Here is a 72089-nt window from a genome sequence, read left to right on the forward strand (position 1 = left end):
CTTGATTCTGCATCTTCTTTCTTCAAGACAGAAATTCCGCTTATCATTGAAATCTGCAGAGTTAAAAAAAAAAAAAATAGCTATCATTCTCAAAAAAAAAAAAAAATTATTTTAAGTAAATACATGTGCATGTATTAAAATTTGTTTCATGAGGTGAAACAAACTTCCTGGACAACCACTGCACCAGGCGCCACTGAGCGATGCTTTTCATTGCTGCTAAAGGGCCTCTCAAGCTGCATTGCAGTTTTTATATGCACTGCTCTCCAACTGCTTTCCTTGTACTTGTATACTATTTCTCTATAGTCCTCTGTGATTTGCCCTGATTATCTGATTCAGGATCATTCTTGTCTGTCTTTCAAGTTTCCTTAGTTCTGGACTAAGCCAATTTGATGCCTTGAATTTCTTATTAAATTTCCTGCATAATTAGTTAATTTCCTCATGTGCTCATGCAAATGTTTGCTTAAGGAACATGTTTACTTGAACTCCTTCAGGGAATAAAGGAACTCTTATTCCCTATCCCTGTTGCTCTTTATTATTGCTAACATAAAACTTTTTGAAGTTTCTTTTTTCTCTCACTTTTCCTTTTTAGTTAAACTGAGAAGAGACAATTTATTATTTTTCCCTTCTCCCTAAATAATGGATCTAGGAAACAATGTGTCAGGTTTTTTGATGTTTCTGCTCCACATCAGTCTCTCTATCCCTGTTGCTCTTTATTATTGCTAACATAAAACTTTTTGAAGTTTCTTTTTTCTCTCACTTTTCCTTTTTAGTTAAACTGAGAAGAGGCAATTTATTATTTTTCCCTTCTCCCTAAATAATGGGTCTAGGAAACAATGTGTCAGGTTTTTTTGATGTTTCTGCTCCACATCAGTCTCTCCCAATCTGCTCTGTGCTTGGGATGAGAATGGGGAAATTACATTTTACCATCTATATTACTACCTAGCTTATTAGGTTCTCCTAATGTGGGGCAGGAAGGGGAGACTGAAACAAAAGAAGCAAGCGGTTACTTGATCCTCTTTTTCCTAGCTCTGTTAGACATTCCTAAGCATCTAAAGACAGACAGGCTCTGCTCTTAGCTTTCCCTTCTAAAGTCACTCTGTTATGTTTACTTAGGCATCTACAGAGCAGCCCTCCCAGCAACTGGGGACATGTAGGATGTCCTTATGCTAGCAACTGTATTCAGATCACATCACCCCATTCTTTCTCTCTCCAGTCACATTTGGGTTATCCCTTTCCCCACTTAAAAACAAACAAACAAACAAACAAACAAATTAGGCTTTCAAAACCTGTGTTACCAATTTCTTGTGTTGTCTACTTTGTTTGTAATGTATCCAGGACAGAAAATATTAAACTCACTTGATTTTTCCAGTTCCTACTCTCTTACTGATTTTATGATTTTAAAATTTTTATTCTGAAATTATTTTTTCTCATCTTAACTTTTAATTAAGCCAACAAATATTTATCAGTGCTTTTGTAATTAGAGATATTACAAAATCTCTTTGTAGAATTAAAAATATTGACAGTTTACAGAGAGCAGAGGATCCAAAGAATACAAGATGTAATAGTTAGAAAAATAGCAACAATTTTTTAAGAAAATACTCTAAATATAATTCTTTTTAGAAATATTTCACTTAATTCTTGAAACAATCTTGTGAGATTATTATTTCCCAGTTTTAAGAACAAAAAAATATATGGCTCAGAGATTAAATGAACTAAATTCATAGAGCTAATAATTGCTGAAAACTGCTTTTAAGCATTGGTATGGCATCCAGTCCCATCACTTCATGGCAAATAGATGGGGAAATAATGGAAACAGTGAAAGACTTTATTTTGAGGGGGCTGCAGAATCACTGCAGATGGTGACTGCAACCATGAAATTAAAAGACGTTTGCTCCTTGGAAGAAAAGCCGTGACTAATTTAAATAGCATATTAAGAAACAGAGATATTTCTTTGCCAGCAAAAGTCCGTCTAGTCAAAACTATGGTTTTTCCAGTAGTTGTGTATGGATGTGAGAGCTGGACCATAAAGAAAGCTAAACACCGGAGAAGAGATGATTTTGAAGTGTGGTGTTGGAGAAGAGTCTTGAGAGACCCTTGGACTGCCAGGAGATCAAACCAGTCAATACTAAAGGAAATCAGTCCTGAATATTCATTGGAAGGACTGATGCTGAAGCTGAAACTCCAATACTTTGGCCACCTGATGCAAAGGAGAGACTCATTTGAAAAGTCCCTGATGTTGGGAAAGATTGAAGGCAGGAAGAGAAGGGGACAACAGAGTATGAGATGTTTGGATGGCATCACCGACTCAAAGTGCATGAGTTTGAGTAAGCTCTGGGAGTTGGTGATGGATAGGGAAGCCTGGCGTGCTGCAGTCCATGGGGTCGCAGAGTCAGACACTACTGAGCTACTTAACTGAACTGAATGTTATCCCCAGAACTTATACTTTTAGTTACTATGCAGAAATGCTTGCATAGACTTTCAACTTTCAATCAATAAATATTAAATCTCTAATATACTTTGAGCATATCCTAATATTTTCATTTTAGAATATTGCCCTTTTAATTGTAATGCAAACAGTTTCTAATGAAAATCTGGATTTATTAACATCAATATTATAAAAAACATTTCTACTTTTCAATTAGAATGATCAAAAAGCCAAAATATGCAAATAATATAAACATTAGTCTGTTGCCACTGCTGAAAAATTTTTATTGAAAAAAAATGTTTAAATTAATTCCTTACCCCCAAATTTACAAACCATTTCTGTAGACATTGTCTGCTTAACCTAGATATTTTAAATATTTGAACACTTATCAACATAACAAAAACTTATTATATACTATAACCAAGGAAAGCATTCCAAATAATTGAGGATTTAAACTGACAGTGTTTTCAATTTAATAGTAAACATTTTATTTCATTTATACTCATTTATTCATTTGAGATGTAGCCCAAAATAGAATTTTTAGAAATATTTAAGGTTTAGCTTAGCCAAAATGCTAAAATAGAGTTTTTTAAATAGTTTTTAAAAATCCATGTATGTATAAAACCTTATTAATATTAATTGCAGTGAAAAAGTTTTGAGAAAACTATGAATTTAACCCATAATATAGCCATGTTATTTCATTTTTTCTGGTTATAAGCAGTCTCCATTTTCTCTTCTCTCTACTCAAATGTCCAAGTAATTCTTACATACAATTTGGCCAAGCTTATCTGCATTATGTCAACAGATTTCATAAAGCTTGCAACTTCATCTAGTTTCAATTCTGTTTGCTTCTGTTAATTACCACTTGTTTCAGAAAAAATACTTGAATTCTTATTATGTACCTTCAACTATTTTTGACACACCTCAAAGATAAATAACACAAGGTACCTGACTTTAAGCTACTCAGTTATTGGAAGAGATAAACACAAATAAGTGAGCTCATAAAGAAACAAACAAACAAGCAATAAAAAAACAGGATAGGGATACATATGTACTGCAATTGGTTAAAGTCCTATGGAAATACAGTGAGGAAATTATTCTGAATGTATGAATAATTTTTTTTATTATGAAAAAAATCTGTATCTTTCAGAAATTCATTAGTGCCTGGGCCTTAAAAATAAATGTTTTATTTTATCTAAAAATGTGTTAGTCTTGAGCAATTATTTTTTCCTCTCAGCTTGCCATTCCAAAGGAAGTCAGGCTGTACTAATTTCAGAGTCACAAATATAGAATCATCACTCAGCTAGTTGTAATTTGTCTTAGTTATAATCAAGAAAAAGCAATATACTTTCATGGAGCAGTTCTGAAAATCTAAATATATATTATAAGATTTAGAATCCTAAGAAGTAAAAGATGGTATTATAATCTGAAAGCAAGGAATATTAATTAGTTTACGTGTGTATTTAAACTGGAAAGTTCTTTGGTGTGATCAGAATCAGCAAAGGGAATTGCTAAAAGATAAATGGCAGCTTTTGATATAATGTACTAAGCAATCATTTTCCCTCATTTTTGTTGTTTATAAGGTGACTGACTGTAAAAAGTACTACATTATGCCACACTAGAGCAAAAATTTTAAATATCAAAATTTATATAAGCAAAAGCCAGTTTATTGATGACTACTTTTTTTAAATATAAGACAAAACATGGATCTGCAATGCTTACATCTTTGATGCTACCAATCCAAAGAAATACAAGTAAAACGGATTATGCTACACCGTGCTTGCCCCCAGATTTCCTATTAGACTCTTTGGGAGGCTGTGTTTTATTTTTTTGGAGATAATGATGTATTATTTCATAGTACAGTCTTAATATTTCAATGTTTCTTGCTTTTCTGCTGAAATTAACATCTTATTTGTGACTGGAGAATATTTATATCCTATGAAAGTCTGGGTCAAATTAAGAGAATTTACCCCTGTGTAGTCAAAGCTGTGATTTTTCCAGCAGTTGTGTACAGATGTGAGAGTTGGACCATAAAAAAGGTTGAGTGCCGAAAAATTGACGCTTTCTAATTGTGGTGCAGAAGACTCTTGAGAGTCCCTTGGATGTCAAGGAGATCAAACTAGTTAATCCTAAAGGAAATCAATCCTGAAAGTCATTGAAAGTACTGATGCTCCAATATTTTGGCCACCTGATGTGACGGCTGACTCATTGAAAAAGACCTTGATGCTGGGAGAGATTGAGGGCAGGAGGTAAAGGGGGCGATAGAGGATGAGCCAGTTAGATGGTATCACTGACTCTGCACATGAGTTTGAGCAAACTCTGGGACGTAGTTGAGGACAAGGAATCCCGGTGTGCTTCAGTTCATGTGGTTTCTGAGTCAGACATAATTCAGTGACTGAACAACAGCAACCTCTGAATGCAAGCACCAAATCTGAGGTATTTATCTTTCCACAAAGTCTTAATATTATTTTCTTGTTTATCCTCTCATTCTGCTAAGCTGAGAACATAGAACAAATATAGTCATAACTTGCCTTCCCAGTTTATTGGGCAAATTGATAAATACACATAATCTTAAGAATGTTGCATGCAACAACTCTCTTTGATAGTTTTTAACTAAGACTCTGCAACAAAAATACTTAAATATTAATATAAATCTCAAAACCTTGGTTACATTTAACCTACTTAAACATAAATAATGTATTTCTTGGATTATAATTTCTGTTGAACTGGCTGGAGGTATTGAAGCCAATATGTATTAACTTTCTTCCCTGTTTTCAGGATGTATTGTCCTTCTCTGAGTTGCTACATGAAAAGCTACTGCTTGTTAGCTTCTTAAAATATTTCCAAATTGTTGCTATGATGGAGATATTACCCTGTCCCCCTCCTTTTTATGTGTCTTTACCAAAATATAAAGATGAAGTCATTGATTTCATTATCTGAAAATTAGACTCTCTTCCAGGAAAAACAGAACAAACAAACAGCTACAACAACAAAACACTAAGTTATAAGACAGCTTCACAGAGGTATGGAGGAAATTGAGCAGCTCCAAGTGGATCTTTTAAAAATTCTCGAAGGGCTCCTTGGTCACAATCCACACTCAGCCCTTCCCCTCTATGAAGTGAACCATGAAGTTGACTAATGTGTTTGTGTAGAGGCTGGTGATCAGAAATCTGATGCCATGATCTTCTACTGCTTCCCTTCAAAAGCTAAAGAATTTCCCTGAAGGCATTATCATACTGCCTTCTGGTCAGTCTTCACCTTTTTTAAGCATCAGAGATCACTGTTGATACTTGAATTGTTTCCCAAGTTATACCACTCCCTTTTTTCCAGGGCTGCAGTTCCTGGCAAGATGATGTTGTGACTATAGTTTTCCTAGAATTTAACTCCTCTGTAGGGCAGTCTAGCAGACAGTAGGTTGATGAAAACTGGATAGAAGCGTCACTGATAATTGCTCTCTAATGACTCACAGCTAATATGCTGCTACCAATTTTGGCATTTCTTCTTGAACTCCCCAATTCTACTTCACTTCATGCTTCATACTAATGTGGTTTTTGAAGATGAGCAAAATATAGACAGACTATTTAGATACCTGATCCAAATATTGCCTCCATCTTAACCTGTTACATATTGCCTTAGTAGTAATTGTCAATATACAAGAGAAGAATGTATAATTGTAGCTATAACTATCAAGATTTCATTGGTCTTTACAATGGCTTAATATTTGTGTAAATTTTTATATATGTTTTTTGTGGTACTTTTATGATCTCTCTACTTTTCTTCTCTTTATTCCACTCAACTTTCCTTCTTTTACTGAATAGTGCTCACTCTGCACATTGGTTTCTATTTTTATTCTTTGGAAACACATGTTTCTTTACCTTTACTGAAAGGGTCAGGAAACACTTTCTATAAAGAACCAGGTAGTAAATATTTTAAACTTTACACACCATACCATATGGTCTCTGTCACATCTATCCAACTTTGTACTAAATCAGCCTTAGTGAGTATATAAATGGATGGGCATGGCTGAGTTCCAATAAAACTTTATTTACAAGAGCAGATGGCAAGCCTCATCTTGATGACACCACTCTCCACCATATGCTTCAATTTAAGGGATTAAAAAAAATTGGATATTTTTGGGCTTCTGTTGGTAAAGATTCTGCCTTCAATGCAGGAGACCCCGGTTCTATTCCTGGGTTGGGAAGATACGCTGGAGAAGGGATAGGCTACCCACTCCAATATTCTTTGACTTCCCTGGAGGCTTATCTGGTAAAGAATCCCCCTGCAATGTGGGAGACCTGAGTTCGATCCATAGGTTGTGAAGATCCCCTGGAAAAGGGAAAAGCTACCGACCCCAGTATTCTAGCCTGGAGAATTCTATGGCCTGTATGGTCCATGGGGTTGCAAAGAGTCAGACACAACTGAGCGACTTTCACTCACTCATTACTTTGGAGAAAACACTGCTAGAACACTAATCTACTTCCCCCTGAGGAATAAAATCCTATTTTTACTAGAACATTTTAGATTCGCCATTAAAATAAATAGAAGAAAATAACACAACAGAAATGCAAGTATAAGATAAGAATCAAAGTAAACATAATGAAAAGTTTGTTGAACTCTACAAATGCCCTAGAGCTCTAATACAAAGTTAAAAAATATGTGAGATATCTAATTGTCCAATTGGATATAACCCGTATCTGTCAAACAGCCACTTTGATAAACCAGTACTCGAACCAAATCATATTTGCTCCTTGAAATATTAAGTATGAAAATAATCTTCTATCCTGTCACATAGTAATTCTATTAATTTCCTTGTTTGCCCTAATTACTACATTGCTGGCTTTGATTTATTGCATCAGCAGCAGCAGCAGCAAAATCTTCTGAGATCTAGGGGGTTTTTGAATTACTCTGTAGGTATAGATTGACCACAAATGAATTTGATAAGGAGAAAAAGCAAACAAAAGAAAAATATTAAATTCACATTCTGAAATTAACCCCCCAAACAAAAACATCAAAACTATAAACCAAGAATAATTGTCATGATAATTTATAGATGCTCTCTATCCTCCTCATATGTGCTATTCCATTTGGTATACAGATGAATACTATGAATGCTACCAAAGTAAAAAAAGTAAGAAATAATAGTTTACATTACAGTTAACAACTGTACTGACTGGTGTTTATGCTAAAAGAAATAAAAATTTCTTTTGAAAGTAGAAATTTTTTTCAACTCTATATCCCATTTGCCTTATTCAGAGTAGCACTCATAAGTAGTATTTGAAATAATAAGTGAACAATTTGATGAATCAATTTTTTTATTAAATGTGCATGTCCCTTGATTTAATTTATGATTGTGTAATACGATTTGAAGAGTGGTGCTATTTTTCTCCACCCTGTATAAAGATATATTGCACAAAAAAAGCAATGATGTCACCCTTCCCCTCCATACAGCTTACACGTTCAATCATTCATGGACATACTGCTTTGTTGAGCGTTATATAAAATAACGAAGAGTGTTGTCTCCAGGGTTCACCAATAGTTTCACAGATACTGTTCAGGGGTGAAGAGATTTTTACATTAATATTCTGTATCAAAATTATCACATACTGTTAGATCCAAAAGTAATGCAAAACCCTGAGAAATAAAAGAAATCCTAAATTGAGTAGAGATAAATTTCAGTCCAAGATACAAAGGAGATCAGCAGTGACAAGTCCTGGGTAGCCAAAAAGATGATGTGTCCAGAGCAAATTAGGGCTGAAGAGAATAAATAAGAATTAAAGAGAGATAATGCAGTATTTCCACTACATAAAGTTTACTGTGGTTTGACAAATAGATTTACCCAATATAATTAATTACTATTGGAGAAACATTGGAGGATTTTAAGTATACTTCAATGTATATGTACTTAAAGTCAGGAAATCACTAACTTGGTTCTATTCTTATTTGTATTTCAAAGTTCTGGATGTTCTAAAAAAAAAAAAAAAAGAAGAAGAAGAAGAAGATCTTGATATTTCATCTGAAGGCTAGGGCTTTTTAAGAAGGAATTTAGTATTCTAACAAGACATTTGTCTTTGTTTAAGGTCATCCCCACAACTTTGAAGAGGGAACATGCTGACAATTTATGAAGCAAATGTCGTCTAACTACCCACAGAATAGGGCAAACTTACATTACCTGTCAAAGCTATACTGAGAAATTGTGGGAAAAGATAACTGCACAGAGAATGAATCTACACTCTTGTCATTTTTCCCTCTGTGCTGAATATGCCACTAGAGAGTTAGAAAGAATCAGAATACTTCTCTGAATAGGAAATTAACAATGAATACTCTAACAAAGATGTGTAAGTCACTATTTCAATTTATTTGAAAAAAATAACCAGTCTTTAAGGCATATTGATTTCACTCATTAATCACATAATCCTATTAGAAAAAAATACAGTAAAGCAGATTTTAACTTTAGTATGAGGAAAAATATTACAAGTGTCTGAAATGGTACCTGGATTTCTATAAATGGTCAAAAAAGACATAGTATTTGACTGAAGTAGCTGATTCTAGTTTTAAAAAATGAATGGGATTTCTTGAGTGTTCCTGAGGTTTTTTGTTACTAGAACTTTCTTCTTATCACTGAAGTTATTAAAGGAAACTAGGAAACTCTAGGTGACTGCCATTTAGATATAAAGTATAAAGAATTCTTTTATTGAGTTTATATTTGAATTAGATTGATCAGTCTTTTCCTACTCTATGACTTTATGTTTTAGTAAGAACTCAATGATTGTGAATACATATAAAAATTCAATCAGACAAAATATCACAATTGTATATATAGGTAAAGACTAATATATATATATATGTGTGTACATGAAAGTTGCATGAATGTATGTATATATGATTATATACATGTATAATGCATATATACATATACAATCATATATACATATATTCATGCAACTTTCATGTTCCAGTGGATGGTAAATGCATATAATTCTGGTTCCTTGCAGATAACCAAATGCTACTGTATATGAACCAAAAACTATTTGAACTGAGTACTTAGAAAGTATTAATTATAACGCTGTAATTTTGTGATGAAGGAATTGATGTTCAGAAGGTATATGCCATATTCTAGGTCTCCAGCTATAGAGGAAAATCAGGACTCTTATTACTGCCTCTTAGTTCAGTACTCTTTCTCTTATTAGTATTTTTTAATGTATCTAAAGTATTTTTATAACCTACCCTTGAGTCTGTGTTTGAAACCTTTAAGTAAGTAAATCTTTGCTGGAAACTACATTTTCCTTTTAAAATATACGCTATCAGAAATATATTTTTATTTAATGAAAATGAGGCAAGAGACAATGATTAGTATATAATTACTTAAAAGTTATAAAAATAGGAAGCTAATAATCAAGTGATCTTAACCTTCAGTGATTCAGGAGGTAGATTTGCAGATTACAAGTGACTGGATTCTGCAGTTTTGCAGAAATTAAAAACATCTAGTGATTACATGACAATGGGAGGAAATTTTTAGCATCCATTAAAATCATAAGTGTGAAATGAAGCTCTAATAACTCAGTTGACATTGTGATTAAGGCACAACAGATTGCAGTTTCTCAAAATCAAAACATGAAAGAGAGAGAAAATATTAGCACTATGTTAAATTATGCTCATTAAATATCTAGTTGTCCAGGATACCAGACCAAATACAGATGGAATCTCTAACGTATATTGCCTAATTTAAACCATACAAGGTTAACTATGTGTCTTAATAAGGTTTTACAAAGACTTACCAAAGTTCATTACGGGGGAAGGTAACATTCCTAGGTTGTAACAACTTGGAACTGACTCAACTACTTGGTCCCATCTGTGTGGTGTCTAACATCCACACTGCCTTTAGCTTGAATACATTACAAGTGTCCTCATGGTGTCTTAACTCTTCAAGTCAGAAGGGTTTTTCTCTCAAACTTCATTTTCTTGTTGTCGTTATAGAGAATGTTCTCTCAGTTTCTGTCTTTCTCTCTCTCTGGTTTACTGGTATATGCAATCCAGGAGCATGCCTTGCTTAATTCTCATGGAGTCACCTTTGATTGATAGGAAATTGAAGCAAATACATGCATACACACATTCATACAAACATAACATACATACACACTGTCCCTGTTTGTGTACCAAAGCCTTTGTGACGGAGCTCCTGTGGTTCATGATAATGGCCAACATGGTGAAATGAGTCTTTCTTTCCCTTTTGATCCCCCTGACCCTCATTCCTACTCCCTGAAATCAGTTTCCAAATAAATTACCTATAACCCTTTTTCCCAGAGTTAACTTTTGGGTATCCCAGTCTGAGACAGCCAAGGTTGATCCCTCATAGTTTTAAGTGTGGTTGCTTAGGTCTGAATTAGCTAGAGCCTTCTTGCCCATCATGTGGAGGAGGGGAAAGATGTTAGTTGCTCATTTGTGTCCAATCCTTTGCAACCCTATGGACTATAGACCATTAGGCTCCTCTGTCCATGGAATTCTCCAGGCAAGAATACTGGAATGGGTTACCATTTCCTTCTCCAGGGGATCTTCCTGACTCCGGGATCAAACTCAGGTCTCTTGCATTGCAGGCAGATTCCTTACCATCTGAGCCTCTAGGGAAGCTCCCATCTGGTGGAAGCACACTCAGTTGTTTACTAGCATGTCATGGAGATATTTATTTATTTATGGTTGCTCTGCATCTTTCACTGTTGTGCATGGGCTTCTCATTGCATGGCTTCTCTTATTGTGGAGCACAGTCTCTAGGTGATGGGTTTCAGTAGTTGCATCATGTGGGCTCCAGGGCACATAGGTTCAGCAGTTGCAGCTCATGGGCTCTGGAGCACAGGCTCAATAGTTCTGGCACATGGGCTTACTTGCTCCATGGCATGTGGAACATTCCCTGACCAGGGATCAAACCCATGTCCCCTGTGTTGGTAGGCAGATTCTTATCCATTGCATCAACAAGTAAGTCCCAGAGATACTATCATTTTTTAAAGCGTATCATGATGTGAAACTTTCAGAGCAGTGCAATAAGCTCTAAATGTATAGTGGTTTGCCATTTGACTGTAAAGTTCATAAAGCTTACAAAGAATTGACAACAAATGCAATTTACACAATTTTATTTCTGAAAATAAAATGTTCTTGGTTCTTACTCCATCCAATTAAGTTACCAATTTAGAGGGTGATAAGACTAACAGTAAACTCCGGGAGTTGGTGATGGACAGGGAAGCCTGGAGTGCTGCAATTCATGGGGTCGCAAAGAGTCGGACACTACTGAGCGGCTGAACTGAACTGAAGACTAACAGGCTAAGAAGAAAGGAAATTGTCTAAAGGGCATAGAGGGGCCTAATGGAAAAGCATGAGCCTAAATAAGGTGAGAAATCACAAACTAATCTTAAAACATTTTGGATTTTTTAACTGAAATGCTATTTATTATCTAGAATGTAGAAGAACTAGGTTATTTTTGAATTATCTAGTATGTAGAAGAACTAGAAGGTTACTTTTGAATTATGTTTTAAATATTAAAATGAAAATACCTTTATTATAGGGGAAAAAATAAAACCAGACTACATGGCGTAACCACATTATACCATCCTATCCTGCTTTCACTATTTACGTGTACTCCTTTTGTCTTAAAAAGTGACTCTTGACTACTTCAGAACCACTATTGACACTCCTTAAATTTATGTCTTCTTATACATGAGTTCTTTGAAATTTTACCTTCTAATTTATCAACATGTTGGACAATACCTAAATACTCCATGAAAGGATAATTCTTTCACATAATTGACAAGTGTATATAGAAATAATGAACCTTTCTTCACCTATCACTAGACTTGACCTGAACATTATTAAAATAGAAGTTTGGGATAAAAGAAAAAAAAATACATGTGAGAATGGTAGTTTTTATATTATATATAATATTTAAGGAAAAATGTGTGCATATTCATTTTATTCTTCCCTTTTCTCTGCCCCATTTTTAATATGTTAGACATAATACACGTGGATTATATTTCTACTAGAAAAAGAAATATTTTTTTTATTAAAGTCTAGTTTCATATGACTATCATTTTAGAAGTTCAGCCAAACCTTCTACTGTTCATTCCACTGTCTGTATAATGGGTATATCTATATGTTTATTTATTTACAATTACTTGTGTATATATGTATATATATATACACACATGTATAACATATGTAGTACAAACATACATATGAAATGTGTGGTTTCATGTATATAAATACATATTTATTTATAAATTATATGTATTGCAATTTTTGTGCATTTTAAAGAAAATGCTTTAAACTTTAGAATAAGTATGGGTATTTTTTTCCACAACAGAAGAGATTGTCTTTGCAGCCCTTGAAGACCACTGCGGAGCTAGGTGTTTATCCTCCTATGTGAGGTGTGGCTCAGTGCTCCTCTTCTTAGAGATTTGTTTTTTCCATGCTGAGAGGACTATGAGATCTTAGTTCCCCAACCAGGGATTACACCAGCACACAGCCCTTGCATTGGAAGTGCAGCGTCTCAACCACCGCAGCACCAGGGAAATCTGGAGAGTGCTCCTCTTCTTGACTGACCTGGAACACTATAGTTACAGGATACAGAACCATAGGGTACTCATGAGGGATTGGCAAGCATTGTAAAGAAACAAGAGCAAATAGTTTAGGCTTACCAGGCCATACAGATTCTTCTGCAACTACTCACCTTGCTGTTGTAGTGTGAATTTAGTGCTAGATCGTGTGAAACAAGTGAGTGCACCTGTGTTACAAACTTTATTTGTAGACACTCAAATCTAAATTTCACATAATTTTCACATGTCTCAAAATGTTAATCTTTGTGTTCCCCCCACCCCTTTTAAAAATGTAAGAACTATTGTTCAGGTCATGAAAAACCTGGTTGTAGACAGGATTTGGCCAATGGGCCTTAGTGTGCTGAGCCCTGAACAACCTGAAAGAGGCAAGGGAAAAAAGAGGCTGAGAGGGAGAGAGTACAAAATCTAGGAATAAACCCTACCTATTTCACCACAGTTACGCTCCCAGTGCATTCCTCATAGCCCAAAGCAGTGCCTAACATGTAATAAATACATAGTTATATACTGAATGAAAATACATAGTTATGTATTGAATGAAAGAATATAATAACACATTTTCTGTTGTTGATAGAACAGCTGTTCTAAGGCAATGGGAAAAAAGAATTTATTAAACTAAAACAAACAAACAAAAACTGAGACTATTGGGCCCAATTGCTAATGATAATTATTAGTAAAAAACTAAACCACTGAAGATAGTTGATCATAGCTCTTCAAAATTTTAAAATCAAAATCTTAAATTACTTCAAGCTGTCTAGTTTAGAATGTAATTTCTGAGAAGTCATTTATATAACTAAAATACCTATTGGTATATTTTATGTTATTCTAAGTAAGCATTTCAGAATTAAAACATTTTAAATTTAACTTCTTTTAACTTATGGTTAATTAGGTAAAAACACTACTTTAAAAAAAAAATTACTCTTTTACACCTATCTGCCATTATTTATTTTTTTTTAATTCTGATGTTTTGTCTAATTCTATTAATATTGTTTTTGAGAAAATCTGACAAGCTGGTTGCAATATTCTATATCTCAGTACAAAGAAAACATATTAACTGAGTCTAACTGCCATATAGTTTCACTATTTTATTTTATGTGGTATTTTTTTTTCTGAAGGATTCTATTTTTTATATGCTGCTTAAACTCAGTCTAAAATATCCCTTTATAGTATTTATTCTTAGCAAGTTTTTCTTCAACTTCTTTTTATGCTTCTTTTAATTTTTTTAAATTTATTTGTTTCTATTTTTGCTGATTTGTTTTTGATACCAAAATGTATGGTAACCAATAAGCAATATGAAAGGCTCTACAACATTCAAATGCTAGCATTCTCAATCTCCTTTACTTTCTTCCTTTAATTAAATTGAAATCATCTCAGGAGCCATTAGCCTGAGCAGCAGAAAGTCTAACATATCCTTCTTTGACTCCACATCACCCCCATTTCCAATTTTTAATTTTTAAAAATAATTTTGGTTGCACTGGGTCTTCATTGCTGTGTGTGGCTCCTCTCTAGTTGTAGAGTATGGGCATCTCATTATGTGTCTTTCTTTTTGCAGAGAATGGGCTCAAGAGCTCAGGCTTAGTAGTTATGGCGCACAGATTCAGTTATTCTGTGGCATGTGGAATCTTCCTGGACCTGGAATCAAACCTGTGTCCCTGCATTGACAGGCAGATTCTTAACCACTGGACCACTAGGGAAGTTCCAATTTCTAATATTTGAAATTGATAATCCATTCTCAAATAATCTGAAAGATGTCTACTCTACTTCCCTATACAAGAAATGAGAGCTGTGTTTTTTAATCAATGCATGGATGCCTTACATCCTGCTGTCAGAATGTTATGCTACCGAGTACTGATTTTCCGTAGTCTGACTATTACAGTCAAGGCTCTGAGGTAGGTCTGCCTTGTTTGAACTGGATCCAGGGAGAGGCAAAGAGTTTATTTTTTATCTTTCATGCGAGATTGACTCAGATATCAACTCCACTCAGTGTCAGATTTGACCCAGTCTGCCCTCTGAATTCACAGTGAGTTACTCTTTAGGTTCTAATTTTTTCTAATAAGTAAGTCTCCAGGTTGTCATTTGAGACTGAAGAACTGTAAACAGGTTTGTTTAGCTGTTTGCTGTGAAAATTTGCAACAGCTATTGTTTGTACCCCTGGAGAAGGAAATGGCAACCCACTCCAGTATTCTTGCCTGGAGAATTCCATGGATGGAGGAGCCTGGCAGGCTACAGTCCATGGGGTTGCAAAGAGTCAGACACGACTGAAAGACTTCACTTTCACTTTCATTGTTTGCACAAGCGTATTTATCTAACCAGGAATCTAGGAGCTTTTCTTTTTTCTTACTATGAAAAAGCACCTCCTGCATCCTGTCCCAAACTAGTAGGGATTAATTGATTTCTTCATGGGGTCAAACACTATCAAAGATTACAAAAAAGAGGTAAAGACAATTTTTTAGCCCTTCTATACTATGAACAGAAAAGAACAAAATAGGACATAAAGTGTAAGATAAATACATTCAGCATGAGTGATGTTTTGCTAATGTTGCCTGCTATGTTTGTTGTTAATAAGCCATGACTGCAATTCCTGATGGTAATGTGGTATTACCATTATATTTTAGATCATCCATATTTAAAAAACTAAGTGCCATACATTAAAAAGATGTATCAAGTGAATTTCACAAAGCTGTAGAAATAAAACATTTTATGATAGGAAGTCTACAGCATTACAGTGAGAATTACTATGAAAATACTTTCATTAGTTTGTCTTGTAACAACTATAGATATGAGACATTCTATAAACATTCAGTGGAGAAAGCAATGGCACCGCACGCCAGTACTCTTGCCTGGAAAATCCCATGGATGGAGGAGCCTGGTAGGCTGCAGTCCATGGGGTCGCCCGAAGAGTCGGGCACGACTGAGCGAATTCACTTTCACTTTTCACTTTCATGCCTTGGAGAAGGAAATGGCAACCCACTCCACTGTTCTTGCCTGATGAATCCCAGGGACGGGGGAGCCTGGTGGGCTGCCGTCTATGCGGTCGCAGAGAGTCGGACATGACTTAAGCGACTTAGCAGCTGCATAAACATCCAGTATAGGTACAGAAAATCTTCACCAAATTATATAACTTTTTCCCTAGGGCACACATTTAAATATGCTGGCAAGTAACTCATTAAAATAATTACTTGTAGACTTTTAATTCAAGTTTATAGATTTCATGTATTTTTGTGCTTGTTTATATTAGAAATTCATTTGGCATATGATAAAAATTAATTCTCATTTAATAACATACATTTTTTAAGCTCTTAATCGAGATGAATCTACATAAAGGAAAGTATACACAAGTGTAGAGCCCAATGCATTTTACTAAGATGAAGATATCTGTGTAACCAGCATTCAGATTAAAAAACAAAACATTAGTTGCATCTTAGATGAAGGTCTCATGTCCTCTTCCAACTAACAGCCCACTGCCAACTGAAGACATTCACTTTCATAACTCCAAATCAATAGATTAGTTTTGACTGTTTGATGATTTATGTGGGTGGAATCATACAGTTCATTCTTTTAAGTTTGACTTCTTTCACTCAGTTTTGTGTTTATGAGATCTATTCTCATTAACTCATGTAGTTATACATCATTTGTCTTCATTGCTGCATGGTTTTCTACTTTATCAATATATCACAATTTATTTACCCATTCTCCTAATCACAGTGCATGGCTAGTGAATAGTATGAAGTTATTATGAATTGTACTGTTATGGATATTTAATATTTAATACATGTCCTTTGGTGAACATATACAGTCATTTCTATTGAGCACAAAACTAGAAATGGATTGCTAGCTCATATGATATACACATATAATGTTTGGCAGATATTGCCAAACACTTTTCTGAAGTGCTTGTACTAATTTATACTTCCTCAAGCAGCACATAAAAGTTGTGATTGCCTCATTTATTATTTCCTACCTTTTTTTATCACTCTGAAGTGCATGTGGTAGTATCATGTTGTAGTTTTAATTTGCATATCTCTAATGATTAAGGAAATTCAGTGTTTCATGTGTTTATTGGCCATTGGAAATCTTGTATGAAGCATCTATTCAAGTATTTTGTTAAGTTTTTTCTATCGGATTATCTCTTTATTTATTTTTTTTAATTGATTTTGTAGTTCTTTATATATTCTGAATGGGTCCTTTGAGAGAGCCATGTACTATGAATATTTTCTCCTACTTGGTAGATTTGTTTTCTATTATCTTAAAGGTATATTTTCTTAGATATAAATTAAATAATTTCAATAAAGTTTATTTTTAACTTTTTTCTCTTGGAAAATTTGTGTTTTTTTTAAACAATCTTTGCATTCCTCAAGGTCACGAAGATGTTTTCTTATGTTTTCCACTAAAGGTGTTCTATTTTTCATTTATATTTTTAATCCATTTAAAAAGAATTTCTGTGTACAATACAGGATAGGCATTAAAGAGACATTAATAAAACATACCATCTTGTACTCTTTACACTGTATTTTCATAAATCAGGTGACCCTATGTTTTGGCATGGTTTTATATTCTTTCATCTGTCTTCTTGGCCACTTTGTCTATCCTTGAGTTAATACACAATTGTCTTAATATTATAACAAGAATATATTCTGATATCACTTCCACATTAGAAAAATATATGTAATTTAAAATTTAAAATGAAATAATCCATAATTTTCAAGACATGACAAATAAAACTTTATTATGTATTAAAATTTTTATGCAGACCACAATATAAATATATTTTATAGTCATAAGACATGAATTAAGTATTATTTTTAAAGTAGTTCAAGCACAATATGCTTTTTTTGAAGTTAACTGTTTAAAAAAAGAGTTCTCTGTACTTTTCCAGTGTATTTTAATTCTTCTTTGATGTATTTTATTACTTGAGGTGTTACAGGTCACTGGCTTCCCTGGTGGCACAGATGGTTAAGAATCCACCTGCAATGCAGGAGACCCGGCTTTAATCCCTGGGTTGGGAAGACCACCTGGCAAAGAAAATGGCAACCCAGTATTCTTGACTAGAAAATTCCATGGACAGAGAAGCCTAGTGGGCTACAGTCCTTGGGGTTGCAAAGAGTCAGACATGATTGAGTGACTTAACACTTTCACTTCACTTTCTCATGGTGCTTTTATTTGCCCAGTCCTAGAAATTGGCATTTCTCTTTTTTCTTTCTTTTACTTTACTTATTTACTTTAAAAAACATATTCTTTTCAACTATTATTATTATTATTGGTTGCACTGCTTTTCAGGGATCTTAGTTCCCTGACCTGGGACTGAATTGAACCCAAGTCTTGTGAAATAGAATTTCTGTGTCTTAACCACTGGATTGCCACAGAATTACCAGCAATTCTTCCAGAAGACTGGTTTCTGTCTAGTTGGGAAAGAAATCAGAAGCCAGGAACTCAGCACTTATTTTGATTATTGTACTTGGTGCTCCATGGTATTTTAGTGACCCGAATGAGGACAGAAGGCATGTGAGTGTGTGTGTGTGTATGGGGGGGGGGTATGCTACTGTACACATATGTAGACATGTATTTCATATGCATATATTATATATATATATATACATACACATGTACTTTTATGGATATAAATATAATATCCTGCTGATAACTTTAACTCCAATCCAGCACAATGAGATTTATTCTAGATTTCTTTCTTCTTATATTTTTAACTCCTTTTGCTAACATTGAGAAATCTAACAATGTCATCAAAATATTTATTTTTCCAATTCCCCTATATATATAACCAATATCCTTACATTTAACAGCTCCCACTCCATTTGACTTCTTTCCTTACATGGGCTTCAGGCCTTACCAGGACTCCCTCTTTGCTTTTGTCTATGTAATGGCCCTTTGTAAAATTGTTAAGGAAAAAAGAAAGTAAGGAAACAAAGAAGAATCATATTTTTCTTGGACAAATTTTGGAAGACAAATATAATTTCACTTTAAGGCAAAATTAATGACAAAAAAATGGGAAAAGAGAAAGAGAATGATATAGTCTATACTTTGTGAGGAGGGGTGAGGTCTTTCATTTGGTCTTTATTAAGTAATACTACTATTATTTGTGTTAAGGGGTGTCATAAACAATAACAGTGGTCATATTTTAATCTTGATTTTTCTATATTTTACTAATGAGTATCACATAATTATCAGCCTGACACCACAATTTATTAAAAGACAGAAATTGTTGATGTCTTCTATAGGATTCCAAAATAGAAGTTAGCAATATGTATTAAAAATATATAAATAAACATATATATATATAACATATGTAAAAATATATATGGTTTATCATTGTTTTCTTCTGTTGTCAAGCTGGAAATAATTACTAATCCTCTATCTTGAAAAGTCATCTTACATTTTTAAAAATATTTTGTGTCTTTTGAGTTCTACAATCATCATCTTTGTTGCTATTTTCAGAAATTGTTATTCATTTTTTAGATATTATATTAAGCACTGAATAGGGTATTAAACAGACAGGGTACCTGACTTCAGACCTTTACTCTAAGGTCTTACATGGAATGTGAATATTATTAAGTTACTCTTAGGTGCATGACAAATTGATCTCATAATACATAGAGGTTCAAATATGATATGGTATTTTTTAGGAAAAGTAATTTTCCAAGGTGAGTTTTCTTGGTCAGAAGGAAGACATATCTTCCCACAATCACTTAAACTAACAGAACTTCTTCAGTCTTCAACATACGGCTTCTAAGTTCACCATGATGGCCTCCACTGAGTCAACTAGAAGGTGGGTGGATCACAGTGCACACGTGGGAAGTTTCTATGGGGCAGGCTCTAAGTGGCTCTTCTCATTTGTTCTGTTCTCATTCCTTTGTCTAGAACTGTGTCACATGGCTACATGAAACAGCAAGGAAAACTAGGAAATGTAGAATTGACATGTGTCCAGGGAAAAGGAGAAACCGATTCTGGTGAATAGCTAAAATTAGCTGCCACAATAATATATTAAATGCATAAAAAGCAGACATGCTCTGGTTGAAACTCAAAAGTGACACTATACATAAGACACCCCACCCTACCCCCAGGAGATACTGAGTAGATATCCTTTCAGCCTCTTAAAAGACAGAAAAAAATAACAGCAACAATCTTTTTTCCAAAATCTAGGTTTTCCTAGAACATTGTTTGGAAATTATTGCGTAAAATGTACATATTTACTAACCAATTCGTAGAACTATATACTATAAAAAATAAAAGCATATATCAAAAACAGTTATGTTACAAATGTACCCACTGATTCAGCAACTTTATTTCTGGGACCCTATAGTAAAGAAATAAAAGTATATTTTTAAAAGTCTTGCATTAGACATGTACACATTGGCTCAGCAGTTCAATTTCTGGGATTCTATACCAAAAAATAAAAGATCATGTTGGAAAACTCTGTTCTCAGCAATTTGTTCTTCAGAATGTCTTTTGAACAGTATTTGCAGTAGCAAAAGCAAAATAAAATACAACAAAAATTGAGCTAGAGGAGAGGAATGCATCAATATTTTTAGATCATGAAATATTCTGTGATTGTTCCTTAGAATTAATTCTATTTGGTGTATAGAAACTTCCACAGTGTATTGATAGATGGGAAAAGCAAGATCCTGATCATTGTGCATAACATGAGCTTATTTTCCTAAAATAATGAGAAAATAACCAATGTTTCTAAATGCAGAGCACATGTATGGGAGAAGAAGAGTTTTAAGCATGAGAGGTACCATTTTGTTTAATCTTTGCCATTGTTACTTGTCATGGGTAAGGTCAGATGAGCTCTGGAAGTAGGAAAACATAAAGACCATATGGTAATTTTACCCAGTTAACAGCATTAATGATATAATAGATGATATTATCAGTGGTAACACAAGAATGTATGTGAAATGAAATGAATGGATAATTAGCACAAGTATAAGACACACTTTTATGCTATTGTGATGTGATTCAAGATGGGTTGCATTTGTTATTTGTCTTTACTTTTGTATATTCCCTGATAATGTAGAAATTTTCCTATAAAACACTATTTATGGATTCTCTTTTTATAAAATACCATCAATATAAACAATGCTAGGTGAAAAAGAGTCAGAGATGAAATTCAAATTAAAATCTTATCTCTATAATCCTTGAAAAATGCATGTATTTTACACTTGTTTAGAACAAAAAGTTCTGTTACTTCTGACAGTAAATGTCCCTTTGGGCACATCAAGTTCATTTGGCAAGAACCTGATTATTAATGTATGTTTGTATGTGTGCATTTTATTGGTTTGACTAATTAAAATGGTTTGTCTAAATATAGGTTCTATGCCATATATCACGTAAGTGCCTCAAGTATGACATACATTTGAAGAGTATTTCAGATGTGCATTTTTAGTAATGGTTCATAATAATAATCATTGTACCGACACTTTATTTGCATAAGCTCTTCATGGAACCTAGAAGATCCAAGGTGGGATTTTAATTTCTCATTGACAATAAAACTGAGCCATCATAATATGGAATACAGCAAAGAGAACAAGCATAAATATGAAACAAATTTTGGTTCTAACTATCTGCCATGATTTATCATGTCATTGCTGTTTCTTTGCTCAATGAAGAGGGGGTGAAACACATGCTGCCTATGAATTTATAATAATTAAATTAATTAACTAAGTACTTCTTCACATGCACTTCTCTAAAATAAGAAGAGCTGGAGGTAGGCAAAGACAATATGCATAATAACTTTCTGGCCAATATTTATATAGGTAGTGACATGGCTTGCCTGCTCAATGTGTAGACTCTTGGCCAAGAGCAGTGATTTCTTCTTATATCTATAATGTTAGATCATCTTCTATCCTACTCTCCCGAGAATGGTATCATTGAACAGCTGTGGAAATATATTTAAATTTATTTATTATTTACTTATTTTTGGCTGTGCATGATTTCTCTGGTTGTGGTGAACCAGCAATACTCTCCAGTTGCAGTTCTCAGGGTTTTCACTTGCAGTGGCTTTTCAGGCTTTGGAGTACAGGCTCTGGGGCACCTTGGCGTCAGGAGTTATGACTCATCAGCTCAGTAGTTGCTGCTCATGAGCTCTAGAGTGTGGGCTCCATAGTTGTGGTACATGGACTTAGTTGCCCTGTGACATGCAGTATCTTCCCAGCCAGGGATGCAACCGGTGTCCCCTGCATTGCAAGGCAGAGTCTTAACCACTGGACCACAAAGGGAGACCTGGAAATATATTTAAAGAGAGAAATGAGCCAGGTCTCACTACAAACTTGATTAAAATAACTCATTAAGATTCAAACTTGTGTGACATACTTATGTACTAAAGTAAAGACTTACCATTGTTAAGTAAAATGGCTGAGGAAGAGATCAGATTTCCTTTGCAGTTTCTTTTATCCAAGTCCTAGTGGATATTTATATCAAAGTCAACTAGATCCATGTTTTCTTTTGTTACATAAAAGATGTTTTTTTGAAATCTTTTATGTAACAAAACAAAAAAATTGAGCAAAGTTGAAAAATTGCAATATGTGAATTACAGTATATGAATATAAATGAAAATATTCATAGTTATTTTAAGACAGTTCAAATATAGAAGAATATTAAATGAAAATGAAATAATACAGATTTGAAACGTCATTGTAACACTGCCCTTACAAGTCCTGCTATGGAACTCTTTGTAAATTGAATCAATTTTTAATCTGTCCTTTTGTATCATTGTAGGCATGGTCCCTAAAATTGAATATAAGGAAACAAACCAAGAGAAATTAGTTTTAAAAAACAGCCCCGTGCATGCTCAGTCCCTTTTCTCTGTCTGAGTCTTTGCGACCCTGTGGACTGTAGCCCACCAGGCTCCTCTGCCGTGGGATTCCCCAGGAAAGAATACTGGAGTGAGTTGCCATGCCTTCCTCCCGGGTATCTTCACAACACGAGGATGGGACCCCGCATCTCTGGAGTCTCCTGCATCAGTAGGTGGGTTCTTGGCCGTTAGTGCTGCCTGGGAAGCCCATTTTTTGCATAATATTTTAGAAGTTTGAAATTATTTTAGTGGTTTTTCTTTCATTGGAGGTTTGTTGAGAGCCAAGTTATCTCTGCACAATTTTATGAGCTTCCGAGGTGGTGCTGGTAGAAAAGAACCCACCTGCCGATGCAGGAGTAAGAGACATCTGTTGGATCCCTGGATTGGGAAGACCCCCTGGAGGAGGGCATGGCACCTCACTCCTGTATTCTTGCCTGGAGAAGCCCCTGGAAAGAGGAATCTGGCGGGTTTTGCTGCATAAGGTCGCAAAGAGTCAGACACGACTGAAGTGACTTAGCACTGCACAATTTTATCTTCCCCCAATTGAACAATAAGAATATATTACAAGACGTACATTGATAGTCACAATTATGAGTGATTTTATAAGTAATTTATAATGATTATCATTAGTTAATGGCATATATGTATAAATATGTATGTGAACTAAATATTCATATGAAAGACTTTTTTTAAATCCTCTTTTAGATGATGTCTAACTTTTCTTTGGGAGATAATTAGGTGCTATGTGAGAAAATTATTTTATATTTTATTTTTGAATCCATTTTCTCAGGAAGAAACTTAAAGACTACATATGCTAAAGAAATATGTTAGATGCTTGTCACAAACTGATTTATGTGACAAGTTCATAGGCATTTAATTACTTTAAGTGTGGGAACACACCTGCCTAATAAATATTAAAAATTCTTATAAACATTTGATATTGTTCTGAAAAAGCTATGATCCCAGTTTTAGCTTAAGAATAAAAATTCAAAATAATCTATATTGCTATTATAACATTCTTAAACTTTTTGCAAAATTTAAATGAAATATTTTGGAAAAATTTCAGTATCACTTCAAACATATTTGCATATATATTTGTCATGTAATTTTGGAGGGAGGGTAGTCATTTTCCCACTGTTAGGTGTATATAGGAATTATTAAGAGTTCTTTGTTGGTCGGTATTGTATCTTTTGTTTTGTAAATGTCATGAATATATTAATAATAGACATGCTGATGTATTAAGCTGAATATTAAAAAAATAATGTTATCTTTAAATTAAGTACCAATTCTGAGACTTCCCTGGTGGTCCAGTGGTTTGAGACTTCACTGTCTTTGAATGCAGGGGGTGCAGGTTCAGTCGCTGGTGGGAGAGCTAAGATCCCACATGCCTCACAGCCAAAAAACCCAGACATAGGACAAACAATATTGTAACAAATTAAATAAACACTTTAAGAATTGTCCACATCAAAAAAGAAATCTGTAAAAAGTAAAGTACCAATGTCCATAGTCAACAATATTTCAGAGGACCTCCAAACATAGCTTTGTTTTTGGTAATTTTTAGAATAATTTTGATTTTATAATAACTTCAAACTCATGTCTCTTTCCCTCTCTCTCGCTCTTTCTCTCACTCTTGAGGTATTAAGTAACTTGACTAGAAACAAGTAACCTTTTGATTTAAAATGAAAATATTACATCCAATTTATATCTTTCATAACAAGTGCATAACTAGATAAATTAATTCTATACTTGAAATACCATTATAACAATTTAGTCAAATCAGCCAATTCATTTGTAGTGAATTGAAATAATTTATGGTTTTGTGTATAAGTTTGAAGTTCCAATTTATTTTTAATCCTGTCTTTAAGCATTTCGCATGGAGAAGTAGCTTTGCTGATGACAAGTTATTATTGCCTATATCTTCAGGGGGAATTAGTTCAGTGTGGTGATGCATCACAGCAAAATTAAAATCAAATTTCAGTTGTCTCATAATAGTTTTTCATAATCATCTGAAAACCTAGTTAGTTAATACTACCGACATGTTTTCTGTTCTGAAAACCTAACAGGTGTTTGGTAGATTTTCTTCATCTGTTACAAATCAGTCTTGATTCCAACTGGACGTGTTCCATTCAATAGATGGACATTTTTATACTTGTAGATATCCTGCACCTGTTCAAACAGTATCAGCTCCAAACCTCTCCTCTTAGTTGATGCTGGCTGTTCTGTTCTTGACACCTGGCCCATTGATCCACATCATTGTCCCTACAGGAGAGATTTATTATACAGATACTATTGCACCTGTCTCAAATTATCTAAATCCATCTCTGTCTAGCACATCAACAATCTTAGTAGAACTGTGGAACCATAGGTTGACCTATGCGGAATCATATTTTTGTTTCATGACAAGATGATATATTAATTCTCTAAAATCTTCATCAAAGTTAATTGTAACTGTTACCACTAGAAATAATCTTTAAGACTTCATTCATGAGTTTTTCCAATTTTCAGAATAAAATAGACAATTTTAAGAGTCAGCAGTAATTTTCAAGTCAGAAATTATAGCAGATGAAAAAACAAACTCAAAAAACTTTAAAATAGGTTACAATAACCTTATGTTAGGCACAAAGTGTGATGTTCCTAATAGATGAAAACTCCTGTGAAATCAAGAAGTTATAACTAATGATACATAAATACATTTTGTAGAAAAAGAAAAGCAAATGTCCCTGAACTTACATAAATATTAACATTATAATAAGACCATTCTGATCTTTCACATCACAAAAATTTTACAGACACTCCTACATGGGTTCTGAATTGGCAGATTCTCAAACTCAAATTCCAGCTGCAGTTTTTGAATATGTGGATGCAGAATTGTGGATACAGAGATCCAACTGCAATACACCATTTTATATAAAGAACTTGAGCATCCACAGATTTTGGTATCCATGGGGGTTTGGAACCAATTCCTTGGGGGTAACCAGGAAGTACAGTACATGATCTTTTGAAAAAGTTGGGGAAATGGCATACTGTCAGTGGAAATATAAATTGTGCAAACTTTTGGGAGGGAAATTTGACACTATCTAGCAATTACCTATTCACTTAGTCTTTGATGTACTTATAGTAATCTAAAAATATTCTGGCTAATATATAAATTACCATACACAAAAGTTCTTCACGTGACATTATTTGTAATTAGCAGATGTTAGAAACAGTTCAAATATGCATCAGGAATATAGGAGTAACAGGAATAAGGAGGAACAATAGCACTTCCATAAATGAGGTATCATACACACTTGGGAAGAACCAAAAAGACATCTATGTAATGATAGGTTTCCAATATATATTGTCCAGTGAAAAAAGCAACTTTAAAGTATCTCTTCACAAGTAGACATATAAGTAAGTTAGGTCGATATATAGATAAATGAAAGATAGCTGAAGTTGCTTTATGAGCTTTGCAGGATTACTAGGGCTAAGAAAGTTAGATAAATAAATCTACCTATCTAAATATCTATATATTTAGAGAGACAATATACAGTCTTCCTTGGCATCCACAGAAGATTCATTCTAGATCTCCCCATGGATATCAAAATTTGCAGATGTTCCTTATATAAAATGGCATAAATTTTCATATAACCTGCTTACATCTTCCAGTATACTTTAAATTATCTCTAGATTACTTATAATAGCTAATGCAATGTAAATGATCTGTAAACAGTTAAGAGTACAAAACAAATTCAAGCTTTGCTTTGCAACTCTCAGGAATTATTTTTTTCAAAAAATTAATTGAAAGTGAAAATACAGAACCTATGAATATGGAGGGCCAAATGTCTGCACCTATGTGTGTGTTGTGTGTGGATATTTTATGTTTAAAAATTGTTTTAATGGTAAAAAAATTTTAAATATTTTTATATACATTAAAATAATACTTTTATTTTGAGATAATTGGGGATTGTAGAAATTGGCAAAATTAATGCAGAGTTTCTCTGTCATAGAACTTTGCCTAATGCTAATATCTTCTGTAATCATAGGGTATTATCAAAAGCAAGAATTTAACATTGGTATCATACTTTTTAAAATAATACTTTTCATAATAATTTTTAAAATATTTTTAAGAAACATGAAAATAATAAACAGTGGTAGCAAAATGGTTAGTAGTCGTGCGTGTGTGCGTGTGAGTCGTTGCTCAGTCATGCCTGACTCTGCGACCCTATGACTGGTGCCGGCCAGGCTCCTCAGTCTGTGGGAATTCCCAGGCAAGAACACTGGAGTGGGTTGACATTTCCTATTCTAGGGGATCTTCCCAATCCAAGGATGGAACCCACATCTCTTGTATCTCCTGCATTGTCAGACCTTTACCACTGCGCTGACTGAAAATAGTAGTTGGAGGGAAGAAATAGTAAAAGAAACAGAGGAAGGAATGGAAGAGACCCCAAAATAGGAAAGTGGGGGTGTGATCCATAATTCATTTCTTGATGCATTGTTAGGTCATTCCCATGCACTGTAGTTGTAATGGATGACTTTGTCCTAAACTACGATAATGAAGATTTCAAAGTCACTTCCCCATAGTTAAAGTTTAATGAATAGTATGATAGAGAAAAAAGTATGAAATTTTGAGATTAGCATCTGTTCTTAAAGAATAACTTTATCTAATTTACAGAGAATTTTTACCACCATGCTGAGGAAAAAAAAAATTGAGTTTTATTTTGTTTTTGATGATTGCTTTCCTCCTATTTATATTTAATGTAAGATTTTCACTTCTACCCAAAATATCTATCCCAAATACCTTCTATACAATTTGATATTTAATTTTAGATGGTGATATTTGGCTCATCACCCAAACCTCAGAATTTACACCTGAGGCATAAATTTATTTACCTTGGGAAAATATTAAGAGTTCTAAATAGATAGAGACTTTGGATAAGTTTTATGCTGTATATAAAATATGATTTATATTTAAATATACATTTTGGTTAGATAGAATTCTCAATATTATTGCAAATCTTTAGATAAGGATAATTGATGATGTCATGAAAACATAAACATCTATATATTTTTATTGTCAGACACTAGTGCTTTAAGACATACGTTTATTTATAAAGCAGTACTTTTGTCTAATTGTCAAAATGACTAGTAGAATTCTCTTTCTGTAAGTTGTATAGGACAAGTTATTTTCAGTAAAAGCAGTAATATGGGCTAGAGAAAATCACTAGTATAGGCTGGAAAAAGAAAAATGTTCAAATTAAACATGATTTAATCTTCTAGAGATGATATTTAGTAATTATCTGATTTTTGTTGAATTAGTTAATGTCTATTAGACTTAGTCTACTCATTTATCAAACAAGATTAGGAATTTAGTATCTATCCTGTGGAATTGTTAAAATGATCATATGATTATGAGCCTGACTTACTGCCTACTGCTAAGGAAGAAAGTTTAAAATGATCATATACCACACCTCAAATAAAACCCTTGAAACATTGCATAAAGAATGTTACTTTTGTTACATCCTTACTTTCTGTTTCTATTTTTAATTACAGTGCTGGTATCATAGCAATACAAAATGTTTTGTAGTTGGGTTTAATCACTTAATAATATATTGCAAATATTTCTACAAAATTATAAATTTAAAAATACTTTATTTTTTAAAGCATTTAGGCTCATAAGTATATAAATACATATATATATATAATTTTAAAATTTTATTGCAGTATAGGTGTTTTACAGTGTTTTATAAGAATCTATCATTTGGAAGTATTCAGTTCTCTAAAGTAGATAATTTATATTTATTACTTTTGTTCCATTGTAAAAATTGATATGTTAAGTATCCTAAGACAAAAGTTCTGTAATTTTCTCTATTTTCCTTAAAATAAATGTGTACATGTGGTATGATATGGGTTAAAAGTGATAACATGGTTTCTTAGTTGTTTTTTTTTTCCCCAGATATTCTTCCATACATTTGCATAGATCTGTACTTACACTTAAATTATTATTTTTTATCCATTGGTTGCTGAACATGGGTATAATAAATATGCTTTATGTATTTATTGACAATTGGTATTTATTTTTGGTGAGCTTGTTATTTTATCTTCTGGGTTCTTGACACATTCATTTTAACTGTTGAATTCATATTTAAATTTTTTAAGTACAAGTTCCTACCAAATATTTAGAATTTGGTCACTATACTATTTGTTAATTATATGGCACTGCCCATCATCTTGCACATTTCTCATAAAATTGCTGAACACACAGGTAACAGGTTAACTTTTCTTTTTCATATTAATTACAATTTACTACATAAGGTTTCTTTTAAAATATATGATAAAAATTTTATTGTAATAATTATACTTTGGTGGCAATAATGGTAAAGAACCGACCTGCCAACGCAGAAGACATAAGAGGCCTGGGTTCAATCCCTGGGTGAGGAAGATCCCAGGGAGGAGGGCTTGGCAACCCACTCCAGTAGTCTTGCCTGGAGAATCCCATGAACAGAGGAGCCTGGTGGGCTATGGTCCATAGAGTCACAAAGAGTTGGATATGACTGCAGTGACTTAGCATGCATGCATGCATGCAAAAGCTTTTGACTATCAGTCATTTATCTAAAATTAATTTAGCACTGAGAATTACCTGCAGTATTATTTCTTGAAAAACTACATATAAAGTTATAACTATTTAAGGATAAAGAAAAAGAAAGAAGGAAGGAAAGAAGGTAGGAAAGGAAAATGGAAGGAAGGAAAGGAGAAAAAAGCTTTGATTTTAAAGGGTGTCCTAATCAATTATATGTGGATTGGGAGACAGGATCAGTTATTTCATATCATGCAATTGAAAGCCCCTGGGCATCATATTCATAATTTTATATGAAACACAGGCTACAGAACTCACAAAAGTAAACTATGCTAAAATGTATGGTATACTATGAAACAATTCTATTAATATACAGCTTGTCTCATGGAATTAAGGTAAGAAGTCACTTTAAATAAACATAAATATCGTTTGAGTGACTAAGTTAGACAAAGCACATTCTTGACACCATGGATAAGAATTGTAGATATAGAGTTATGACCCAAATTTTCCCTTCAGGGAATTCCTAGTTGGAGAGATAATCTAATGTCAGCGAGCCTTTTATTAAAAGCATTAAGTAGACCTGTTTTCTCAGCTTAGTTACTTTCTCCCAGAAACTTTGCTCTTTTCACCTCCAGTCCTATATACTGTTACTTTTATTTATAAAATATTTATTGCAATATATATATATAATATATATTGTATATAAAGTTATATATATATATACTTCATATACATAATTTCTTTCTCAACTTATAAATGATCTTTACATCTATCTGTCCATCATCTATCTAACAGAAAGAAACAGAAACAGAGATGCTAGCCTAGTACTGTGCTGAGTAAAAGTAGGGACTTAAGAAATAGCTACAGAATGACCCAGTATGCTGAAAACCAAATTCTATGTTACTTGAATGAAGAGCTTACTTTCCTTATATTTATTGAGAATTACTCAGTTCACATTATTTTCTAAGACAATATAACAGACAATGAGAAAAATGTGTAGCAAAGAATGAAAACCAGAAATAATCAACAAAGTCTTCTAAGTGGGAAATCTCTATAATTAATATGAAAATTATCATAAATAGCACTATTGATTATAAAGATATTACATTAATGTTTCTAAGTCCCTGCTTATGAAACGTGAAGGTATATCTTTAAGTCTTTAAACAGCATTTGATTGTGTCCAAACAGGTAAGTGCTTATATTAAAAATGGAATATTACCAAAATATGGGGATCTGTTTAGCATAAGAAAAGTCTTGTTATAATTATACTTCAAATATTTACTGAGAATGTAGTTTCTCCTATTTAGTAAGAAATCCTCTGGTTCTGACAGAAGAGTGAATGACAAATCCTCCAACTTGAACAACCTGTTAAAAGACAAATTTCATGTGATCTATGAAAATATTTCTGACTCTAGAGGAAGAAAAGAACAGTGATGGAGCCAATAAAGATTTTCTGCCTTGGAAAAATAAGCAAGAATTATGAGAATTTCAAAGGAATCAGACAAGCAGGACAGAAATGAAGTCCCAGTTTGGGTAATTAACCAGAACAAACAAAAAATTTGATGCCTGAAGTGACATAAGAAGAGACATCACTGTACTGTTACTTCTCAGAAACCCCAAAGCAGCTTTATGAAACAAGAATTAGCCAGTAGAATTTTTATTTCAAGAAATATTTCAAATAGCATTCCACTTAGACTGGGAAAAACAAATGCTTGTTTACATTAAATAGTACCAAGATCCAGTTTAATTAATAATTATAATTAACTTGGTTAAACTTGAGTAGCACTTTTCTTTTAATTTTATTTTAAACTACACTATAAGATTCAGTATTAAATTCCATTTGATGTACAAATAGCAAAATATTTATTTAATATAGAAGTGGTGGAGTGGAAGATCTCTCCTGTATTTTTAGTATCTTTGCTTTTAACTTTAAAAAAAAAAAAACAGGTTTTTTTTTTCATGTGCTATTGTTGCCTTTATAAATTATTTATATATTCTTTCAAGGAATCTCAAAATTAACAATGTCATTTGATAATTCATCAGTTCAGTTCAGTCTCTCAGTCGTATCCCACTCTTTGCAACCCCATGGACTGCAGCACACCAGGCCTCCCTGTCCGTCACCAACTCCTGGAGCCTCCTCAAACTCATGTCCATCAAGTCATCATGTCCATCAAGTTGGATGGTGATGCCATCCAACCATCTCATCCTCTGTCATCCCCTTCTCCTCCTGCTTTCAATCTTTCTCAGCATCAGGGTCTTTTCCAATGATTTCAATGATAAACCATGGACATTAGTAAATTCTAGGAATTAAACTATATGTCCTAAGATAAATGAATCAATGAAGAAAGCTCTGTTACATACCTAAAACCCATCAGGTTTACTGTCTTCTTTCTAGACAAAAAAAGTGGATTAACTCCTACAAAGACATGCTTTCACTTATCTTTGGAGACCCTGTATTTGTTTTTGTACTAGTTAGGGTTTTCCAGTAGTCTTCTCTGCTTTAATGGAAATGTTCTATACCTACACTTTCCAGTATGGTAGTCACTAGCCTCATGGGACCACCAAGCATTAGAAATGCAGCTAGTGGGACTGATAATATAATTTTTTTAAATTATGCTCATTTTAATTAATTTTGATTCAAATAGTTTGACTTAGGGTAGCCTGAAAAGCAGAGCCTGAAACAGTGACTTACATAGGGTTAATTTACTTGAGAATACAAGAGTAGGGAGCAGGAGTGAAGGACAAGGAAAGTGGAAAAAAAAAGAACAAAAAGTTAATATACGGATGTATTATCAAATTGGGCATGGATTGTAGCAACTGATGCTCAGTTTTTTAGGACTTCTGAGAAACTTTATAAAGTTCATTTCAAAGTTGTTTATACAGAAGATTAAAGGGAGAAGCATTTATCCCTCAGCTTCCATTTCCCACTGATTCAGAATCTCAAAGGTATTAACTTTCCCACATTTTAGGGTTACACATGTCAACTGAAAAAAAACAAAAAATGTGCAACATAAAAGTTGAGAATTATGTTTTATTTGGTGGACAAAACTGACAAGCCCAAAATGAAGCCTCTCAGATAGCTCTGAGAGACTTCACCAAGGTGGTAAGTAGGAGCCAGGATATATGTGTACTTTTGCAGCAAAGGCCAGGTAGTCAGAACCTTGAAAGAACACTTGTAATGAAAGAAAACCAGCTATCTCAAGTTAAGGAATTTAGCAGTTTTTAATGTATGGGAAGATGCAAGAGTCTGGTCTGGACTCACTGAAATCATTCCTTTGATAGTCACTTCAGCTATCCTGTGTTTTCTCGTTTTGCATGTGCTCCAGGTGCATCACTAGGGGTGGTTACAGTGGCTGACTGCTGGTGGTCAGCCTGTTTCCACTCAGAGTCTCCTCAGTGCTCACCATCAAGGGTGATTGTAATGTGATTGACGGCTGCTCCGTACTTTGTTTACTGGTATGGCAGGCGATTTTTTCATTGGCACATATACATGAAGACTAAGAGGATTTACCAGGGACTCTACTCACAAGGACTTTAGAAGAAACTCACAATAAGAAGGGTGATGCACATGGGTCCCAGATGAGGGACTTATGTGAAGTTGGTTAAAGATTTGTGAACACGGTCACCACAGCTCTGTGTTGATGGCAGTCAGGGAACTAGCTGAATGTTTTCCTGGGCTATAAACATTTTAACTAAGTGAGTAAAATACATATGGTCTCTGATCTTATAGAACTTATAATCAATTGGAGTAGATAAGGAAATAAAGAATAAGCAAACAAAAAGATAATTAGAAAATGTAATGAGTGTTGTTTTTATTGTTTATTTATTTATTAGTTACTTTGGCTATGCTGAATCTTCAGTGCTATGCACAGGGTTTCTTTAGTTGCACCAAGGCGGGTGGGGGTGGGCTATTTATTCTCTAGTCATGGTGCTCTGGTTTCTCATGGCTTTTCTTGTTGCAGAACACAGGCTTTTGGGAATGCAGGCTTCAGTAGCTGCAGCCTAAAGGCTCCAGAGCACTGGCAAGCTTAGTTACCCTACGGCATGTGGAGTATTTCCAGACTAGAGATTGAACCTGTACCCCCTGAATTGGCGGGTAGACTGTTAACCACAGAACCACCAGAGAAGTTCCATAATAAGTGATGCTGAAAGACTAAGCAAAGTATATGGACACAACATACTAGGAAGAGAGTTAATTTGATAGAATGTTCAGAGAGAAAGATATCTTCTCTGAAGAAGATAGTATTAAAGCTACAACATGGATAATACAGAGGAAGCCAGGGGAAAATATTATTCAGTAGATCAAGGAAAATATAAAGTAAGTCACGTTTCTAAAATGCCCACTTGGGAGCAGAAAAAGAAACCCCTAGCCCTCTCAACAAATAGATGGTAAGTCATTATGGCCACCCTATCATTTCAACCAATAGTGTTGCCAAGAAGAATGATCCTTCAAGACTTATACAGTTGTTAAATCAATATTCTGCATTTCAATGGTTGACAATAGCCAGAAAATTCCTTTATAATGAAAGTATATGAAACCCATTACTGAAAAATGAAACGAGTTGAAGCCATAAATTTTGATTTCAACATTGCAGCAGGAAATAACTTTAAAATAGTCAATTGTTCACTGGGAAAACAACAACAAAAAATCATGAAAGCTGGAAGTGAGGAAAAATACATTTTAAAGAAAAAGTGTTAATTTACCTGCATTTAACAGAGAAGCAAAACTGGGGTAGGGGTCTATTCTGATCATTGATTCATGAAAACTTGAAAGTTTTCAAAATATAATCTGATACAACTGGAATAACAATATTGGATTTTGGTGGTTAAATTAATTTGATTCTCCTTGAGTATAGATTACTTTTATTGTCTGATATCTCAATATGGAAGATTTAATGCACTTATTTGGGGAAATTAAATTTAAGACAGAAAACAGAATGTTTGAAACAAGCCAATGAAGCATTATTTGCCAAGTAACAAATCATAGGTTTCAACTTTAACTTTCAAAACTATGCATTATGGTACACCAGTTTCTTCCTACCCAGCTCCATGCTCCTGGAATATTTTATTTTACAGGAAGAATTGTTTTTAAGTATTTGCATAAAATGTTGAAATTATCAAATTTATTTTTAAAGCAAATGTTTTGTTCCAACTTTAATTTGCACTCTTATTTTATCTTGTACTGGTCATTTTAAAAGAAACACAGGTGCTATGGAAAAAAAAAAAAAATGTATATATATTTATATACGTCATCACCACAATAACTCCAGGTAGTAGACACCATTCTTAACCTAGTTTTACAGAAGAGAAAAATGAGGCACAGAGATATTAAGTAACTTCTCTAACTTGTTCTCCTGTACTCTTAGAGACTATAACAGTGTCTGACACAAAGCATGCACTAAAAAATTGTTGTTGACAGTATTTTGTTTGTTGTTGGCACATACAAACTCACTTTTCTATGTGTCATTCTGCAAATGCTAAAGAAAACACAATTTTAGCTTCTTCCCACGCTACATTCAGAACAAAGCCTATTCTTTTGCTAGTCTTCTCCATCTCATATTTTGGTCACAACCTGGGTAAATGCTCATTTCTTCCAAACCAAAAACTCATGAGTCATCCTTCAATATTTTCTATTTCTCATGCCTTACATCTAATCATTCACATATTCAGTACTGTCTTCTAAAATACACTAAAAAATATGTTCCTTTCTCTCCATCTCTATTGCCAAAATATTTCAAGCCAGCATCTTTAATCTCTTAAAGCAGAAATAAGCTTATGGTCTTGTTACCAAACCAGGTTTGCTTGCCCAACATGCAGTAAGCCAGACACTGAGGTTTGTTTCTGAGATGAGGTTTATTCACAAGGCAGCCAACTGATGAGACAGGAGAATTTATCTCAGATACACCTCCCAAAGGCTAGGAGCTTGGCATATTTATGGGTGAAGAGTGTAGGGTGGTCAGAGGTAGAGGGAAGGTGATTGAAGGCCAGAAAACTGTCATGTGATCACTGCTCCTTGCAGGCATGTCTGAGTTACATGCTTCTTCACGGGATGCATGTTCAGAAAGTGGCAGCACTAGCATGGCCCAGGGCTGGAGTCTTTGGTTCTCTAATGTTAAAATAAAATGGAACAAGACCCTATGGTTCTTTGCCCCATGTCCTCAGTTTGCCTTTTTTCTGTGGAAAAAAAATTAACCAAAGAATAAGCTTAATCAGAGAAGTGGGAAAATACAGAAACAAAGAAAAGCAGTCGAACAAGACATACCCATAACAGCAAAGTCAGTAAGCAAGGCAAGGAGCTTTAGTTCTTTCTCAAGAACTAATAGATAATATTCTAAGCCATATCCCGTGAGCTGTCATAGATACTGAAATCCCCACCAGGTAGAGGAAGTTAACTATGTGATGGCCAGAAAGACTGTATCCATAACATGGACTGACATGATTCTGAGAATTGGCTTCAAAGAAATGGGAACAAACTGATCCTGGAAGTGAAGATTAACTATACTTAAAATAATCAAGATGATGTTGGTCAGACCAATGAACAATTTCAAGGTGACTCTCAGAGCTAACTGTGCTGTTTCTGCATGTAGCCCTCTCCCTTCACCTATAAAAGCTCTTGCCCCCTGATTGTCAGCGGGGGTCAGTCAGCCTTTGGACAGGAATCATTCCCACGCCTTCCCCAGCCCCCACCCTGGTTGCCAACATCCAAGATAAAGCAAACATTCCTTTCCACAAACCTAGACTCGGTATTGGATTTGGAGCAGAAAGCAGCTGTACCCACCACTTTCAGTAACAAAGGGTCACTTATTGGATAAGAAAGTCTATTCTGTGCAGACTCTACTTAACCACACAATGCAATTTGCAAACTGTTCCTGCTGGAGCTATTCCTGTTCCCTTTCATTGTTTTATTTTTCTCCAAAGCATTTATCACCTATCAATACACTAAACATTTTTCCTATTTTTTGTATTTATTTTCTGCTTTCTCTCACATAAAAAGTATAAATTTCATAGAGAGTATTCCTCAGTTCCTAGAATAGTTTCTAGGACATGACAGGTACTCAGTAAACACATATTAAATAGTTAGAAGGATCAGTCAATCAGTAATGAATGATCTACTAGGCACTGCTTATTTGTGGCTTTTCTACATCTCCGATCTTCTGTTTATCCATGTGTTCACTCTGTTTGGTGATTCTTCAAAGGCTGGATATTTTTCAATCCCTCAGCACTCAGTTTAGAGGTCACCATCTCGGAAAAGTCTTCCAATACCATTCCATTTAAAGTATCTTTCATCTTTCTACTCAACATCACTAATAATTCCTGAAGTGAAACTGAAGGTGAAAGTCTTTCAGTCATGTCTGACTCTTTGCGACCCTATGGACTGTAACTCTCCAAGCTCCTCTGTCCACAGAATTCTCCAGGCAAGAATACTGGAGTGGTAGCAATTCTCTTCTCCAGGGGATCTTCCAGACCCAGAGAACAAACACAGGTCTCCTTCATTGCAGATTCTTTATTGTATGAGCCACCAGGAAAGTTGCTAACCAACATCAATATTTTTCATAATACATTTTAATCTATAGCTATTTTTAAAAAAATGTGTACCTGTACTTGATTTTTATCTTTCTCCCTAGTAATATATGTAGGGAAAATCCTCAAGGGCATAAACTACCATGTCTGTTATTTTACCTTTAGTGATCAAACAAGTGCTTGGAACATAATTGGAATACAGTTGTTGGAGAGGGAGAAGGGGGCATTGGCCTTTCAAGCTTAATGCAGTTATCTCTGTGTAATAAAATTACTGGAGGCATTTATATAATACCTATCTAGATTTATTTATATTTAGCATATACTACTTATTTACTAAAAGATTTGCACATTTACAAAGACACAGTGTCATTGATTATAATGATTATACCCCCTTATATTTTGCTTGGTCTTCTTCACACTATGTGTGTTTGGAAAACAAGTTTCTAGGCAAGTAGACCCTAGTACACTAGGCAAGATTTACCCTGAAGCAGAAGCCAGTCATAACAACATGGAACAACAGCAGGCTCTTACCAGACCTCATTCCTGGCAGAGGTCTTGCATCTTTTGTCCTTCTAGACTTCATCTGTTAATAACATTTAAAAAATATTTATTTTGTTATTATATACTCCGCACTCATTTATGTCATTTGCAATTGTTTCCCTAAATAATTCCACACTCTGCTTTGGAAAAGAATCTGCATATTCTGATCTGCTTTAAGATTCCTAAGACTATTTAACATTCTCAAGGATTCTGATAGAAGGTTCTCTGCTCCTCTTCCTCTTTCTTTTTCTCCTGGCCTTTATTCTTATCTCTTTTCTTATAAGGTATGCTATCTTGGGCCCTTTGGAGTAGCAAAAGACAACTCATTCACCAATGTTCTTGTATATGAAATGATAACCTCTTTGCATAACCCAATTCATTTGCAAAGGGGAAAACTCATTTTTCTGAACAGGCCTCATTTCTCCCTTCACTAACCTCCTTTGTAATTCTCATCAGTATTTTCACTGTTCCTTGCAACTGTGTTTGATTCAATATAAGATTCTCATTGTTTCACCCTTTCACTGGTTTTTATGAAATCACTCTGTTTAAGTATTATGTCTAGCTTCCATTCCACACTCTGTTTTCTTCATGTGTCTAGTCTGATGTGCCTACTTATTTCTCAGACATATTCATTTGGAGATTTTGCTTCCACTTTGAATCCCACATGACAAGGACATAATTCTCAATTTCATTTTCTTGCAAAAGTGACAAAAATAAGGTGGTAAAAGACTCATCTTTAGCAGTTTACTCATTGTGTGACAAGACAAACACTTCTGTGTATAACATGAGTTAAAAATACAAAATGATTTATTTAATTTTTGATGTGATTATATTTAAAACACGAAAGGGTTTGTATTTAGTTCATTTTAGGTGAAAAGAAAAATTTCAGACAAGTATTTTGGTGCTGTTTTTCAAAATAGAAAATGTTCCAATTATGCAGTTCTTTGCATACAAAATGAACCAAGATCCTGTCATCAGCATGCAGTTTGAATTAATGTGTTCAAAGAAATGGTGATAGATACTCACTGACTATTAAACTTACCAAAATAATTGAATTCATTTCTATTAAATCTAACTAGCATTTGTTGAATGGTAGGAAAACAATTGAAATAGATAAAAAAAAAATACCTGGATTCAGGTCCATTTGCTCATTCAAAGCATTTGTTGTTATGACTGATTTAATTTGTTCGTTTGCTTTCAACTCCTAGTGCGCTCAGATGCTATATTAGTTACTAAGAATGTAAACTGAGCAAGAGTCAGCATTCTTAGACCTCAATTGCTACCCACTGAGGCAATTTTACAGTTGATGTTTGAACAGCATGGATTTGAGCAGGTTCATTTACATGAGGATTTTTGTTTTCAAAAATCATAAATACTACACTACTAAGTAATTATTTGTTGGTTGTATTGGTTCCCCTTGACCCACAATTCCACAAGGGGTGTGGCCCAGATGTATATTGTACCTTCATTAGGCTTGTGTCACAGCCAAGAAGCCCCAAGATTAGGAAATTCCCCATCTTTTAAACAGTGTACTAGCAATCTTGGGCCATGTTTGCCTGGAGGAAGACATGATCTTTATCATCCCATCTTGCAAACCAATTTGTCCTCAGCCCTACAGAGTGACATTATCTCTATCTTCCAAGACTATGTGCTGTACAAATGTCCTTATTAAGATAGTCCAGAATATAAACTGATTAAATACTAGGAAAAAAACCAAAAAGCATTGTTTACTAACAGGTGTTACACAGATATGTTTCCTAAGTTCACAATATGGTAGATGCAAACTGCTTATAAAAGTAGACACGAGTTAATAACCACTTATTTTCCCAAGGTTTATGTAACTTCAAGTTGTGCTTTCTGAAAATCGATGTACTTTGTACTTAAAGATAGCTCTTCCTTTATGATTTTTTCCTATGATTTTGTCCTTAGAAGGCTTTTCTCTATATTACATAAAGAGTTTAGAGACATTATTTTGGTTCTAGAATTAGTTTTGATTTAGAATAGTCATAAAAAGATCCACATGATTTGTGAATGTCAGTGGGAAGATACATTGATTTAGGGAATAGAAACAAAAGTTAGTGGAACTTCTGTTTCATTTGTAAAGCCTTTAATTATAATTAAAAATTAATGCCAACATGTGGGTGAATTATACATTCAAAAATATAGTAACTCAATGAGTATTCCCTGATACATAATGAAAAGATAACATAAAAATTTATAACAACCTGTATCAAATAAGTTAGAGAGTATTTATACAGTTTATTGAATGGGAAAAAAAAAACTACATATTGATATTTATGGTATCTTAATTAGATATTGCATGCATGCATGCTAAGTTACTTCAGTTGTGTCTGATGCTTTGCAAACTTATGGACTGCAGTCCACCAAGTTCCTCTCTCCATGGGCTTTTCCAGGCAAGAATACTGGAGTGGGTTGCCATGCCCTCCTCCAGGGGATCTTCCTGACCCAGGGATCAAACCCACATCTCTTATGTCTCCTGCATTGGCAGCCAGGTTCTTTTATCACTAGCACCACCTTGGGATGCCCAATTAAACATTAAACCATACCTAATTATATATTTAGTCAAAACAAAGGGAAATTATCCATATATGTGTCTTTCAAAATCCTTTGAAGACATACCTTCTTTACACTTTTAAGTGGGAGGGGGAATAAGCAACATAATGACAAAATAAAAGAATAATTTAGATTTGCCTGTTTCTATTGCTTTATGTCTAGTTCAGTAAAATTATTTGCTTAATGTCCTTAATTTGGTATGCCCAAATATATATAATAGTCTTTAATACCAGACAGACATATTATTTTTCTTAATATCTAATACCACATCCTTATGCTATAAGTTGAACTTAGCTGAAAAATAAAAGAGGTATATTCATAAAGAACAATGATGCAAATCAATATGCATTAAAATATAAAAACTATTCCAGGAAGCCAAAAAGTGACTTATAATCATCTTTAAGTAAAAATCTTAAAACTCTTCCTTCTAGTGTAATATAATAAAAATTAAAAATATGTTACTTGGAAAAAAATCAGAAATACTTCTAAACAAGTAGTTTTCAACTAGCATAATAACAACTTCCTTTTACTCTTCTTTTTTTTTTTTTGGAAAATTTCAAATACATACAAAACTTGAGAGAATCATTTAATGTCTCCTTTTACCCATCAATGACAATATTTTTATCTATACATCTATCAACTTCCCTCCTGATTTGTTTTATAATAAATTCCATGCATCATTTTATTTTATCCATAAGTGTTTCATGAGTATACTTTTAATTTGCTATTTTAATTGAAGCGTTTTGAAACTTTAAAAGTGAAAATAAAGCAAGAACTGGAGGCAATGTCATTGAAGTTGCTAAAAATCAAATGATCTTTCAATTTATATTATGAACATTAATATTAATCAGACAATGCATCTATGAACACATTGGATTATTCACTGAAGTATATACAAAGAAACATGTACCAAACCTACAGATGTTAAAGAATTTACAGTTTATTTAGACAAATAAAATCCAGTTGAGTTTCATAGAATTAGAGAATGAACTTACATGGTTGCCAGAGGAAGGATGGCTGGAAGGGATAGTTAGGGAGCTTGGAATTGCATGTACCCACTACTATATGGATAACCAACAAGGTCCTAATGTATAGTACAGGGAGCTCTGCTCAATGTAATGTGGCAGTCTGGACAGGACAGAGAATGGATATGTGTATTTGTAGGGCTGAGTCCAATTCACTATCCACCTAAGACCATCACAGTATTGTTAATCTTCTGTTCAGTTCAGTTCAGTTGCTCAGTTGTGTCTGACACTTTGTGACCCTTGGATTGCAGCACATCAGGCTCCCCTGTACATCACCAACACCCAGAGCTTGCTCAAACTCACATTCATCCAGTCGAGTCAGTGAGGCCATCCAACCATCTCATCCTCTGTCATCCTCTTCGCCTCCTGGCTTCAATCTTTCCCAGCATCAGTTTTTCCAATGAGTCAGTTCTTCATATCAGATGACCGAAGTATTGGAGCTTCAGTTTCAGCATCAGTCCTTCCAAAGAATGTTCAGGACTGATTTCCTTTAGGATTGACTGGTTTAATCTCCTTGAAGTCCAAGGGACTCTCAATAGTCTTCTCCAACACCACAGTTCAAAAGCACCAATTCTTCAGTGCTCAGCCTTCTCCATGGTCCAGCTCTCACATCCATGCACGACCACGGGAAAAGCCATAGCTTTGACTATGCAGACCTTTGTCAGCAGAGTAATGTCTCTGCTTTTTAATATGCTGCCTAGGTTTGTCATAGTTTTTCTTGCAAGGAGCAAGAAAGAGTCTTTTAGTTTAATGGTTGAAGTCACCATCCACACTGATTTTGGAGCCCAAGAAAATAAAGTCTGTCACTGTCTTCATTGTTTCCCCATCTAGTTGCCATGAAGTGATGGGACCAGATGTCATGATCTTAGTTTTCCGAATGTTGAGTTTTAAGCCAGCTTTTTCACTCTCCTTTTTAACCTTCATCAAAAGGCTCTTTGCTTCTTTGCTTTCTGCCATAAGGATGGTGTCATCGGCACATCTGAGGTTATTGATATTTTCTCCTGGAAATCTTGATTCCAGCTTGTGTTTCATCCAGCCCAGCATTTCACATGATATACTTTGCGTATAAGTTAAATCAACAAGGCTGCAATATAGAGCCTTGACACATTCCTTTCTCACTTTGGAACCAGTCTGTTGTTCCATGTCCAATTCTAAATGTTGCTTCTTAACCTGCATACAGATTTCTCAGGAGGCAGGTAATGTTCCTTTGGTATCTCTAATTTTCTTGAAAACATCTCTAGTCTTTCCCGTTCTATTGTTTTCCTCTATTCCTTTGCATTGATAGCTGAAGAAGGCTTTCTTATCTCTCCTTGCTATTCTTTGCAACTCTGTAGTCAGATGGGTATATCTTTCCTCTTCTCCTTTGCCTTTCATGTCTCTTCTTTTCTCAGCTATTTTTAAGGCCTCCTCAGACAACCGTTTTGCCATTTTGCATTTCTTTTCCTTGTTGATGGTTTTGATCATTGCCTCCTGTTCAATATGATGAACCACCATCCATAGTTATTCTTTCACTCTATCAAATCTAACCCCTTGAATCTATTGGTGTCTTCCATTGTATAATTATAACAAATTTGATTTAGGTCATACCCAAATGGCCTAGTGGTTTTCCCTATTTTTTTCAATTTAAGTCTGAATTTTGCAATTAGGAGTATAATATAGTTAATAACATAAAGGGGCTTTCCTGGTAGCTCAGCAATAAAGAATCCACCCGGAGACATGGATTTGATCCCTGGGTCGGGAAGATCCCCTGGAGAAGAAAATGACAAACCACTCCAGCATTTTTGCCTGGGAAATTCCATGGACAGAAGGAGCCTGGCAGGCTAAATCCATATGTCCCAAGAGAGTCAGATACAACTTACCAACTAAACAACAACAATAACAAGTAGAACAAAAATTGCTATAGCCTGTACCTTAAAATAGTGGAAAAAATCCCACATAAAATATTATTTCTGAGCCATTTCATAAAAGTACTTTCAAAATATAAACCTGAAATCTATATTTCTACTTTACAAGTAGTGCTAAAAAAAGCAGAATAATGATATCCAACAGAGATTTCTCAAATGACTAAGACCATTAGTTGTCTAAACTTCATACAGATATAAAAATAAATCTTTAGGAGTAATGTTATTCAAAATTAATTATTTCCTGTCTTAAAGTTGAGCTCATAATATAAAAATATCCATAGAAATTTTCGTTTTAAGCATGAGTGATTTTTTTTCTCATTTTTGTTTTTTGGTTTTTGTTTTTTTAACCCAGTATATCTAAGTCAGTTTGTTTAAAGGCATATCTTCCTAAGAATACTTCTTAACACTGCAATTTTCCATCATCACTCTATTGTCCTTAAAATGTATCATTCCAAACTTTACTTTTAAAAATACACTTGAGAGATGAATAATACCCACTGGGCAAAAGTTACTGCTCTATAATAGTATGGACCTGGAAACTCTTAATTTCTATTGAATTTACTTGTAACAGGGCAGTTTTATTTCTTTCCCTCTATGGCATGTCACCCTAATGTTAAGAAAAGTAGAAGAAATAATATAGACTTTAATTTTAACCAATCAAATGAATATTCTTGATTTTAATTTCCTGAAGTTTCTTGTCTCTTTAAATTTCTTTAAAGAAATGAGACTTAAACTGAACTTTATAAAATCTTTGATATGCAGTTAAATTCTCTGTTATGGAAACTCAGATTTTTTTAAATTAGCAAATTATTTACTTTTCTACTGTGGCCTGCAACATTTGGGGATTGCACCCCCAAAAGAACTGCTCTAATTTTCAGAACTTATGAATGAGAGATCAGCAAACTGAACTTAAAAATAGGAAGATTATCCAGGTGGACCTGAATTAATCACACGGGTCCTTCATGAAGCAGAGAGTGTTCTGTAACTGATGCGTGAAAGATGGAAGGGGCCATATATGAAAGAAAGAGGTTAGTGATCTCTGACTAACTGCCAGAAAGGAAAGAGACTTTGGACCTTTTGCTACAAAAATTGATTCTGTTAACAATAAGATCAAGTTTAAAGTGGATTCTGGCTTTGAGTTTGTAAACACAAGCCTGTCTTGATGCAGGCCTTGTTGTGAAACCATGAGCAAACCAGTCAAGCTAACTTGAACATCTGATCTACAGAACTCTAAGATAATAGCGAATGTTTTCTAAACTGCTGAATTGGTGGAGATTTATTATGTAGCAATAGAAAATAACCACACATACTTCTGAAAACTAAACATGGTTTTGCTTTTACAAGTATTAAACTTTTAAGTCATCCAAAGGGCAGAAGATATTTGCCACATTAAGTCTAGGAAATAAGATAAAAAGAATTGTCCTCTGAAATCAAAATTATGAAATCAAGAAGGATACATCCAAGTTACCATAAAAGAGTAACTTGGGTTAGAAACTTTTGGGTATTCTGTGAATTTTAAAAATGATAAAGTCCTTTTCTCATAGGAAAAACAATACATTTGTATATGTAGCCACAAAAGTTTGTGTGGAATATAAAAATTGATATTTAAGACCCTCTCTCTAAAATGACAACAACTACAAGAACTGCATAGCACAATGGTAAAGTAGTTTCATGTATCAACCTAATGAGAAAAATTAAATCATTTAGCATAAAAAATAAAGTCCACACACATCTTTGGGGTCACAGAAGCAAAGAAGAGCAAGGCCTACATCATCATTGTCCAGAAGCAAGCGTCCCTGTAACTGGCAAACTGCCATTTTAGTTGTTTCCCACTCTCCTTTTCCTGATTTTAGACTCTAAAGTCAAATATCTGCTCATTTGTTGTCCAGTGTAGTTTATCTAAAAATTAAGTACAAGCTAGTCAAAATGCCTCACCTATCTAATATCTCCAAAAGTTATATACCTCATGTTATAACATAACTCTTTCATATTTACTTCTAAGTCTTTCTTAGCTTCATCCACAGAAATTAACAATACCCAGCTGAAACAACTCTGACTTGGTGATGGGAATGTTTCTTGTCCTGCAAGCTGAATGTCAATCTGGACAATGATTATTTCCTTAAGCCACAAGTTTGTGTGACCAGTGGGTTTTTTCCAGATGAGACTTTGTGTGTGCCTCTGTGTGTGTGTGTGTGTGTGTGTGTGTGTGTGTGTTGGCAGAGCTGGGGGGTCCTTTAATTGAACTTGCAAAAGTTTAAAGAAAATAATAATTTTAAATGTTTTGTATTAAAAAGAACATTTGATCTCTTAATTGGTGTTAAGGTTAAGTTAAATGGCACTATAGTGCATTGTTCAAAGGTAAGCTTAAAAAGCCAGGAATAAATTTGTGTTTAGAATGATCAGTATTCAAGGGGACTAATTAAAATGGTAGACTTCTTTTATAATCTTCTGTCAAAACAACATATGTTATTTCCTTTGACACTACTGGAAACCTTTCAATTTGCCACCTGCAGACCCGGAAAGCTCTTTGGAAAATTAATGACACTATATTACCTCTCTCTCCTGCTCTCACTCTCTATCTACTTATCTCTATCTTCCCTGCCCCTCTCCTCTCCCTGAGTTTCTTCTTTTTTTCCTAAGAAGTCTATAATTATGAAAAGTAAGATTTATCTTATATATCTGAGTAAATTATTTCAAGTGCCTAATCAGTCAATATCCATAACCAACTTCAGAATTTTGAGATATTTACTTTGCATTTTAATTTTTCCAAAGAATTCCAGTTGTACTATTTTGTATTATTAACACACAGCATTGTTTATACTAGTTATGTTGAAATGTGGGTGTAATATAAGGTTAGAAAATATTCCAGGATAAAATAACATTCTATCATCACCAGCTTATTGTTTCTAAGAGCAGTACACACATAATAGTATTTATTTTCCATGATTTTACATTTTGAAATGTAATAAGTCCTTTTTTCCAGATCTGTGTACTGTGAATTTCTCTTAAGTCTATCAGTGTAATTTTCTTTCTGTCTTCCACAGGATATCCTTTGAAGGGCAGACATTCTAAATATTGATGATATCTAATTTTCTTTCTTTCTTTTTTTTTTTTGTATTTTACTGTTTGTGCTTTTTGCATCCTACCACAAGAATTTTTTTGGCCTAACTCAAGGTCACAGTGCTATTCACCTATATCCTTTTTTTCAGAAATGTAATAGTTTTTCAGATTTTGTGTTTAGTAAATATGATAAATTTTTATTTAATTTTTATATATGATGTTATTTCTATATTTCCATTTTTCTTCCATGAATGTATCTTATTTTTGTAACCAGGAGTAATATAAAATAGCATCAATATTCATGTAAGTAAAAGTTTCTGTGTAAATAATTGATCATTTTCAAGTTACAAAGTTGAAAGTTTCTCAAAATGGTTGAAGACAACAAAACTTTACTAAATGTATTTAGCACCACACTCCTTTCAGAGAACAAAGTCTTGCAAATACAACAAATGAATATTCTTGATTTTAATTAAATTCATTCAACAGCAATGAATTTAAACCTTGCTGTGTGCTGTGCTTAGTCACTCAGTCATGTCTGACTCTTTGCGACCCCATGGACTGTAGCCCGCCAGGCTCCTCTGTCCATGGGGATTCTCCGGGCAAGAATACTGAAGTGGGTTGCCATGCTCCCCTTCAGGGGATCTTCCCAATCCAGGGATTGAAACCAGGTCTCTGCATTGCAGGCAGATTCTTTACTGTCTGAGCCACCAGGAAAGCCCATTAGATATAATTTACTTGGTGGATGTAAATTCACATAGATTTAAAAGAAGTGCAAAAAGTGTAGATACTACTTTGTAATGAGTTTTTTGAAAAACAGAGGGAGTTATTTTGTTGTGGATAGGGAAATAATGAAGTGTCCTATTAATAAACTTGCTTCAATTTCCTCCCAATTAAAGAGGCTTATCAGGAGCTCCCAATGGCTATTGAAGTGAAGTGAAGTGATGTCGCTCAGTCGTGTCCACTCTTTGTGATCCCATGGACCGTAGCTTCTCAGGCTCCTCAGTCCATGGGATTTTCCAGGCAAGAATACTAGAGAGGGTTGCTATTTCCTTCTCCAAGGGATCATCCCGACCCAGGGATCGATCCCGGGTCTCCCTCATTGTAGGCAGATGCTTTACTGTCTGAGCTCCCAAGGAAGTCCCAATGGCTATTACCACCATCAAAGTAATCAGTCCATATATTAACATTTCAAAGGTGAAATAGCTTGAATTTTATTGATAACATCAAGCTATATTCTTACTAAACGTCATATGGGGTAGTGAGGGCTTTCATATTATTTTGATACCAAGAATTTTGGTCCCATAATTTCCTTTTTGGAAATGGTACTGTAATCATATTCTCAAGAAAAACAAAACCAACAAGATATATATAAAGAGACATATGTGAGACAATATTTATTATGTTAATTGGCTCACACAGTCATGAAGACCAACAAGTCCCATGATCTGCTGTGTGCAAGCTGGAGAACCAGAAAAGTCAGTGGTAAAATTCAGCCTGAGTCCAAGGGCCTGAGAATTAGAGAGCTGATGGTGTTAAGTCCAGATCTGAGTCCAAAAGCTGAGAACCAGGAGCGCTGAAGCAGAGAGACAAAGAAGGCGAATTCACCCTTCTTCTGCCTTTTTGTTCTATTCTAGCCTTCAGTGGACTGGATGATATCCAACCACATTGGGGAGATCCATCTGCTTTACTCAGTTTATGGATTCAGATGCTAATATGTTCTGGAAGTACCTTACAGACACACCCAGAAGTAATGTTTTACCAGCTACTTGTGCATCCCTCAGCCCAGTCAGGTTTACCTATAAAGTTAACTATTGTGGTTATCATGGTATACAATGTCTACATCAATTTTAACACTCCTAGATCATTTCAAATATATAAAATATAGCATTTGGGATTTAAAAAAAAATGCCTTGCTTTCATTTGCTCACTGATATCCTCTCTCTTCCTCAAATTGCATTACCTTTATATATTTCAATGCTTTTCACCCTGGTATAACTATACACAGCTATTGTCTTCTGTCCTTTAGAGAGCACAAGCTCTATCACTTGGATGATAAAGCATTGTAAGTTATAGAAATAAACATTTGAAACCAAATGGTTGAATTAACTCCTACCTTGAACATTTTGAAGCTGAATTAATACAGGGAATTTCATTAAATTTTCAGATCATGGTTAACATATATGATTTAAAAAATATCTTAGGCTTGGTGTTTCAATGTTTAAAGCCTCATGTATAATGCCAGACATGAAACCTATATCTAGAAAATATCAGTTTCCTTTTTCTTAAGTGATAAATAAGGAGTGAAGGAATTATAGGTGTTTAGAGATATCAGTGTCTTAGGATCATATAGACTGATGTAAAGAAGGAAGAAAACCAACACTTAAGTTTAGTGTCAAGAATCTCAGGAATGTGTATTAGTTTAATGTCAGGAATGTAATGACTTTCATCTTGCTCCATGAGAAGTGCAGAAATGTGGGCAGAGGTAAGCATTCTGATACCAGAGTGCCCAAGAAAGTCATCTGGTTGGGGAGGATGAGAATTCTGCATGGACTTCTCAGGAAGCATGTGTCTAACTAAGACAAGAAACCATATCATCACAGCCTGTACCTGCAAGCGTGGCACCCCACGCCAGTACTCTTGTCTGGAAAATCCCATGGACGGAGGAGCCCGGTCGGCTGCAGTCCATGAGGTCGCTAAGAGTTGGATACGACTGAGCGACTTCACTTTCACTTTTTACTTTCATGCATTGGAGAAGGAAATGGCAACCCACTCCAGTGTTCTTGCCTGGAGAATCCCAGGGACGGGGGAGCCTGGTGGGCTGCCGTCTATGGGTTGCACAGAGTCGGACATGACTGAAGTGACTTAGCAGCAGCAGCATTCCTGAAAGTGAGGAGGAGTATGTTCAAAAACAAGCAGGTTCTCATGGAAGACAGGTCCAAAGTGAAGGCAGAGAAGATCTGCAAAAAGATTTTGGGTGACTAGCCTGAAGCCTGTATGAAACAACTGATTGGTTCAAGACCAAGAAAGGAGTAGGACTGGGCTGTCTGATGTCACCCTGTTTGTTTAACTCTATGCTGAGCATATCATGAGAAATGCTGGGCTGGTTGAGTTACAAGCTGGGATCAAGATAGGCAAGAGAAACATCAACAATCTCAGATATGCAGATGATACCACTCTAGTGGCAGAAAGTGAAGAGGAACGAAAGAGCCTTTTGATGAGGGTGAAGGAGGATATGAAAGAGCTGGCTTAAGATTAAATATTAAAAAAAAACCAAAAAACTAAGATTATAGCATCCAGCCCCATTTCTGCATGACAAATAGAACAGTAAAGGTGGAAGTAGTGACATATTTCCTCTTCTTGGGCTCCAAAATCACTGCAGACAGCGACTGCAGTCATGAAATCAGAAGACGATTGCTTCTTGGCAGGAAAACTATGACAAACATTGACAGTGTGTTGAAAAGCAGAGACATTACTCTGCCGACAAAGGTCCATATAGTCAAAGCTATGGTCTTTCCAGGGGTCACGAATGGTTGGGAAACCTGGACTGTAAAGAAGGTGGAACACCAAAGAATTGATGTCTTTGAACTTTGGCGCTGGAGAAGACTCCAGAAATTTCTTTTAGGAAGAAATTGGACAGCAAGGAGACCAAATAAGTCAATCTTGAGGGAAATCAACCCTGAATATTCATGGAAGGACTGATGCTAAAGCTCCAGTATTTTGGTCATCTGATGCAAACAGACAACCCATTGAAAAAGTCCTTGATGCTCAGAAAGATCAAGGGCAGGAGAAGACGGCATCAGACGATGAGATGGCTGGAGAGCATCCCTGTGAACATGAATTGGGGCAAACTCCAGAAGATGGTGAAGGATAAGGAAGCCTAGTGTGCTGTAGTCTATGGGGTCGCAGAGTCAGACATGACTTGGTGACCAAGCAACAACAAAAACCTGAAGCCAGCAGATCTAAGACTATGGAAGGTACAAAGCTGAGAAGAACTATTCCAGGCCAATAAGGAGAGAATCAAAACTCTATCAAAGGAAGAAGAGACCAGGAAATCAAGCTCCAACTGTTTTGTCTGTACATAGTGACCTTGGCAATTATGTAGATTAACACTGCTAGTGGTAAGGAACCTGCCTGTCAATGGAGGAGACTTAAGAAATGAATATTTGATCCCTGGTTCAAGAAGATCTGCGTGAGGAGGAAATGGAAACCCACTCCAGCATTATTGCCTGGAGAATCCAATGGACAGAGGAGTCTGGTAGGCTACAGTCCATGGGGTTTTAAGTGTTGGACACAACTGAAGAGACATAGCATGCATGCAAGCCATTCAATAAATAACCCTTATCTGGGAAATAAAAAAGAACAGGACTTATGTAATATTCTAAATCCTTAGAAACAGTACTGCTAATATTTAGATACAAAGTTTTGCTTTCTACAATATAATGCAAAAGTTTAGACAGTGGGCTTCTTATCATCTGCATATGTGAATAATGCAATGCATATATTAATCACTTCTTATCTATATTGTTCATTTTAAATGATATCTAGGTGATGACAGTTAATGAAAATTTTTTGTCTTAAATTAAAATATATTTAGATTAAGACATTAGGTTATTGGAGAAGGAAATGGCAACCCACTCCAGTATTCTTGCCTGGAAAATCCCATGGACAGAGGAGCCTCATAGGCTACAGTCCATGGGGTCACAAAGAGTCGGACACGACTGAGTGACTTCACTTCATTAGGATATTACTTTTAAACTAAGGTTAAGTTTTTAAAATTTAGCTCATCAAGGTATCAATGATAGTCAAAATTTGTCTGTTAAATGTCATAAAATTAAGATTTTTTATTATAGGTACAGTAATCTGAAAAACATATGAAAACTAAACTTTAATCTCAAAGGACAAATCAATTTGTAATTACTGAATTCTGAATATTGTATGAATTTTATATGCTTTTCACTATTTCCTGTATTTTAAAATATTTATTAGGATAATTCAGACTATTCTTAATGGTTTTCATTGCTGATGGCTTTATTCAAAGCTCACCCTAAACAAAATTAGACAGAAGTTTAATTGAATCAATAGATTTTTTTTTCTAAATATTTCCCAATCTATTCTCCCTCTTTTTCCTAACCCTTTCTTCTCTCTCTCTTTCCAAGAAAGGTATATTCTAATTGAGACATTGCAGGTACTAGAGCTAAAGTCCCATGCCACTCATAAAGACCATAAATAAGTAGTCACCTCCAGTATCCTGTAATGCAGCTAATACATACAAATAGCAATCATATGATTTACACTAAAAATGAGAACATAAAATTTGGCAGTTTGGGGGGTGGCATTATAGGTAGAAATAGCACACTGTTTCAGATTGCAAAATGATAATATGTCTTTCCTTTTTAAAGATTCATAGGGACAAAGTAAAACAAGAATAATGGTGCCTTCTTTGCTTGGCTGCTATGTGGACTAAGAAAGTAACATTTCCAACCACACACCATAGTGTCTGGTACATGGCAACTGTTCAATACATAAGTGTTGTCATTTAGTCACTAAGTTTTGTCTGACTCTTTTGTGACCTCATGGACTGTAGTTAACCAGGCTCCTCTATCCATGGGATTTCCCAGCCAAGAATACTGGAGTGGGTTGCCATTTCCTTCTGCAGGGGATCTTCCCAACCCAGGGATCAAACTTATATCTGCTGCATTGGCAAGAGGATTCTTTACCACTGAGCTACTTGACAAGACCTCAATATATGATTAGATAAAGATTAAAATGAACCAAACACATTTTCCTCTCTTGCCTTGCCTTTAAAAGTGATCATGTGATTTCATTTTTTGGTCATGGGGAAACGAGGGGGATATTTGGTTAAGACAGTTGGTTTTTGGTTTGTCTTAAGGTTTTCATCATTGTCACAAAAAGTGACACATCCTATCACAATAGTGTCCCAAACAGAGGTCCTCTCTTCATATGCCAAGTTCTTTTCTGAAGGAGACAATACTTCCCAGCATTTTGTTGTCCAGTCGCTAACACGTGTCGGTCTCTTTGTGACCCCATGGATGGCAGCACGCCAGGCTTCCCAGCCCTTCCCTGTCTCCCAGAGTTTGCTGAAAATCATGTCCATTGTGTTGGTGATAATATCCAGCCATTTCATCCTCTGTCACCTGCTTTTCCTCTTGCTCTCAACCTTTCCCTGCATTAGGATCTTTTCCAATGAGTCAGTCTTTTCCACTTCACATCAAGTGGCCAAAGTATTTGACCTTCAGCTTCAGCATCAGTTCTTCCAATAAATATTCAGGGTTGCTTTCCTTTAAAATTGACTGATTTGATCTCCTTGCTGTCCAAGCGACTCTCAAGAGTCTTCTCCAGCACCGTAATTGTAAAGCATCAGTTCTTCGTCACTCAGTCTTCTTTATGTAACAACTCTCATATCTGTACATCACTACTGGAAAAACCATAGCTTTGACTATACAAATCTTTGTCAGCAAAGTAATGTCTCTGCTTTTTAATATGTTGTCTAGTTTTGTCATAATTTTCCTTCCAAGGAGCAAGCATCTTTTAATTTCATGGCTATAGCCACTGTAGGCAGTGATTTTTTTTTCTCCCCCCCCCAATTATTTTTATTAGTTGGAGGCTAATTGCTTTACAATATTGTAGTGGTTTTTGCCATACATTGACATGAATCAGCCATGGATTTACATGTGTTCCCCATCCTGAACCCCCCTCCCACCTCCCTCCCCATTCCATCCCTCTGGGTCATCCCAGTGCACCAACCCCGAGCACTTGTCTCACGCATCCAACCTGGACTGGCGATCTGTTTCACACTTGATAATACACATGTTTTGATGCTGTTCTCTCAGATCATCCCACCATCGCCTTCTCCCAAAGCAATCTATAGATTCAATGCAATCCCTATCAAGCTACCAATGGTATTCTTCACAGAACTAGAACAAATAATTTCACAATTTTTATGGAAATACAAAAACCCTCAAATAGCCAAAGCAATCTTGAGAAAGAAGAATAGAACTGGAGGAATCAACCTGCCTGACTTCAGGCTCTACTACAAAGCCACAGTCATCAAGACAGTATGGTACTGGCACAAAGACAGATATATAGACCAATGGAACAGAATAGAAAGCCCAGAGATAAATCCATGTACCTATGGACACCTTATATTTGACAAAGAAGGCTAGAATATACAATGGAAAAAAGACAACCTCTTTAACAAGTGGTGCTGGGAAAACTGGTCAACCACTTGTAAAAGAATGAAACTAGAACACTTTCTAACACCATACACAAAAATAAACTCAAAATGGATTAAAGATCTAAATGTCAGACCAGAAACTTTAAAACTCCTAGAGGAGAACATAGGCAAAACACTCTCCAACATAAATCATGTCAGGATCCTCTATGACCCACCTCCCAGAATATTGGAAATAAAAGCAAAACTAAACAAATGGGACCTAATGAAACTTAAAAGCTTTTGCACTACAAAGGAAACTATAAGGTGAAAAGACAGCCTTCAGAATGGAAGAAAATAATAGCAAATGAAGCAACAGACAAAGGATTAATCTCAAAAATATACAAGCAACGCCTGAAGCTCAATTCCAGAAAAATAAGTGACCCAATCAAAAAATGGGCCAAAGATCTAAACAGACATTTCTCCAAAGAAGACATACAGATGGCTAACAAACACATGAAAAGATGCTCAACATCACTCATCAGAGAAATGCAAATCAAAACCACAATGAGGTACCATTACACACCAGTCAGAATGGCTGCTATCCAAAAGTCTACAAGCAGTAAGTGCTGGAGAGGGTGTGGAGAAAAGGGAACCCTCTTACACTGTTGGTGGGAATGCAAACTAGTACAGCCACTATGGAGAACAGTGTGGAGATTCCTTAAAATACTGGAAATAGAACTGCCATATGCCCCAGCAATCCTACTCCTGGGCATACACACCGAGGAAACCAGATCTGAAAGAGACACGTGCACCCCAATGTTCATCGCAGCACTGTTTATAATAGCCAGGACATGGAAGCAACCTAGATGCCCATCAGCAGATGAATGGAAAAGAAAGCTGTGGTACATATACACAATGGAATATTACTCAGCCATTAAAAAGAACACATTTGAATCAGTTCTAATGAGATGGATGAAACTGGAGCCCATTATACAGAGTCAAGTAAGCCAGAAAGGTAAACACCAATACAGTATACTAACGCATATATATGGAATTTAGAAAGATGGTAACAATAACCCTATATGCAAGACAGAAAAAGAGACACAGATGTATAGAATAGGCAGTGATTTTGGAGCCCAAGACAATAAAATCTGTCACTGTTTCCACTTTTTCCCCTTCTATTTGCCATGAAATATATTTCCCAGCATACACAACTGATGCCTGCAAGGGCAGTACTTAAAATTCAGGTGATCTTCCTTGGAGACATTGCTCTTAACTGGCCTGGCCCAAGTTTAGTGGCCTATGTCAGTGGTTCAACAGGAGATGATTACTTTCTTTAGTATCATAGCTTTATTCTCTCCTCTGGCAGTCTGTTTTGAGTTAGATGTTAAAAAGCCATTTTAATGGCAAATTATTTTTGGAAAAGAAACTTTTGCAAATCTAAATTTTAAAGAAGTACTTGGGAACCCAGTACTCTCTGTGAAGATAGGATTTGGACTTAATGTATGACAAAACCCACTGCAATGTTGTGAAGTAATTAGCCTCCAACTAATAAAAATAATTGAAAAAAATAAATAAAAATAAAATCTGATAGGAAGCATTGCAAGGTAGGATTCATAGAAAATGTAATATAATTACTGAAGACATATTAAACTCTCAGCTGAAACATCACTTTGTTTAAAAAGTTTGAAGATATTTAAACAGTTGCATATTTTCTTTTATTTTCTGAAGTGTGAGACATTTCTTAACCTTGCAAATAAATGTTAGCACATTTTATTGAAAACTTAAATAGAAAATGTATTAAGTTTGATGATGAGGTCATGTTAAAGTCAAGAAAAGGAAAATTGTAAAGCCCATTCTGAGAGACAGTAACAGTTTAAGCTGTATCAGTAGTAGGAAAAAGTTACTTTTAATTGAAAAGTTGCATATTAAGCTAATGAAAAGAAATTAGAGATTTTTTATGGTATACATTTCATTTAAAGAACATTGATGGAGCTGACTTTTTGCCAAGAGTAATAGTTTGTGATGACTATGCCTATTACGTGTAGATTGAAAGAATAGTCAACTGAGAACTCTTAACAGTTATTACCATTGTGCTATGTTTCTGTGTATCTGACTTGATATATTTTAAGTATGGCTAATGAGGCCAAAACAGCCAATAAACTTATTTAGAATAAAAATAAGTTTTTATCAGTTGTAGGGACTTTACTGAGGCAGTCATCATCCTGTTACATTACATTACATCATCACTCTTTGTCCTCCATCCTGAATGGTTGTTGCAATGATATACCAATTGTATATTTTTAGTGTCATCTCTATTATGGACTGAATTGTATTTACTCAAATAAAAAATTGTATTAAAAAAAATTGCCTATTATTCCGTTTCTCAAAAAAAAAAGCAACCTCAAATAACAACTTAATCATTTATCGCCTCACTTTTTATGAAGTGTTCTTTTGTACACACATGTTTATATTACCTCTAGAAGTTCTACAGGAAAAAAAGTTCTTTTCCTCTTCTAGAGAAAGAGACAGCACCATGCAGGGGAAATAAAATGATGAAAGCAGTCAGGAGAATCATATGGCTATGAAAAAAAGCTCCTTAACTCAGAGAGTGGATTTTGGAGTTAGAAAGTCTGAAAAGGAATTCTCGATATGCTATATAATGTATGTGTGACATTGAATGATCTACATACCCTTTATACTTCTTCCTCAGTTTCTTCATCTGTATGATGGATAGTCTCATAGCTCAAATCTGGATATTACATCAATTAAAATATAAAGTTCCTAGAACAGCTCCTGGCTCATGGTGAGTCCTCCATGAATGCAGAAGACAATTATGATTAGACTGTGCACCTCAGATTTCTCTTATGAAAAACTGTGAATCTAGAGGGCTTTTGGCTATGACAACATTAAGATTTTTAGTTATGTCAGATACAAATCTGCTTTAGAAATAAAATTAAACTCTTTCTCTTATCTCTATTTTAGAATAGTCCTCATTTTTTAATAGCTAAATAAACAACCAGTATACCATGGACTACAGTGCTTCTTAACCCCAGATTACACTGGAAGCCCTGGAAGATATTTTTATGTGCTAATATTTAGTTCCAGAAAAATTAAATCAGACCTAGGGATGGAGTGGGAAATTGGCCATCAATATTGAGGCTATTTTAATGAGTAACTGAGCTAATTTAGGAAGAAATGTTTCCTCTTTTTATGGCTCTACATTTTCATTTTCCCATTAAAATTTTATGAAGAGAAATAAAATATATATAAACTGTTAGCATGTTGATGATAAATTGACAGCAAATAAAAGCAAACAAATACCAGTAACAGAAACAAAAACAAAGGATATTTTTCTCACTACTCAACGAAAATACAGCTGCAGGCATCTAGAATCACCTTCAGGAATTTGGAGATAATTTTCAACTTGTTCACACTCACCACAGTTCTCTTATTTACCTTTTCTGTTCAATCGTTGATATTCTTAAATGGCACTTCTTTTAGTCACACACAGTTTTATAAGTAAATGATATTGAATGCTGGAATTAATTTTTATTCAACTTTGTATTCTTCCAAAGTTCTTAGTAAGCGTAATATTTAATTCATTCAGAAATGTATATTGCACATACAACAATTCAAAATGTCTGTTGAGTCTGAAATACACAGAAAAGATAAGCTACTAAGGCAAATTGAAAATTTCCCTGGGGAAAATACAACTCATAATATTTCAAGATGTGATGCCTATGCTTAAAATATCTAAAATCTTAAAATATCAGTTTGAACACTAAACAAAGAGGTTTCTGTGTAGCTGAAAAGAGCAAACTTATAAGTGATGGAACCAGAATGGATTCCCGGCCCAGATTATTTTCCAAAAGAGCACAGTTTCCCCTAACTTCTCACCTTTTTGTCATCTAAAATGACTTTAGCGACTCATATATATATATAAATAATATAAACAAGGAGGATATTTTTGAAGTAATGCTTTAAATACTACCTTGATTGGGCCCATGAAGCCTCAGCATTTAGTCTTCTTTAGTCTATTCTAACTTAATTCCCTTGGACTGCAAGGAGATCAAACCAGTCAACCCTAAAAGAAACAATCCTGACTATTCATTAGAAGGAGTGAGGTTGAAGCTGAAGCTCCAATACTGATGCCAAGAGCCAACTTATTAGAAAAGACTCTGAAACTATGAAGGATTGAAGGCAGAAGGTTGAGGAGATGACAAAGGAAAAGACGGGTAAATGGCATCACTGACTAAATGGACATGAGTTTGAGCAAGCTCCAGGAGATGGTGAAGGACAGGGAAGCCTAGAGTGCTACAGTCCAGGGGGTCACAAAGAGTCGAACACGACTGAGCAACTGAACAATAACTTAAGAAATGGTATAGAAGTTTTTGACATAAAAATTTTTGTTTAGAGAAAAACGGTGATTTTGCTATCTGCCTCAAAAATAGTTTGTGTAGTAGTAGTAAGTAATCAAAAGAAAAATAATCCCACCAGAAATTGCATTCACTCATTCAAAATACTTAACAAGGACTTCTCTGATGGTCTAGAGGTTAAGACTCTGCCTTTCAATGTAGGGAGGACAAGTTCAATCCCTAGTCTGGCAACTAAGATCCTACGTACTACATGGCCAAAAGGAAAAAAAAAAAAAAAATTTTAATTAAAAGACATACTTAACACAAAGTTTGGAGTATCAATGGCCTCATCCAGTCATTCTCCTCACATCAAACACAGAAAGTCTGAAGTAATGATTTCTACATAAATCTACCTATCTTGTTTAAGCTGATATGAGATATTAAGAATGATTTACTCTTTTTCTTTCTCAGTGATATCGCTGCAGCAGTTCTGGATCACAGACTTCAATTGTTAAAAACCATAAAAATAAAAAGACAAAATATCCATTTCAGTGAAGACAGGTTTTTGGAAGAGCAGTTGGCTGATAAAAAGCCCCACTCCTTGGTGTTGAGGCAAAAAGCAGCAGTTGGAGAGCAGAGAGCACCCTTTCCTGTGGAGTTTAAATTAAATTCAGATTTGTTTCAGCAGGGCCTTAATAGAGTCTCTATGCTTGGGATGTTTTGGCTAAGCTGGTGACTCCACATGCTTTTTCTATGTCAAAGCCTATTTAGTCATTTTGTACATTCAATAAAATGGTATTAGTGATAACCAACTGGTATATGTATTAAATTCGTGGTCATTCTTTGGGAACTTGTAGTAGAGGATTTCTTAATGTGTAAGCTATAAGAAAAATATAACATTAATTCTGTTACAGTAGCTTTCTGTATTTATTGCCAGCACTTAATCTTTACTATTTTTTCAGTCATAACTGCCAATCCCACTGCCTCCTATCCAACTAAATCTATATTGTCCAAAGAAGCTCCTCCTGTCAGTAATTAAAGAAAACTCTGCTTCTGGAAGAGCCCTGCCTCGCAAAGCGGGTGTAGCAGTGATGATTTACTGCCATGATTACACAGTGATATTTCACTGATGTATGCTGTGTGCTCAGCCACATTTGACTCTTTGCAGCCCCATGGACTGTAGCCTGCCAGGCTCCTCTGTCCATAGAATTCTCCAGGCAAGAATACTGGAATGGGTTGCCATTTCCTACTCCAGGGGATCTTCCTGATCCAGAGATGACCCACACATCTCTTACATCTCTTGCATTGGCAGGCAGATTCTTTACCACTAGGGCCACTTGAGAAGCCCATTACACTGGTATTTAACTTTCAGAAGATATTTCTTTTAGTCATCTTAGAGAAGGGAATAGAAGTAATAGAAGGATGAAAATTTGACAGATGAGAAATCAGATAAATTCTGTTTACCTCCCTTATTATTTTTTTTTTAATAACTCTTCGTGTGTTTCTTTTGTCTTTGAAGTGAAAGTGTTGGCTGCTCAGTCATGTCTGATTCTTTGTGACCCCATAGACTACAGCCCACCAGGCTCCTCTGTCCATGGGATTCTCCAGGCAAGAATACTGGAGTGGTTTCCATTTCCTTCTCCATTCTTTTGTCTATTTAGTATGAATTGAAAGCTGTCAGCTTTGTATAAGCATTAAAAGCAGACTAGAATAGACCTCTCAGCCAATTAATATGTTTACATTAAGAAGCTTGGCCATGTGGGGCCTTTAGGCTGAAGGCGGTTAAGGGATGAGATTCATTCCACTACCCATCTCCTCTGATATGTTTTGAGCAACCAAACACAGACCTAAAGAGTATGTAGATAAGGGTATTTAACACAGTAACATGTATATTTACTGAGTCAGTCATGAAATACTAAAGAGAGAGTTGTCCCATTTTTATTTGGAAAATATTTAGATCACAAAGGCTATTTAGTTTTGCATGCTTAATACAAGATGCACCATGTATTATACAGTAAATATAAACAATGGTCTTAGGATATGTATGTTTATGTAATCAGTTTAGTGGTCAATCATTTTGGGTGGAAATGAATGAAGGAAATTACAGTGAGTACAATAGAAGAAAATTGAAATAGGAATGAAAAAATCACTAAATCAACTGTTTACTAATTGAGAGAATGAGTATTATTAGCTGATTACTTATTGAAATTTGCTTTACAAATTATAGTGTTTCAATCTTCAGAAATAATGGGCTCCACTCTAGGAGAGGATGTCTAAAGGTATCTGAAGAAGCCTCTAGAGCAAGGAATGGCAACCCACTCCAGTATTCTTGCCTGGAGAATCCCACAGACAGAGGAGCCTGGTGGGCTACAGTCCTTGGGGTTTCAAAGGGTTGGACATGACTGAGCGACTGACACTAATGGAGGTCAGAAGTTCAAAATGGATCTTAACTAAAATCAAGGCGTCACCAAGGCTGTGCTCTTTTTGGACAGATCTGTGAGAAGATCTGTCTAGATTCCATAGAGTGTTATCTCTTTCTAAGCTAGCGATGTACAGTCCAATCTTTCTCATATGTGTCACTCCGGCACTGACTCTTCTTCTGCTTCCCTCTTCTATCTTTCAAAACCTCTGTGGTTACATTAAGCTCATTGGAATAACCAAGGACTATCTCACTATTTTAAAGTCAGTTGATTAGTGAACAACTTTAATTTCACCTGCTACCTTAATTCCCTTTTGTCATAAAATAACATATTTAGAGGTTCTGGGATTAGAATATGGACATATTTGAGAAGCCATTATTTTTCATACCACACAGCCTAAAATAGAGAGAGTTTCTCAATAGACCTCCAAACTCAAAACAGCAATCACAGTTTTTGCTCTTATTAATGAAGAAACTGAGAATTTTGAGGTATGCATACACACATACATTTATCTTAAAATGCTTTCTTCAGCTATCTCTATTAAAAGTGAATCCTTGATAAAGTTAGTCTGTATTAGTTCCCTGTGAATGCTGTAACCACTTACTACAAATGAAACAGTTTAAAACAATAGAAATTCATCCTCTTGCAGCTCTGGAAGCTTGAAGTCTGAATCCAAGGTTTTGTTAGGGCTGTGCTTCTTCTTCCTTTGTGTGCCGTGAGTGCATGCTCAGTTGTGTTCATCTGTTTTCGACCCCATGGACTGTGGCTCACAGGCTCCTCTGTCCATGGGATTCTCCAGGTGAGAATACTGGAGGGCAAGACAACCCATGCCCTCCTCCAGGGGATCTTCCTGACCCAGGGATCAAAACCGTGTCTCCTTTTTCTCCTGCATTGCAGGTGGATTCTTTACCAAATGAGCCACTTGGGAAGCTCCTTCTCTTTGGGTGTCTGTCTAATCTACCTCTGCCTTCCTTTTATGAGGATACTGGTGATGGCATTTAGAACCTTCCTGAAAAATCCTAAGTGATATTCTTATCTCAATGTCCTTAACTTAAGTATATCTGTAAAGATCCTTTCTCCAAATATGAAAGCATTTATATGCCCTAGGGAGTAGAATTTGTATGAATCTTTGGGGCCACTATTTGACTGACTTTAAGTCATATGACATAGAAGTAAATTAGGATGTATGCATAAAAATGTGAAACTAATTTTTCCATCACACACAGAAGAGATAAAGATAATTTCTGGGCCAAAATCTGGAAAAGCCCAATAACTAAAAAGAGTAAAAAATTAATAGTTAGGTATAGGACAGTGTTCCAGAGAAGGCAGTGATCCATTTTTATACTAGGCCAAATCCTAAGTGGTAGGGGGAAGGAGAGACATTCAAAACATGAACAGGCTTAGGGATCCTTAACTAAGGAATGTGCTTTTATCTTGCCCCCAAAAATATTCTGGTAGACTTTATGCCCATTCAGTTCAGTTCAGTCACTCAGGTATGTCCGACTCTTTGCAACCCCATGAAGCGCAGCACGCCAGGCATCCCTGTCCAACATCAACTCCCGGACTTTGCTCAAACTCATGTCCATCAAGTCAGTGATGCCATCTAGCCATCTCATCCTCTGTCGTCCCCTTCTCCTCCTGTCCCCAATCCCTCTCAGCATCAGGGTCTTTTCCAATGAGTCAGCTCTTCGCATGAGGTGGCCAAAGTACTGGAGTTTCAGCTTCAGCATCAGTCCTTCCAATGAACACCCAGGACTGATCGCATTCAAGATAGACTGGTTGGATCTGCTTGCTGTCCAAGGGACTCTCAAGAGTCTTCTCCAACACTACAGTTCAAAAGCATCAATTTTTCGGCGCTCAGCTTTCTTCACAGTCCAACTGTCACATCCATACATGACCACTGGAAAAACCATAGCCTTGACTAGATGGACCTTTGTTGGCAAAGTAATGTCTCTGCTTTTTAATATGCTATCTAGGTTGGTCATAACTTTCCTTCCAAGGAGTAAGCGTCTTTTAATTTCATGGCTGCAGTCACCATCCGCAGTGATTTTGGAGGCCCAAAAAATGAAGTCTGACACTGTTTCCACTGTCTCCCCATCTATTTTCCATGAGGTGATGGGACCAAATGCCATGATCTTAGTTTTCTGAATGTTAAGCTTTAAGCCTACTTTTTCACTCTCTTCTTTCACTTTCATCAAGAGGCTTTTTAGTTCTTCTTCACTCTCTGCCATAAGGGTGGTGTCTTCTGCATATCTGAGGTTATTGATATTTCTCCCAGCAATCTTGATTCCAGCTTGTGCTTCCTCCAGCCCAGCGTTTCTCATGATGTACTCTGCATAGAAGTTAAATAAGCAGGGTGACAATATACAACCTTGACATACTCCTTTTCCTATTTGGAACCAGTCTGTTGTTCCATGTCCAGTTCTAAATGTTGCTTCCTGACATACAGGTTTCTCAAGAGGCAGGTCAGGTGGTCTGGTACTCCCATTGCTTTCAGAATTTTCCACAGTCATGGTGGAGAGGCTGACAGAACGTGGTCCACTGGAGAAGGGAGTGGCAAACCACTTCATTATTCTTGCCTTGAGAACCCCATGAACAGTATGAGAAGGCAAAATGATAGAATACTGAAAGAGGAACTCCCCAGGTTGGTAGGTGCCCAATATGCTACTGGAGATCAGAGGAGAAATAACTCCAGAAAGAATGAAGGGATGGAGCTAAAGCAAATACAACACCCAGTTGTGGATGTGACTGGTGATGGAAGCAAGGTCCGATGCTGTAAAGAGCAATATTTCATAGGAACCTGGAATGTTAGGTCCATGAATCAAGGCAGATTGGAAGTGGTCAAACAGGAGATGGCAGGAGTGAATGTCAACATTCTTGGAATCACTGAACTAAAATGAACTGGAAAGGGTGAATTTAACTCAGATGACCATTATATCTACTACTGTGGGCAGGAATCCCTTAGAAGAAATGCAGTAGCCATTATGGTCAACAAAAGAGTCCGAAATGCAGTACTTGGATGCAATCTCAAAAATGACACAATGATCTCTGTTTGTTTCCAAGGGAAACCATTCAATATCACGGTAATCCAAGCCTATGCCCCAACCAGTAATGCTGAAGAAGCTGAAGTTGAACGGTTCTATGAAGACCTACAGGACCTCACACTAGCGTGTGAGATGAGTGCAACTGTGCAGTAGTTTGAGCACTCTTTGGGATTGCCTTTCTTAGGGATTGGAATGAAAATTGAGCTTTTCCAGTCCTGTGGCCACTGCTGAGCTTTCCAAACTTGCTGGCATATTGAGTGCAGCACTTTCACAGCATCATCTTTTCGGATTTGAAATAGCTCAACTGGAATTCCATCACCTCCACTAGCTTTGTTCATAGTGATGCTTTCTAAGGCCCACTTGACTTCACATTCCAGGATGTCTGGCTCTAGGTGAGCGATCACACCATCGTGATTATCTGGGTCATGAAGAGCTTTTTTGTATAGTTCTATGTATTCTTGCCACCTCTTCTTAAAATCTTCTGCTTCTGTTAGGTTCATATCATTTCTGTCCTTTATTGAACCCATCTTTGCATGGAATGTTCCCTTGGTACCTTTAATTTTCTTGAGGAGAGCTCTAGTCTTTCCCAATCTGTTGTTTTCCTCTATTTTCTTTGCACTGATCACTGAGGAAGGCTTTCTTATCTCTCCTTGCTATTCTTTGGAACTCTGCATTCAAATGGGAATATCTTTCCTTTTCTCCTTTGCTTTTCACTTCTCTTCTTTTCACAGCCATTTGTAAGGTCTCCTTAGACAACCATTTTGCCTTTTTGCATTTCTTTTCCATGGGGATGATCTTGATCCCTGTCTCCTGTACAATGTCACTAATCTCTGCCCATAGTTCATCAGGCACTCTGTCTATCAGATCCAGTCCCTTAAATCTATTTCTCACTTCCACTGTATAGTCATAAGGGATTTGGTTTAGGTCATACCTGAATGATCTAGTGGTTTTCCCTACTTTCTTCACTATAGGTCTGAATTTAGCAATAAGGAGTTCATGATCTGAGCCACAGTCAGCTCCCGGTCTTATTTTTGCTGACTGTATAGAGCTTCTCCATCTTTGGCTGCAAAGAATATAATCAATCTGATTTCGGTGTTGACCAGCTGGTGATGTCCATGTTTAGAGTCTTCTCTTGCATATGCTGTGACCAGTGCATTCTCTTGACAGAACTCTATCAGCCTTTGCCCTGCTTCATTCCATACTCCAAGGCCAAATTTGCCTGTTACTCCAGGTATTTCTTGACTTCTACTTTTGCATTCCAATCCCTTATAATGAAAAGGACATCTTTTTGGGTGTTAGTTCTAAAAGGTCTTGTAGGTCTTCATAGAACCGTTCAACTTCAGCTTCTTCAGCATTACTGGTTGGGGCATAGGCTTGGATTACCGTGATATTGAATGGTTTCCCTTGGAAACAAACAGAGATCATTGTGTCATTTTTGAGATTGCATCCAAGTACTGCATTTCGGACTCTTTTGTTGACCATAATGGCTACTGCATTTCTTCTAAGGGATTCCTGCCCACAGTAGTAGATATAATGGTCATCTGAGTTAAATTCACCCTTTCCAGTTCATTTTAGTTCAGTGATTCCAAGAATGTTGACATTCACTCCTGCCATCTCCTGTTTGACCACTTCCAATCTGCCTTGATTCATGGACCTAACATTCCAGGTTCCTATGAAATATTGCTCTTTACAGCATCGGACCTTGCTTCCATCACCAGTCACATCCACAACTGGGTGTTGTATTTGCTTTAGCTCCATCCCTTCATTCTTTCTGGAGTTATTTCTCCTCTGATCTCCAGTAGCATATTGGGCACCTACCAACCTGGGGAGTTCCTCTTTCAGTATTCTATCATTTTGCCTTCTCATACTGTTCATGGGGTTCTCAAGGCAAGAATAATGAAGTGGTTTGCCACTCCCTTCTCCAGTGGACCACGTTCTGTCAGACCTCTCCACCATGACCCACCCATCTTGGGTGGCCCCACGCGGCATGGCTTAGTTTCATTGAGTTAGACAAGGCTGTGGTCCTGTGGTCAGATTGGCGAGCTGTATGTTGTTATGGTTTCAGTGTGTCTGCCCTCTGATGCCCTCTCACAACACCTACCGTCTTACTTGGCTTCTCTTACCTCGGAAGTGGGGAATCTCTTTATGACTGCTCCAGCAAAGCACAGCTGCTGTTCCTTACCTTGGACGAGTGGTATCTCCTCATGGCCGCCCCTCCTGACCTTGAACGTGACCACGCAGAAGCACACTGGCATTATGATTCTCTATTTCCTAGATGATTTTGGAAACATACATAATCCTTTCTGGTCTTTGGTCATCAGGAACTTTTGTGAGGCCTTCATTTCTAGTACTTCTGTTAACATTTTTCCTTTTCTGTTTCCATATCTACTTGACTTCCTCTGCATCATTCTCTTTCCAAACAGAATGCCTCTCCAGATTGACTAGCTCATAGGTAGTCAAATTTTTGCTTTTCTCAGGAGCATAGGAACTATTCAGATGTACAATTATATGCCATTCAAGAAGTCCAAAATTCTTGTGTTTCTGTTTTCCAGCTCGTATATCTGGTTGTCTTGTTATCTCACTGAATTTCTATATGATTTGGCATCTCAGGCATCTGCCCATTAGAGAACTTTAAACATCTAGCCTGATGCCAGAGCAATTGAAAAACAGATGCCTGAGATGTCTTGTCTTGCTTATTGTTGCACTTAACCAAAGAATATCAAACAATTTGCTTCTATCTCTGTCAATCTATAAATTCTTTGAGATATATATATAATATTTGTATGATTGGCAGAGTGCCTGGTGTGGAATAGCACAAAAGCATGTTAATTTGGGTTCAGTATTGCTCAAATTAAACTATTATAATTTAAATGTATATATATATATAATGACCCACAGAGGAGGAAGAGAAAAAATTTTGTCTCTAAAACTAAAGTGTTCTGTAAGGTAACACTTATCTTCTAAACTTTCCCTTAAGAGATGGCTAGGAAATTAGTTTAATAAGTGGCATTAGATTTGTGTTTTTTCTTAAGTACAGTAATCCAAGTGACTGAAATTTGCCATTGAATTTATAAGATGGTAAAGCCTATATTCTGAACCAGAAAACTTTCATAACTAATGTTACAAATACTTACATACTGAGAGATTTCTGAGTAAATTTTCAGTTGTTTTTCCCCCAAGTGGTTGATCAGACTGTGTTTTGGCAATTGTAACATGCCAGTGAACCCTGGCACTTAAGTTAATAAGGTATAAATGAAGACATAGCTTGTTCTCTGAATGGTTGTAACAGCCTGCTGGGTTTCATCAATCATGAAGGAACTCAAGCTGGGACTAAACAACAAAGAAAAGTACCAAAAAAAAAAAAAAAAGAAATGACAGGGAAGGGAAGAATGTTAGTGCTTTTAAATAGATAGGGATTATATTTATGAAACTATAGTGTCAGAAAATATCACAAGAATGTTTAAAAGACACAATGATGTAATTATTCTTGTATAAGGATAGTAATACATATTTTGAAAGATTCAATTTCTAACCTACTGTTATCTGAATGAAGTAAAAATTAAATTGAACAACTTTATAAAATTAAATTTAAGATAACAATTCAATTTAAATCCAAATGATTTTATTCTTGGATGATTTCAAGATAGTTTTAGTAGCGTTAGTAGTTTGGATGGTATTAGCAGTATTAGTAGTTTGGTATAATGTTCGGGAAATTTCTCTCTTACTGACTATTGCAAACACATAGCAATGGCTTATTAAGAGTTAAAAACAAATCATAAGTGAAGAGCTGAATTTAAAAACAAGAATATCTTTGATTTAAAATGCAAAGTATTAGGATTAGACAGAAGTATTAGACAGAAAGTTTAGTATAGCTTTTGAAAGGGAAAAGATACATGAACCCCAGTATTCACTGTAGCACCACTTACAACAGCCAGGACATGTAACCAAATATTCCAGTATATACTTATACTTTCCATATATTTTCCATATATTTCCATAAATATATTTATATATTCCAGTATATATTATACATATATATAATCAGCCATGAATAACAATGCCATTTGCAACAACATGGATGAATCTAGAGATTGCCATACTGAGTAAACTCAGACATAGAAGGACAATTATCATATGATATAACTTAAATGTGGGATCTAACAGAAGTAGAATCATGGATGTAGAAAACAAACACATAGAAAACAAGCTTGATGATTAACTGCAATCAGGGGAAGAGGGATAAATTGGGAGATTGGAATTGACATATATACATTATGATATGTAAAACTAATAACTAAAAATAATGTGCTATATAGCACAAGGTTGCTCTTGGTGAGTAGATTAGTCTTGTCCACCTCTTTGTGACACCATGGATGATAGCACACCAGGCTCCCCTGTACTTCACTATCTCCTGGAGCTTGTTAAAATTCATTTTCATTGACTTGGTGATGCTATCTAACTATCTCATCCTCTGCAACCTTCTTCTGCTATTGCCTTCAATCTTTCCCAGAATCAGGGTCTTTTCCAGTGAGTTGACTCTTCACATTAGGTGGAAAAGTATCGAAGCTTCACCTTTAGCATCAGTCCTTCCAATGAATATTCAGGACTGATTTCCTTTAGGATTCATTGGTTTGATCTCCTTGCAGTTCAAGTGACTCTCAAGTATCTTCTCCAGCACCACAATTTGAAAGCATTAATTCTTCAGCACTCAGCCTTCTTTATGGTCCATCTCTCACATATATACATGACTACTGGAAAAACCATAGCTTTAACTATATAGACTTTTGTCAGCAAAGTGATGTCTCTGCTTTTTAATATGCTGTCTAGGCTGCACGGCGCTAGAGTGGGGAGCAGCCAAGAGGAGATATCCCATGCCCAAGATCAGGAGCAGTGGCTGTGAGGAGACACCCCATGTCCAAGGTCAGAGAAACCCCAGTAAGACGGTAGGTGCTGAGAGAGGGCATTAGAGGTCAGACAGACTGAAACCACAATGACAGAAAACTAACTAATCTGATCACATGGACCACAGCCTTGTCTAACTCAATGAAACCATGAGCCATGCTGTGTAGGGCTACCCAAGATGGACAGGTCATGGTGGAGAAGTCTGACAGAATGTGGTTCACTAGAGAAGGAAATGGCAAACCACTTCAGTATTCTTGCCTTGAGAACCCCATGAACAGTATGAAAAGGCAAAGTGATAGGATACTGAAAGAGGAACTCCCCAGGTTGGTAGGTGCCCAATATGCTACTGGAGATCAGTGAAGAAATAACTCCAGAAAGAATGAAGAGATAGAAACAAAGCAAAAAAACAAACACCCACTTGTGGATGTGACTGGTGATAGAAGCAAGGTCTGATGTTGTAAAGAGCAATATTTCATAGGAACCTAGAATGTTTGGTCCTTGAATCAAGGCAAACTGGAAGTGCTCAAAAAGGAGATGGCAAGAGTGAACGTCAACATTTTAGGAATCAGTGAACTAAAAGGGACTGGAATGGGTGAGATTAAATCAGATGGCCATTATATCTACTGCTGTGGGCAAGAATCCCTTAGAAGAAATGGAGTAGCCATCATAGTCAACAAAAGAGTCCGAAATGCAGTACTTGGATGCAGTCTCAAAAATTACAGAATGATCTCTGCTTGTTTCCAAGGCAAACCATTCACTATCACAGTAATCCAAGGCTATGCCCCAACCAGCAACGCTGAGAAGCTGAAGTTGAATTGTTCTATGAAGACCTACAAAACCTTTTAGAACTAACACCCCAAAAAGATGTCCTTTTCATTATAAGGGATTGGAATGCAAAAGTAGAAGTCAAGAAACACCTGGAGTAACAGGCAAATTTGGCCTTGGAGTACAGACTGAAGCAGGGCAAAGGATAATAGAATTTTGCCAAGAGAACGCACTGGGCATAGCAAACACCCTCTTCCAACAACACAAGAGAAGACTCGAAACATGGAATCATCAGATGACCAACACTGAAATGAGATTGATTATATTCTTTGCAGCCAAAGACTGAGACGCTCTATACAGTCAGCAAAAACAAGACTGGGAGAAGACTGTGGCTCAGATCATGAACTCCTTATTGCCAAATTCAGACTTATATTGAAGAAAGTAGGGAAAAGCACTAGACCATTCAGGTATGACCTAAATCAAATCCCTTACAATTATACAGTGGACATGAGAAATAGATTTAAGAGACTAGATCTGATAGACAGAATGCCTGATGAACTATGGACAGAGGTTCATGACACTGTACAGGAGACAAGGGTCAAGACTATCCCCAAATAAAAGAAATGCAAAAAAGTAAAATGGCTGTCTCAGGAGGCCTTACAAATAGCTGTGAAGAGACATGAAAAAAAGAGAAAAGGAAAGATATTCCCATTTGAATGCAGAGTTCCAAAGAATAGCAAAGAGAGATAAGAAAGCCTTCCTCAGTGATCAATGCAAAGAAACAGAGGAAAACAATGAATAGGAAAGACTAGACATGTCTTCAAGAAAGTTAGAGATACCAAGGGGACATTCCATGCAAAGATGGGTTTGATAAAGAACAGAAAAGATATGGACCTAACAGAAGCAGAAGATTTCAAGAAGAGGTGGCAAGAATACACAAAGAACTATACAAAAATGATCTTCATGACCCAGATAATGACGAATTTATGACCACTCACCTAGAGCCAGACATCCTGGAATGTGAAGTCAAGTGAGCCTTAGGAAGCATCACTATGAACAAAGCTAGTGGAGGTGATGGAATTTCAGTTGAGCTATTTCAAATCCGAAAAGATGATGCTGTGAAAGTGCTGCACTCAATATGCCAGCAAATTTGGAAAACTCAGCAGTGGCCATGGGGCTGGAAAAGGTCAGTTTTCATTCTAATCCCAAAGAAAGGCAATGACAAAGAATGCTCAAACTACCACGCAATTGCACTCTTTCATATGCAAGTTAAGCAATGCTCAAAATTCTCCAAGCCAAGCTTCAATAATACATGATCTGTGAACTTCCAGATATTCAAGCTGGTTTTAGAAAAGGAAGAGATCAAATTGCCACCCGCAGGATCATTGAAAAAGCAAGAGTGTTCCAGAAAAGCATCTATTTCTGCTTTATTGACTGTGCCAAAGCCTTTGGTTGTGTGGATCACAACAAACTCTGGAAAATTCTTAAAGATATGGAAATACCAGACCCCCTGATCTGCCTCTTGAGAAATCTGTATGCAGGTCAGTAAGCAACAATCAGAACTGGACATGGAACAACAGACTGGTTCCAAATAGGAAAAGGAGTATGTCAAGGCTATATATTTTCACCCTGCTTGTTTAAGTTATATGCAGAGTACATCATGAGAAATGCTGGGCTGGAGGAAGCACAAGTTGGAATCAAGATTGCTGGGAGAAATATCAATAACCTCAGATATGCAGATGGCATCACCCTTATGGCAGAAAGTGAAGAAGAACTGAAGGAAAGAGCCTCTTGATAAAAGTGAAAGAGGAGAGTGAGAAAGTTGGCTTAAAGCTCAACATTCAGAAAACTAAGTTCATGGCATCCAGCCCCATCATTTCATGGCCAATAGATAGGAAAACAGTGGAAACTGTGGCAGACTTTTTCTTTTTGTTCTCCAAAATCACTGCAGATGGTGATTGTAGCCATGAAATTAAAGGACGCTTACTCCTTGGAAGGAAAGTTATGACCAACCTGGACATCATATTCAAAGCAGAGATATTACTTTGTTAACAAAGGTCCATCTAGTCAAGGCTATGGTTTTTCCAGTAGTCATGTATGGATGTAAGAGTTGGACTGTAAAGAAAGCTGAGTGCTGCATATTGATGCTTTTGAACTGTAGTGTTAGAGAAAATTCCTGAGAGGCCCTTGGACTGCAAGGAGATCCAACCAGTTCATCCTAACGAAGATCAGTTCTGAGTGTTCATTAGAAGGACTGATGTTGAAGCTAAAACTCCAATACTTTGGCCACTTGATGTGAAGAACTTACTCATTTAAAGACCCTGATGTTGGGAAAGATTGACGCGGGAGGAAAAGGGGACGACAAAGGATGAGATGGTTGAATGACGTTACCGAGTCAATGGACATGAATTTGAGTAAACTCTGGGAGTTTTGATGGACAGGGAGTCCTGGAGTGCTGCAGTCCATGGGGTCGCAAAGAGTCGGACACGACTAAGTGACTGAACTGAACTGAACTAGGTTTGTCATAGCTTTCCTTCCATGTAGCAAGCATCTTTTAATTCTGTGGCTGCAGTTACTGTCTGCAGTGATTTTGGAGCCCAAGAAAATAAAATCTATCACTGCTTCCACTTTTTCTCCTTCTATTTGCCATGAAGTGAAGGGACCAGGTGACATGATCTTAGTTTTTTGAATGTTGAGTTTTGAGCCATCTTTTTTTACTCTCCTCTTTAACCCTTATCAAGAGGTTGTCTATTTCTTCTTCACTTTCTGCCATTAGAGTGATATGTGCATATTCGAAGGCAGTCTTACCATGTTAAATGGCAACTCAGTGAAGCTATGAGCCTTGCTGTGCAGGTTCAGTCAAGACTGTTCTATCAGAGTGAAGATTTCTGACAAAACATGGTCCACTGGAGAAGGAAGTGGCAATCCATTCCAGTATTCTTGCCTGGAGAACCCCATGAATTGCACAGCACAAGAAATTCTACTCAGTACTCTGTAATGGCCTATATGGGAAAAGAATCTTAAAAAGAGTTAATATTTGTATATTTATAACTCATTTACTTTGCTATACACTTGAAACTAAAGCAAAATAATAAATCAGGTATACTCCAATAATTTTTGTTTTTTAATGACAGGGAAGGGAGAGCTGATAAGATAAGTACAGAGTAATGGTGACTAGAAACTATTCAAATCAACCATTTTTTTGTGGTGGGGAGTTTAAAAGCTTGAAACAGAGTGCTTAAATTCAGAAACTGGGGTGGCACATCCTTATTCAAAGCTTGCATGGATGCTAAATTTCTTCAGTCATGTCCGAATCTTTGTGACCCTATGGACCATAGCCCACCAGCCTCCTCTGCCCAGGCAAGAATACTGGAGTGGGTTGCCATTTCCTTCTCCTTATTCAGAAACACATTTACAGAAA

Source organism: Dama dama, chromosome 19, assembly GCF_033118175.1.
Source record: "Dama dama isolate Ldn47 chromosome 19, ASM3311817v1, whole genome shotgun sequence".
Lineage (NCBI taxonomy): Eukaryota > Metazoa > Chordata > Mammalia > Artiodactyla > Cervidae > Dama > Dama dama.